This window comes from Schistocerca gregaria, chromosome 10 (genome assembly GCF_023897955.1).
Source record: "Schistocerca gregaria isolate iqSchGreg1 chromosome 10, iqSchGreg1.2, whole genome shotgun sequence".
NCBI classification, from domain to species: Eukaryota; Metazoa; Arthropoda; class Insecta; order Orthoptera; family Acrididae; genus Schistocerca; species Schistocerca gregaria.
Genome location: NC_064929.1, coordinates 144,078,070 through 144,150,158, shown reverse-complemented (window position 1 = coordinate 144,150,158; position 72,089 = coordinate 144,078,070). Strand labels below are relative to the sequence as shown.

Here is a 72,089-nt window from a genome sequence, read left to right as displayed (position 1 = left end):
GACCTCTCGATAACGCCGTATAAATTTTCCACGGGGTTCATTTCGGGCAGTCTGGGTGGCCAGAACATTCGCTCGATTTGTCCAGAACGTTCTTCAAACCAATCGGGAACAATCGCGGCCTAGTGACATGTTTGACCAAATTAAGTCCATGATTGGCTGAAAATGGTCGCCAAGTAGACATTTTCAGTCAATTATGGGTTAAGTTGGACCAGAGAACTCAGTCCACTCCATGTAAAGACAACCCACACCAATATGCATCGTTTGTGGTGAGAGGTAATGCCCTAAATTTAGTTTTCTCGGCACGCTCTTGGCACTATACACCTCGGAATATTGAATTCCCTAAGGATTTCCGAAACGGAATGTCACATGCGTGTATCTCCAACTATTAGTTCAAATGGCTTTGAGCACTATGGGACTTAACTTCTGAGCTCATCAGTCCCCTAGAACTTAGAACTACTTAAACCTAACTGACCTAAGGACATCACACACATCCATGCCCCAGGCAGGATTCGAACCTGCGACCGTAGCAGTCGCGCGGTTCCTGACTGAAGCGCCTAGAACAGCTCGGCCACCGAGGCATCTATTAATCCGCGATCAAAGCCTGAGTCGATAGGTGACACACATGATCAATATTCAAATATGATTTTAAAGCATCGGTATATTTTTATTGTTAATGCACTTTGGCAACATATTTGTTATCATACAACAGTCATCAGCACTGCAGTCAGTCAAAAATACTTACTCTAAGACTGTACTTGAAATCATATGTAATCAATAACAAATAGAAAAAAATAAAAATTTCCATATTAAAAAGACTGAAGATCAAATACGATCTGAAAATAATGTCTTCGTGGAAAAAGAAAGATTTCAACATAATAAAAATTAAGAGCTCAGTTCATGTACTTTACAAATTCAAAATAAACATTTCAGTGTGATCCTGCCTACAATCAGACTTACCACAATTATGGCAAATGTAGCAGCGACGACCATTTGTGCACTCTGAGACCATTGTCCACATTTTCTTGGCATATTTGTCCAGGCATGCTCCCAGTGTATTGTGTCGGACAAACAAGACAGAAAAATTCATTTTCTAATGACTGTCGAGGTGCTTTCGTTTGTGTTACTTTTTCTTTACCTTCTTTCTTCAGTGAAATCATTTATGATTTTTCTTCATCTGCATGTCGTTCTCTCGGCTTTGTTTCCTCTTCAAATTCTTGCCTGATAACGGCTTTTTCAGCCGTGTCTGTGTAAATTGCCGAGATTTTAGTTTTGCGACTTCGATATCCCATTATTCTGGGAGGAGCCTTTGGCTAACGCGAAAAAAAATTGGTAGAGTAAGCTTAGGCGTCGATGCCATTTGCTGAAAATCCACATTATTGCGTCTAGGAGTAGCAGTAAGAAGAAAATTCAGTATTGAAGGAGATCTAGTAGTTGTTCTGTCACAATAGTAACCAAAAAAGGGCCATAATTGTACCCAACCCCACATTCTACAGAAAAACCTCTGTCATAACAATACCAGCTAACTCACTCAAAAAGAAATCGTTATTAAGTGTAATACACGAAGAGAAAAGCAGTCTTATACGTACAGAAATAATAACACAATTAAGAAAAAGAATTCGTATACAAAAGCTTATTTTCTATCTCCAAAAGAGAAGATGAGTCCCTGCAGGCGTTATTCCTGTGACACGGCTGGCGCAATATCGCAGAGGTTACTTTGACCACTGATGAAATACCGGAAGTTTTACAGCTCTATATCAACATATACAGGGTGGTCCATTGATACTGGCCGGGCCAAATATCTCACGAAATAAGCGTCAAACGAAAAGCCACAAAGAACGTCTAGCTTGAAGGGCGAAACCAGATGGCGCTATGGTTGAGCCGCTAGATTGCGCTGCCACAGGTCAAACGGATATCACATGCGTTTTTTTTTTTAATAGGAACCCCCATTTTTATTACACATTCGTGTAGTACGTAAAGAAATACGAATGTTTTTTCGCTTTGTGATAGATGGCGCTGTAATAGTCACAAACGTACCCGTGTTAAAATGGACAGTTTACCAATTGCGGAAAAGGTCGATATCGTGTTGATGTATGGCTATTGAGGTCGAAATGTCCAACGGGCGTGTGCTATGTATGCTGATCGGACGACATCATCCAAGTGTCCTGACCGTTCGCCTGATAGTTACGTTATTTAAGGAAACGTGAAACGTTAACCATTACCTGTAACAAATGATGATGCCCACGTAGGTGTTTTAGCTGCTGTCGCGGCTAATCCGCACATCAGTAACAGACAAACTTTGCGAGAATTGGTCATCTCAAAAACGTCGGTGTTGAGAATACCACATCAACATGGATTGTACCAGTACCATATTTCTATGCACCAGGAATTGCATGACGACGAATTTGAACGTCGTGTACAGTTCTGCCACTAGGCACAAGAGAAATTAAGGGACGATGACCGATTTTTTGCACGCGTTCTATTTAGCGACGAAGCGTCATTCACCAACAGCGGTAACGTAAACCGGTATAAGATCTACTATTGGACAACGGAAAATCATTGATGGCTGCGACAAGTGGAACATCAGCGACCTTGGCGGGTTAATGTATGGTGCGGCATTATGGGAGGAAGGATAATTGGCCCCCATTTTATCGATGGCAATCTAAATGGTGCAGTGTATGCTGATTTCCTACGCAATGTTCTACCGAGGTTACTACAAGATGTTTCACTGCATGACAGACTGGTGATGTACTTCCAACATGATGGATGTCCGGCACATAGCTCGCGTGCGGTTGAAGCGGTATTGAATAGCATATTTCATGACAGGTGGATTGGTCGCACGTTCACCGGATCTTCCGTCCCCGGATTTCTGTCTGTGGGGAAAGTTGAAGGATATGTGCTATGGTGAACCACCGACAACGCCTGACAACATGCGTCAGCGCATAGTCTATGCATGTGCGAACATTACGGAAGGTGAACTACTCTGTGTTGAGAGGAATGTCGGTACACGTATTGCCAAATCTATTGAGGTTGACTTACATCATTTTGAGCAATTATTGCATTAATGTGGTATTTGCAGGTAATCACGCTGTAACAGCATGCGTTCTCAGAAATGACAAGTTCACAAATGTACATGTATCACGTTGGAACAACCAAAATAAAATGATCAAACGTACCTCCGTTGTGTATTTTAATCCAAAAAACCTACCTGTTCGTCTAAAATTGTGAGTCATATGTTTGTGACTATCACAGCGCCGTATATCACGAAGTCTAAAATTGTGAGTCATATGTTTGTGACTATCACAGCACCGTCTATCACAAAGCGATAAAAGTGGTCCAACTAAAACATTCAAATTTCTTTACGTACTAGACGAAAATGTAATAAAAATGGGGGTTCCTATTAAAACAAAAAAAACAAAAAGAACAAAAAAATGCAGTTGATATCCGTTTGACCTGTGGCAGCACCATCTAGCGGGCCAACCGTAGCGCAGTCTGGTTTCCCCCTTCAAACTACACAAGTTTCTTTCTTTGTAGTTTTTTCGTTTGCCGCTTATTTCGTGAAATATTTGGCCCGGTCACGATCAATGGACCCCCTGTATATTCCGCTAGCCACCAAGCGGTGTGTGCCGGAGGGGACAATTCGCACCAAAGTCATATTTTCCCCCTAGTCTGTTCCACTAGCGGATCGCGCGAGGGAAAACGAATGTCTGAACGCCTCAGTCCGAGCTCTAATTTCCCTTATCTTTGAATGGTGATCATTGCGCGATTTGAAAGTTGCTGGTAATAATATATATTCTCCATCCTCTGCGGAGATCGGATTTCGGCATTTAGTGAGCAGCCCCTTCCGGTTAGCGCGTCGTTTATCAGCAAGAGTGTCCCACTTCAAACTTTCTATGAGATTTGTAAAGCTCTCGCGATGGCTAACACTAGATCGCGTGTTCATACACCCGATTTTTGAACTTTCCCCATTGCATGTAAACGTCGTACGATGCTGGAATGATCACAGTTCAACACACTTGCCAGTTCTGGAGTACACTGACGTGCATCAAGCGTTTAAATCAGTCCTGTAGATCTTCCTGAATGTGGATTGTCACTAACGTCAAAACGACCCTCCTTAAAACGAGAAAAGTAGGCTATTTTCTCGCCGTGCTCTGACCAGTGGCAATATCCCCTTCAGGGCTCAAACGTTTCGTGCTGCCTCCGCGGTTGTCACCCCCTCTACTGAACTCGAACAGGGGAAATGTGTCGGCAGTGTTCTAGTTTCTCCACTTAGTACTCCATTTCCTAGCGTCCACAGCTCCACTCACCACCATCAAATGACACAATGGGGATACGTAAATTAAAGTAGCAACAAATAGAAAATGACAATCGATAAGCAAGACCATAGCAATCGGAATACCAACATACAGAACAGAAACGTTACGAAGTCATGCAGCCGGCCGCGGTGGTCATGCGGTTCTAGGCGCTGCAGTTCGGAACCGCGGGACTGCTACGGTCGCAGGTTCGAATCCTGCCTCGGGCATGGATGTGTGTGATGTCCTTAGGTTAGTTAGGTTTAAGTAGTTCTAAGTTCTAGGGGACTGATGACCTAAGATGTTAAGTCCCATAGTGCTCAGAGCCATTTTCTTTTGAAGTCATGCACCTGCCTAACAGAAAGACAGTCCTAATTAAATGAAATGAGATGTCGTGTGGCTAGGGCCTCCCGTTGGTTAGACCGTTCGCCTGGTGCAAGTCTTTTTAGTTGTCGCCACTTCGGCGACTTGCGTGTCGATAGGGATGAAATTATGATCATGATAACACGACACGCAGTCCCGGAGCGGAGAAAATCTCCGACCCAGCTGGGAATCGAACCCGGGCCCCTTTGCATGGCATTCTGTCGCGCTGACCATACAGCTATCGAGGCGGACTGCGTCGTAATTAAAACTGCAGTTCACCCGTCCCGCAGACTTTTGCCTACACACTGCAGCATCGGTGTAAGCCAGCTGCAGCGAGGTCACTGACCTCCAGTCAAGAGGCTATGGAGGCAGTCTCCCCCGCTGCAGAACGAGCCGCTCCAGCGGCGAAACCTGCTCCACGGTTGCATAAGGGTGTCAACAGGTGCAGGCAGCGCTGCATCTTACACAATAGCATCAGCGACCCTAGCGCCCGGACCGGTAGGAGGGTAAGTACACGGGACACGTGCTGAGGAATGCAACGTGTGGCGTACCCTCTCCATGCCGACAGGAATTAATCGCACCCTTCCGCACGAACCATGGACCTTGCCGCGTTGGGGTGGTTTGTGTGCCTCTACAATACAGATGGCAGGGCTGCAGGTTCAAACTTGTGTGTGTGTGTGTGTGTGTGTGTGTGTGTGTGTGTGTGTGTGTGTGTGTGTGTGGTGTTAACGGGCTCTCAGCGGCGAGGTTATCAGCGTCCTTAAAAATATTAAATGAAACGAATGGTTAAAAATGCTACCACACATTGAGGAGTAAACCTGTAAAATGACATTCACCCTCTGTCTCACTCCCACCTCATTCGTATTGATCCTCGCAATCACTAACTCACAAGCCTTAAGGGAGGATGTATAAGAAAACACGCAGATACATGTAAGATAACGTAACTTTCCAGAATGAGATTTTCACTCTGCAGCGGAGTGTGCGATGAAATTTAACTTTCTAGCAGATTAAAACTGTGTGCCGGACCGAGGCACGAACTCGGGACCTGGAAACATCCCCCGCGATGTGGCTAAATCATGTCTCCGCAATATCCTTTTTTCCAGGAGTGCTAGTTCTGCAAGGTTCGCAGGAGAACTTCTGTGAAGTTTGGAAAGTAGGGGACGAGGTACAGGCGGAAGTAAAGCTGTGAGGACGGGGCGTGAGTCGTGCTTGGGTATGTCAGATGGTGGAGCACTTGCCCGCGAAAGGCATAGGTCCCGAGTTCGAGTCTCGGTCCGGCACACAGTTTTAACGTAACTTTAACTGTTTGAGAGATAATTCAACCAAATTTTGCAATGTTATCATTATGTTGTTGGCTATAATCTGGAGTTTCTCAATTTTTTTCTCAAGTAATTTGATCAGGACGTTGCTGAATAGTTTTGAAACACGTACTGTCACACCAGCAACATTTTTTCAAGGGTAACTTATCGCTTTCAAAATGTGGTAGGTTATTCTTAGCAATTCGATAAGTAAATCTGTGGACCAGTTTGTGCAACATCAGTGTTACAGCTCTCGCAACAAATTTTTTTAAATTATGTGTGTGATACATAGCAAATTTTATTTCACAAAAATTTAAATACAGAACAGGCTGCGCCATTGGCGGAACCTGCTCCACGGTTGCATAAGGGTGTCAACAGATGCAGGCAGCGCTGTATCTTACTCAATAGCAATGCAATTTGAAAAATTTTACATCGAAGGTAGCTGTACGATATTTCACATTTTGTCCGGTGGTTTAGCAAAAAATGTTCCTCACACACTGGAAAATAAAAGGTACAGGAAACGCAGAAAAAAGATTTTACTAACGTTAATGCCAGAAACAAATATCTTAACGTAGGCCATAACCATAAAATTAGTCTTTTTGGTCGTTATGTAGCTCTTTCCATTCAGTCTGTCGGCCGCGGTGGTCTCGCGGTTGTAGGCGCGCAGTCCGGAACCGTGCGACTTCTACGGCGCAGGTTCGAATCCTGCCTCAGGCATGGATGTGTGTGATGTCCTTAGGTTAGTTAGGTTTAAGTAGTTCTAAGTTCTAGGGGACTGATGAGTACAGCAGTTGAGTCCCATAGTGCTCAGAGCCATTTGAGCCTTTCAGTCTGACCCTTCTGGCGTGCCCTTTTGGCAACCTCCTCCACTGGCTCCTCAGAATTAACAATACGCACGTCATCTTTAATACGTTTACAGTGAGGCAACGTGCACCAAATCCTAGTCTCGTAAGGACCCAGAATCTTCCACTTTTAGCATCATTGAACATCAGACAAGCATCACATGAGGAAATTTTTACGTTAGTAGATGAGATAAATGATGTTTTTAGGCCTCTCCTGCACACAAGGTTATTAAAGTTTTCGTTTGAGTTTTGTGTTCCACCATGCGTGCATGTCTTTTGTAATCGCGTCGTAGATGGGCTCACAGCCTCATTGACTGTACAGACGTTTACTCTGTTGGCATGAAATAATAAACTATCGCAAACAAGGACAGAGTCATGTAGAAAGGACGGCATGGCACTGTGATTTGATCGAAACGGGATGGCCTTTACTTGATCTGTAGCACGGACTAGAGTCTTAAAATTGGAGGCCATATTTCTAACCAACTATGGCACTATCTGACGGCAAAAATGTTTCAACATTTCTGATCAACTTCACATACATCTGCCCTTAAGATAATGGGGAAAGGGTGAAAGGCGCTATACCCAAGCTCAAAGGTAAGTACAGTGAAGAGGAGCTAAAACAGTGGCATAGGGATGCGGGATGAACCGCCATGGGTGGGAAAAGGAAACGGCAATTCGATGGCGCAGAAGAACTATGAATGTGCGCAATGTAACTGGTTGTGCACGCCTAACCTTCAGTGGAGGGACACCAGCGTCCACCAGAATGCCGGACATCGGACTCATCCTAAAAGCTCCTGCCGCTGGTCGAACGCCACAGTGGTGCACTGGGTAGAGCAAACGCAACGCTGAGGGCGTCGCCGAGCCTCAAGCCACAGTCCCATAGCCAATGCGGGATTGAACAAGAGCTCTGTAGAGCTGCAGCAGCGTGGAGAGATCTGCACCTCAGTTGACGTCGCTCAGGCAGCGTAGGACATTGAGATGGTGCCGGCACTTCCGCTGGAGCTGATGGAGGTGGGGGAGCCAAGTCAATTGGGCGTCGGGAACCAGTCCTAAGAGTTCGATATGTCTCCACTACAGTAGATCGTCATTAAGGTAAAGTTCTGGTTCTGGATGAGCAGCACGACACCGACAGAAGTGCATGACAGACGACTTTGCGGCTGAAAGCTGGAAACCTTGCGTGGGAGCCCATGACTGCTCCTTGTTGATGGCTCCCTGTAGGCGCCGCTCAGCAACACTAGTGTTGGTGGACCAGTACTAAACGCAGGAGTCGGCTGCATACAGAGACGGTGAGGCGGACGGCCCAATTAAGAGTCCTGCAGGACCCCACTCTCCTGGGTATGGGGGAACTATGGAAGGCACCAACTTGGAAAGTACGAAGCGACAGGACATTCTGGATAAAAAACTGGGAGCGGGGCCCGGAGACACCACTTGTATAATGTGGCAAGGATATGATGTCGCCAGGTGGCGTCATACGGTTTTTCGTATATCAAATTTAATTGATGAAAGGAGAAAATATAAAAATGCAGTAAATGAAGCAGGCAAAAAGGAATACAAACGTCTCAAAAATGAAATCGACAGGAAGTGCAAAATGGCTAAGCAGGGATGGCTAGAGAACAAATGTAAGGATGTAGACGCTTATCTCACTACAGAAAAATTAAAGAGACCTTTGGAGAAAAGAGAACCACTTGTATGAATATCAAGAGCTTTGATGGAAACCCAGTTCTAAGCACCGAAGGAGCATACAGAGTGTCTATACAAGGGCGATGTACATGAGGACAATATTATGGAATTGGAAGAGGATGTAGATGAAGATGAAATGGGAGATATGATACTGCGTGAAGAGTTTGACAGAGCACTGAAAGACCTGAGTCGAAACAAGGACCCGGGAGTAGACAACATTCCGTTAGAACTACTGACAGCCTTGGGAGAGCCAGTCCTGACAAAACTATACCATCTGGTGAGCAAGATGTACGAGACAGGCGAAATACCCTCAGACTTCAAGAAGAATATAATAATTCCAATCGCAAAGAAAGCAGGTGTTGACAGATGTGAAAATTACCGAACTAACAGTTTAATAAGTCACAGCTGAAATATACTAACGCGAATTCTTTACAGACGAATGGGAAAACTGATAGAAGCCGACCTCAGGGGAGATCAGCTTGGATTCCGTAGAAATGTTGACTGGAATACTCTTTTTCAAATTCTGAAGGTGGCAGGGGTAAAATACAGGGAGCGAAAGGGTATTTACAATTTTTACAGAAAGCAGATGGCAGTTATAAGAGTCGAGGGGTATGAAAGGGAAGCAGTGGTTGGGAAGGGAGTGAGACAGGGTTGTAGCCTCTCCCCGATGTTTTTCAATCTGGATATTGAGCAAGCAATAAAGGAAACAAAAGAAAAATTCGGAGTAGGTATTAAAATCCATGGAGAAGAAATAAAAACTTCGAGGTTTGCCGATGACATTGTAATTCTGTCAGAGACAGCAAAGGACTTGGAAGAGCAGTTGAACGGAATGGACAGCGTCTTGAAAGGAGGATATAAGACGAACATCAACAAAAGCAAAACAAGGGTAATGGAATGTAGTCGAATTAAGTCGGGTGATGCTGAGGTAATTAGATTAGGAAATGAGACACTTAAAAGTAGTAAAAGAGTTTTGCTATTTGGGGAGCAAAATGATTGATGATGGTCGAAGTAGAGAGAATATAAAATGTAACTGGCAATGGCAAGAAAAGCGTTTCTGAAGAAGAGAAATTTGTTAACATCGAGTATAGATTTAAATGTCAGGAAGTAGTTTCTGAAAGTATTTGTATGGAGTGTAGCCATGTAAGGAAGCGAAACGTGGACGATAAATAGTTTAGACAAGAAGAGAACGGAAGCTTTCGAAATGTGGTGCTACAGAAGAATGCTGAAGATTAGATGGGTAGATCACATAACTAATGAGGAGATATTGAATAGAATTTGGTAGAAGAGGAGTTTGTGGCACAACGTGACTAGAAGAAGGGATCGATTGGTAGGACATGTTCTGAGGCATGAAGGGATCACCAATTCAGTATTGGAAGGCAGCGTGGAGGGTAAAAATCGTAGAGGGAGACCAAGAGATGAATACACTAAGCAGATTCAGAAGGATGTAGGCTGCAGTAGGTACTGGGAGATGAAGAAGCTTGCGCAGGATAGAGTGGCATGGAGAGCTGCATCAAACCAGTCTCAGGACTGAAGACCACAACAACAACAACATGATGGTGATCTCCTGTCATTGCGATTGGAAGACGATATCACATCAGATCCGGTTGAAGATGAGGAGATACTGCTTGTAGTCAGACGAGAGATGTTTAAGCATCTGACGGTGGATCCGATCTCACCCAGGAGCTATGTTGGGGCAATGTGTAAGGGCACTGCGGAGCTCTCACTCTGTAAATGGGGCGTTATAGGGTTCACCGTGACATGCAGTAAACGAGAGGAACTTCCTTTTCCACCCGCCGTTTGAGAATGCGAAAGGCTGGAGGGTAATTCTCCGATGCAGAGGCTAGAGCATAGTGCTCAACGATCGTGTTTGCGACGGTGGACAGCACGCCATCGACACTTGTTGGGGTTTGGTACCCAAAAATACGTCTGATCTTCATCGAGAGTTGGGAAGGTGACATATGGCACCCAAAATTCGAGACGTACCTCTCCCAACACTCCTGTTGCCGCCTTTTGGTTAGCTGGCGAACACGGGCATGGTGCCATTTAAAGGCTATTAGGCACTCCAGGGAAAGGTGCCGTTTATGTCGCTGTAGAGCTCGCCATCGCTCTTTAATTTCCTCAGCGACTTCCGGCGACCATCAACGTACGGACTTTCACTGGGGGCTCTCATAAAACGAGGGATCGCAGTTTCCGCCAGAGAAACAATCGTTGTAGTTACCTGCTCAACCACAACATCGATGGCACCTTGTGTGGGAGGGGGGGGGGGGAATTCGGTGGTGACGGCAGAGGTGAAGGCTTCCCAGTCTTCTGCCTTATTGAAAGCCCATCTGGGTAGGCGTCCGTAGGCATGACGCTGGGGGAGTGACAGGAAGATGGGGATATATTCACTACCACACAGGTCGTCATTTGCTCTCCAGAGGGTAGATGGGAGAAGTCCTGGGCTGCAAAGTGATAAATCAATGGCCGAATAACTACCATGAGCCCTACTGAAATGAGTGGCGACCTGAGTATTTAAGAGGCAGAGATCGAACTGAGACAGTAAAGTTCCAACATCTCTGCCTCGGCCAGTAAGTACGGTGCCACCCCACAAGTGGTTATGAGTGTTAAAATCTCCCAAAAGTAGGAAAGGCTTAGGGAGTTGAGCAATCAGTGTAGCCAATGCACTCAAGGGTACTGCACCATCTGAAGGAAGATATACGTAGCACACAGTTATTTACTACATCGTCCGTATCCTGACAGACATAGCTTCAAACTGATTTGAAGGGGCACAGGCTCACTACATATCGATTTCAGGACATAGACGCAAACTCCAGCTGACACGGTATTATATGTGCTACAGTTCTTGTAATATCCCCTGTAGCCGCGAAGGGCAGGGGTCTGCATTGCCGGGAACCAGGTTTAAAGATGTAAAGCTTAATAACTGTCGTAGCTCAGCCAGGTGGTGGAAAAAACTGCCGCCGCAAATCCACTGGAGGACAATGTGATCGTGAGGCTGGGAATGCATGGGACATCCAATGAGGCAGTTTATGCCTCAGGGTTACCCCCCGCCACCGACTTATTTCCTGTGCAGTCTATATCCGTTGTGTCTGAGTCCAGTGAGATCTAGGTCCTCAGCGGACGCCAGAATCTCCACCCAATCCCCATACGCAGAGCTTGTAGGGAGAGGTGTTGTAGGTGCCACTGCAATTCCCTTGGTCTTGGGGGTCTTATTTTTGGGTTTCTCTCGCTGGTTCTTGGGTTTCTATGGCTGTGAGGGCTTCACTGATTGAGTCTTAGGGAACGAGGATGATCGTGACTCTCTACGACCAGCTGCTTTTGGGCACTTCAGCCACTGGCGAATGTCATCTTTCCGATTCAGAAACCTGGGAAGGCTGTGACCCAAAGAGCCTCTTCCAAGGGAGAGGAGCCAAAGAGGTCCTCAATAGTTGTGTGGGCAGTGCTCCCAAGGTAGGTTGTGCAGGAGCAACAGGGAGGGAAGAGCCGACCACCATCAAGGGGGAAAGTGTAGTCTTTTGGCTCTGAGAGCCGACTGGAATTCGTGTAACTGTTAGGCCTACAACTGTTCTAATAGTGGCGGCTTAAGAGCAGGTCATAGCTGCAGGATGGAGACAGTGAAAGTTCCTCTTAACCTCAGTGTAGGACAGTCAGTCCGGGGTCGCAGTCTGGCGAGCAAGGAGAATGATGCTCTCCACAGTTGACGCAGATGGGAGGCGGGGCACATGGAGTATTGGGATGTGAAGGACGTCCACAATCCCAACAGGTGATGCTGGAAGTACAGTGGGAAGACATGGCCGAACTTCCAGCACTTAAAGCACCGCATCGAGAGAGCGATATATGGCTTTATGTCACAGTGGTAGACCATCACTTTGACCTTCTCGCTTAAAGTATCACCCTTTAAGGCAAGATGAAGCGATTGGTGGCAGCGTGATTATCCGTCGGAGCCTGGTGACAGCGCCAGACGAAATGGACAACTCGCTACTCTGAACTGGCGCCCAGCTCATCGTCAGACTGTAAAAGAAGGTCCCTGGACCATATTTAGGCTCTCGTGAGGCGTGATGGTAGTGGAAACATCCACCACCTTGTCACAGGCGAGTAGTGCCCGTGACTGGGCAGAGGAAGCTGTTTTGATCAAGACCGACCCTGACCACATTTTGGACAAGCCCTGCACCTCCCCAAACTTGTCCTCTAAATGCTCAACAAAAAACAGAGATTTCATTGATAAGAAAGATTCCCCATCAACTCTCGTAGATAGGAGGTACCGGAGTGCATAAGCTTTGCTGCCATCCTTAGCCGAGCGTTCCTCCCATGGTGTGGCCAAGGGGGGAACGATTTGTGGTCATATTTCTTAGCACTGAAGTTAGACCTTGACCACTTAGAGACTGCTGGTGTGTTATCACAAGTAATGATGTGGTGTGTTTATTGCACATCATCTGCCCTGATGACACCCACTCCGACCAGGGTCCCTCCCCACCCAGCCACAGCAAAGGCGACCTGGCAGGATGGCCACTACTCGGAGTTCTGATGCACCAAGGTGACGGGCACCTACTCCTAGGCATACATGGGGAGTTAACGGCGCAGGCATCAGCAGAGCAATCCCTATGTAGTCAGAGGGCTACAACCAACAGGCTACATGGCAGCCCCACCACAATGGATTGGCAACTGCACAGGGTATCAGGTGCAGCCAAGCAAACAGGTCAATTATCGGATATAATTGGAAGGAGAAACAGCATTCGTCGTATTTTTTTGTTTTATTATCTGGTCGTGGTGCACAGAACACTCCATAGAGTCACCAATCAATAGGTCCATTATCATTGTCAGCACAGAAAGTGATACTGCACAGAGGATGGAGGATAACACGTCCAGGAGGCTGACCTCGCCCAACAGCTGGAGAATGACCGGAAGTGCAGATTCACATCGATGATGGATGTGAAGATTATCAGCACATAATGCACACTACGCAACATGTAAGGCGCCCTTCCACAATTGGCTCGCTCTTCGGGAAAATTTTGAAAAATGGAGGCGAAATCCTGCAGTGCGCCATCACATAAAGGCCGAAACGTGTGAGGAATACCTTGGGTCTACTGTAACTCCCGTACCTGCAGGGGGTCCCGGGGTTTGTTCCTATACAAAGATGACCAGTGTTTATGGCAGAAGGACGCAATTTTCCTACATGCACCAACACATAGATCGTCTCAAAGGACGAATAGCTAAACGGCCGAGGTAGTCGGACTGCAACCTTGGCAGCAGAATCGGCAGCTTCATACTGTGATACTACAAAGTGACCAGGGAACCACATGAACATCACGTTATCTCCATCATCAGGAAGCGAATGGAGCTATTCGTGGATTCGTTGTACTGTGGGGTGGTATGTGTATGGCAGACAGAGGCTCTGGAGGGCACTAAGTAAATCGGAACATAATACACAATTTAGAAGCCTGTGTTGTAGGATGTACTGGGTGGGTATTAAAAATAGGTAGGTTTGTTGATTGGGGTTGAAGGGACCAAATAGCAAGGTCATCAGTCCTTTGTTTCAAACGTGGTATATTTGAACGGATGTACATCTCAGAAGAGTCTAATGATAAAAGGTAAAAGTCTAAAAATGTAAAAGTGCAGTCGTGTCGTCAGTGGTGAAAACAAAAGGAGGGAAGCCAGCAAGTGGGCAACCCCCAAGGCTATGCTAGAGGCAAGACCACCTGCTATTCAAAAGCGTTCAACAGCTAGAACATAAGAGAGCGTATTGTAAAAGGAGACTAACCAAATCTATAAAGGGATAAAAACAGAGTAAAAGGGAGAGAAAAGAGGATCTTGGCCAGAGAGGGGTCAGGAGTCTCCAAACACAGCTTACAGTGGGAGACACCCCAACCCTCACCGCCCTGCCCCTACTCCTGAGGGAGATTCAAAACCTTAGAACTGAAAATAAAACTACTTTCGTGGTAGAAACTGAGAACCAGTTCTACCATCCAGGAATCGTCTGCCAATAATAAAGGTAAAGTGCGGGGAAGTCAGTACTTAGTACGCGGAGCCAAAAGAAGGGGGCATTCCACCAAAATGTGTGCTGCTTACTGGAAGGTTCCACAACCACACAAAGTGGGGGTGGCTCATTATGAAAAAGAAAACCATGGGTCAACCTGGTATGGCTGATGTGGAGGCAACACAGGGTGGTCGAGTCCTTTCAGGAGAGGAGGAAGGAAAAACGCCATGGGACAGGTGTTACCTTAATCACACGACATTTATTAGACAGGGAGGCAGCCTCCCTAGAGTTGGCCCATGATTGCATTGGTCGAAGTGGGATTTGATATGAGGCCATAAATCAGCTGCACGAGGGGCTACAGAGAAAGGTGGAGGGTAAGTGACTGCTCCCCCAGCCAAACGATCAGAAAGGTCATTACCTGGGATAGCCACATGGCCACGGACTAAAAGGAAGTCAACAGGACAAGCAGCATGGTGAAGATCAGTGAGACGGTCATGGATGGCTGAGACCAATGGATGGTGGGGAAAAAACACCAGTCATTAGTCTGAAGGCCACTCATTGAGTCCGAACATAACAAAATGCGGTTGAGTTGGGACTGTTTAATAAAGGTAAGGACCTGGGAAATTGTCATTAATTCTGCAGTAAACACCCCACATGCTGCTGGCGGGAGTAGATTTTCCATGCGAACAGAGAACATGATGGCATATCCCACACGATAAACAGATTTAGAGCCATAGATGTAAAAAACAACAGCATCCTGGAACTCTCATAAACTTCGGCAGAAAAAAAACAATGGAACGTCATTGGGGAAACGAAATCTTTCGGACCTTGGCGGAGATCCACCCGAATCCTGGGCCGAGGAACTAACGAAGAGAGGGTGTTTGGGAGGGAATGTGGGACACAGGATAAAGAAAGAAGTTGAAAATCACAGCGAAGAGATACAATGTGGAACCCATCCGGTAAACCCGCCCAAGGGCAGCAATCAGGGGGGCGACGTCCTTGGTCTGGGAACAGGATAGAATAGGAAGGATGAGTGGCAGAGGAATGGACAGCGATTTGCATAAGAAACCAGGGGTTGGGGCCGCCAAACAGAAAGGACGGGTGGGGGGGGGGGGGGGGGGGGGGGGTTGGGGGAGCGATCCCAGCTGCAAAACAGGAGACTACCAACAGGGCTAGTAGATAAGGCAACGGTGGCCAAATGGATACCACGATGGTGAACCGGATCCAGGAGGCACAGTGAGGAAGGAACAGCCAAACCATAAACTTGACAACCATAATCCAAGCGAGACTGCAATGAAACCCAATAAAGGTGGAGAAGAGTGGAACGATCCGCATCCCAAGAGGTGTGGGGAAGGAAGCGAAGAACACTGAGTTTACAGAAACATCCTATCTTCAGAAGTCTGATATGAGGCAGCCAAGTGGGCTGCTTGTCGAAAAGAAGACCCAGAAAACGAAACTGTGGGGCCACAGGTAATCGTTGTGCATCGAGGTAGATCTCGGGATCTGGGTGGTTCAAAATGGCTCTGAGCACTATGGGACTTAACAGCTGAGGTCATCAGTCCCCCAAAACTTAGAACTACTTCAACCTAACTAACCTAAGGACACCACACACATCCATGCCCAAGGCAGGAGTCGGACCTGCGACCTTAGCAGTCGCGCGGTTCCAGACGATCTGGGTGGACTGTAGTTCGCTGACAGAAGTGGACCACCCAGGATTTGAGAGAATTGAAACCCGTGTGAGACGTTCCATGCAGAGGCACGCCGTATAGCACCCTGGAGCTGCTTCTCTGCAGAGGCCATGAAGAGAAACTAACCCAAAGGCAGAAATCATCCACATGCAGAGCAGAGGTGACCAAAGGACCGACAAAGGCCACAAGTCCATCTATAACAATGAGGAAAAAAGTACACTCAATACAGAATCCTGTGGGATGCCATTCTCCTGTGTCGAAATGGTTCAAATGGCTCTAAGCACTATGGGACTTAACATTTGAGGTCATCAGTCCCCTTGACATAGAACTACTTAAACCTAAGGACATCACACACACCCATGCCCAAGGCAGGATTCGAATCTGCGACCATAGCAGCAATGCGGTTCCGGACTGAAGCACCTAGAACTGCTCGGCCATAGCGGCCGGCCTACTGGGTCCGTGGAGAAGTAAAAACAGTACCAACCCAAAGGCTGAACGACCGATGGAACAGGAACTGGTGGATAAAAATCGGAAGTGGGCCCCAAAGGCCCGACTCATGAAGCATAAGTTATAATGGCGCCAAGCCATGTCATAGGCCTTGCAAATGTTGAAAAATACTGCAGCCAAATGGCGGCGCAGGGAAAAAGTTTGCCGAACTGCGGATTCCAAGTAAAGTAAATGATCGATTGGAGACCGCCCCTCTCAGAAGCCACACTGGTAAGGGGACAATAGATCCCAAGATTCGAGGACCCAATTGAGCTGACAGGCTACCATCTGTTCAAGTAACTTGCAAACAACGTTTGTCAGACTAATTGGTTGATAGCTTTAGACAAACAGGGGGTTCTTACCAGGCTTAAGGACGGGAACCATGATGCTATCCCTCCATTGGGAAGTCACTCTGGAGCCAAATACGGTTCAGCACCCGAAAAAGATGTTGTCGTTCTGGAGCAATGAGATCTTGAAGCAACTGGTTGTGAATGGAGTCTGGGCCAGGCGCCATATGATGAGAAGAAGAAAGTGTGGAAAGAAGTTCCCATTCAGCAAAAGGTTCGTTGTAAGATTCTGATTGAAAAGGGGTAAAACATAAGGCGGAAACTTTGGTCCGCTGTTTCTGGTGAAGGAAAGCAGCCGGATAGGAGGTATGTGCTGATGCTGTTGCAAAATGGGTCGCAAGATGTTCCGCGAGAACCAGCTGTGCAAAGGCCGTCTGGCAGGGCAAGGCATGGGAGAGTAGACTGCCGATGGCAACCTTGGAGAGAGCAAAGTGTAGCCGATATCCGTGACATAGGGACAGTAGAACCAAGGGAGGAAACAAAGCGTTCCCAACACACTTGTTTGATTAAGTAATGGGCTTTGGTGCGAAGGCGTTTAAAAGTAGGGGAGGGGGAGGAAGCGGTGAAGATCTAACGAAAGCATAGCGAGACGTCATTAACAGAGGATGAATACATGCATACTTCTTGCGAGCCTCAGTGTAGGTTAGACGACCAAGAGACTTATACTCCTGTATCTTCTTTTCCTTCTTATAAACTGGACAATCCAGTGAATGTGGAGAATGATTACCATTACAATTAACACACACAGGAGGGGGAACACAAGAACTCCCCTCATAGAACAGAGAGGGGTCTGCGAACAGTGGGAAGACGTGACCAAAACGCAAGCACTTAAAACATCTCATATGTGGTGGGACGTACAGAATCCAGTCACATCGATAAACCATAATCTTGACCTCCTCCTTCAAAGGTCAGGATACAGGAACCAATATCAATGCGATTATCCTTTGGGCCTTTCTGAACACGTCAAATGAAGTGAACACCCCGCCATCCTAGATTGTCCCTAAGTTCATCTTCAGTTTGGAGCATGAGGTCCCTATGAAAAATGACACCTTTGTAGCATATTCTGTTGGGGGGGTGGGCGGTAACGGAAACAGGAATTGTGCCAAGATGGTCACAGGCACGAAGGGTCACAACTGGGCAGCTGAAGCAGTTTTGATCAACAACGAACCCGACCCCATCATGCTCAGAGAGTCCACTTCGCCAAACTTGTCTTCAATGTGCTCCACAAAAAAATAAAGGTTTGATATTGGTAAAAGTATCCCCATCAGTCCTCGTGCAAACCAGATAGTGGGGGAAAGGTTTCGCCCCTAGCCGACGAGCCTGACCCTCCTCCCATGGGGTAGCCATAGAAGGGAAGGCCAAAGGGGCAGAAGAAGCAGCATGGAAAGAATCATTTTCATTCAAAGGGATGGCCAGAATTATAGACCTGTATGCGTTTCATTTGCATAGCATCCGCCCTGGTACCACCCACTCTGACCAGGGGCCACCCAGCCACAGCAAGGGCCATCTGGCATGGAGACCTTTGCCGGGAGTTCCTACACTCCAGGATAACACGCAACCACACCTTAGTAGCTTACATGAGGAGGTCACAGCTCAGGTATCAGAAGTGTGTGTTTTCAGGGGGCTCAACCAAAAGGACAACGTGCCTAATTCAACATATGCCATTTGTGGTTCTGTAAATCTGCCTAGAGGACACAAGTCTTTTCCCCCTGATCCAAGACTTTCTTGTCTCTACTACATCATCTACAACTGAGTGGAAGAGCCTCATCTGACACTTTTTTTTAACTTCCCCGCTGCATTCTACCCAATGAAACGCCAACCCACAGTCCTGACATGTTTCTCTCCTAACCATTAAACTACGGCAACATCTACATTCGTCACACGTGACCTACTCATACGACAGTTGCCAGCGATGTGGGAGTCGTAGGTTACTCTTAGCAGTGCCAGTTGCGTTGTGTGCGGCCTATTGCCCTAATAATTTGTAACAGTTCTGAAGCGATGCCGTGAAGTGTTTCCTTCAGTTTAGAAATCGAGTTGAACTCACGAGGGCTTCAGTCAGGGGAGCGCAGAAGGTGGTATAGCACTTAGCAGCCCCATCAGTCAAACAAATCAGTAACAGCTTGCACTGTACGTGCTTGAGCATTGTCCTGCAAAATGATGGTCAGGTCCTGTAAAAAGTGTCAGCACTTCTGTCTCTAAGCTGTTCATTTTTGGAACACAACCTACGACCAGCTTGGAGACAGAAGTGATGACACGTTCTGCAGGACCTGACCATCATTTCGCAGGACAATGCTCAAGCACGTACAGTGCAAGCTGTTACTGATTTGTTTGACTGATGGGGCTGCTAAGTGCTATACTGTGGTGTGTGTACTGTAAGACCTTCGGTACACACAGCATCAGATTATTTGACTTGTCGCTCTAACAAAGTAGGCGAGTGTCAGCAATATGTCTCGTGGTCTTATTGTGGCGTGTTTATCTTCTGCTGTTAGGTCAGACAATAGAAATTCCACTTGCACGCTTAGAGTAGCAGATTGAAGGTGACCAACTTTAAACAGAACTTGATTAATTTTCACACACATTTATTAAAATAATAACAAGCATAAACATTACGTAACTTGATTCTGGATGCTATTTACAATTGACAATCTGAAGTTCCTTTGGTCTTGGTATGTTAATCTTATTCTCACATATCTCTGATACCTGACAAAATGTCTATACATTTCTCTTCATGGCTATGTACAGGAATATGACAATCTTATTAGGTGCAGACTGAAACTTTAGACTAATGCAGATTAATGCAGACTAACTAATCGGAGGTCTGAACACTTGTTATAATACCTCAAGCGTTCAGGTATCACTGCGCGAGTGTGATCCTTGAGGAGAAAAGGTTCTACGTTAGCAGCAATCTCATTGGCTGCGTTACATATTAATACGCGGATCAGCAGAAGCAGAATTTGGTCCGTCTCTAAGGCAGCGCCATCTCGTAGTGCGGAGACGGACGAGCGCTGCGACTGCGCTGTTGTACTCAGCGGGGCGCGCTCTAGTGGGAAAGTTGCGTACGCGTTGACTACGCAGAACTATGTACACAATACTCCCATAACAAACTACGGCAACATTTACATTCGTCACGCGTGACGCTACTCCTAGGAGAGTTGGAACTTTAATCGTGGCAACTATTTATTTACAGCTTGTACAAAATAGATACTTGTTTCTAAGTTTTACTGACCTTCAAAGTAGTCACCATCATTGTGCATAACCCGTTGCCAGCGATGTGGAAGTCGCAGGATACTCTTAGCAGTGCCAGTTGTGTGCGGCCTATAGCCCGATGAATTTGTAGCAATTCTGAAGCGATGCGGTGAGGTGTTTCCTTCAGTTTAGAAATCGAGTTTAACTCACGAGGGCTTCAGTCAGCGGAGTGCAGTAGGTGGTATAGCACTTAGCAGCCCCATCAGTCAAATAAATCAGTAACAGCTTGCACTGTACGTGCTTGAGCATTGTCCTGCAAGATGGTCCGGTCCTGCAGAACGCGTCACGACTTCTGTCTCTATGCTGTTCATTTTTGGAACACAGCCTACGACCAGCTTAGAGACAGAAGTGATGACACTTTCTGCAGGACCTGACCATCATTTTGCAGGACAATGCTCAAGCACGTACAGTACAAGCTGTTACTGATTTGTTTGACTGATGGGGCTGCTAAGTGCTATACCACCTACTGCACTCCCCCGAATTAAGCCCTAGTGAGTTTAACTCGATTTCTAACCTGAATCAAACACTTCGGGGCATTTGCTTCAGAGCTGCTACAAATTCGTCGGGCAATAGACCGCGCCGCTTGAACTATCAACACAACTGGCACTGGTAAGAGTATCCTACGACTTTCACATCGCTGGCAGCGGATTGTACATAATGCTGGTGACTACTTTGAAGGTCAGTAAAACTATGAAACACGTATCTATTTTGTACGTGCTGTAAATAAATAGTTGCCACTGTTAAAGTTCCAACCCTCGTACATTAAACTAAAAAGCACTAAACGCACTTAAACTATAATAAAATAGTGATCAGTAAAAACTTACTTTCAGTGAGGTGGGCAGCTAGCTTTCAGACGTCAGGCAGAACGTAGAATAATACGATACAAGCTCGTTGAACGTACGTAGTAGCAGAGAGGAAGTGAGCGAGAATTATAAAGGCACGATATTTTCTAACAACACTCTTAAACGGACGCAACCAGGAAATTATTTAAAGCACTGGAATGGATCCAAGACAACACGTAACGACTATACGACGAGCAACACTAGCTTCTAAACACACCACCGATTTTCACTTAACGCAACCATGGAAGACACGAAGCGAATGAAAAGCCTACAGAGAACGATATTATTATAAGAATCCTATATAACAAGACACAATCCGGAAATTATGTTGAGCACCGCAGTGTACTCAAAGCAACTCTTAACGCTATGCCACTGATGTTGTTTACTTCCAAGTGCTTCAGTGCGACCGCCTGAAAAGGCTGGGCATCCAGCCCATTTCAGGAATGCCACTGTACACCACAGATGCTCCTCTGTGACAAAGGTGAACCGTCCCGCTGATACAATCTGGTATGGTAGGAGTTATTAAGGAGTGGTAAGGTGACGGGCTAACATTAACTCAGACACCCTTTAAAACAAATTTATTAAAAAACAACTCTTTCTCAACGGTCATTAAAAACGCATTGTCCTACCTTTTTTATTCTTTTCTTGTTCCAAAGGGTAGCCATTACATGACTTACTCTTAACTGGGTGTTTCAAAAGAATATACGTATTACAGAGCATGATTTGTCCAAAGTATCGATCACTGTGCCGCAGCCCGGATATTGGAGACATGAATACATAGTCTAGTTTATACGAGTGTGAGTCAAATGGAAATCTTAAATTAAAAAAAAAAAAATATTATTTATTGTGCAGAAGAGGTACAAAGCTGTATCACTTTTCAACATAGTCTCCCCCACGCTCAATGCAAGTCCTTCAGCGCTTACAAAGTGCATAAATTCCTTTAGAAAAAAATTCTTTTGGTAGTCCGCGCAACCACTCATGCACAGCGTGGCGTAGCTCTTCATCAGAACGGAACTTCTTTCCTCCCATTGCGTCTTTGAGTGGTCCAAAAATATGGAAAACACTTTGCGACAAGGTCTGGTGAGTATGCTGGATGAGGAAGACACTCAAAATGCAGGTCTGTGATTGTTGCAACTGTTGTACGGGCAGTGTGGGGCCTTCCATTGTTATGTTGCAAAAGGACACCTGCTGACAGCAATTCACGTCGCTTTGACTTGATTGCAGGCCGCAGATGATTTTTTAGGAGGTCTGTGTATGATGCCTGGTGACAGTGGTCCTCTAGGCATGTAATGCTCCAAAATGACGCCTTTTTCGTCCCGAAAGAGAGTCAGCATAACCTTCCCTACTGATGGTTCTGTTCGAAAGTTCTTTGGTTTTGGTGATGAGGAATGGCGCCATTCCTTGTTCGCTCTCTTAGTTTCCGGTTGGTGGAAGTGAACCCAGGTTTCGTCCCCAGTAACGATTCTTGCAAGGAAGCCATCACCTTCTCGTTCAAAGCGCCGAAGAAATTCTTCACGAGCATGAACACATCGTTCTCTCATTTCAGTAGTCAGCTGCCGTGGCACCCTTCTTGCAGACACTTTGTGAAACTGGAGCACATCGTGCACAATGTGGTGTGCTCACCCATGACTAATCTGTAAACATGCTGCAATGTCATTCAGTGTCACGCGGCGATTTTCCTTCACTGTGGCTTCAACTGCTGCAATGTTCTGTCGAGTCACAACTCTTTGTGCCTGACCTGGACGAGGAGCACCTCTCACTGAAGTCACACCATTTGCGGACTTCCAACTACATTCGTAGACTTGCTGCTGAGTCAAACATGCATCACCGTACTGAACCTTCATTCGTCGTTGAATTTCAATAGGTTTCTCACCTTCATTACGCAAAAATCGAATAACAGAACGCAAGTCGCAAGTTGGGCGGCCATCTTTATACTGATGCTGCGACGGTATGTGTGCATCTGCACTATGCTGTCACCTACAGGCCATTCTGCACGCTGTTTATATCACGCTGGGCAACTTACAGGATAACAGCGCAAAATTTCGATTTGTTATTACAAATTTAAGGTTTTAATTTGACTCACCCTCTTATTAATAGCCGCTAAATGTCAATTGTCTTCTGTTTTGCTTGGTAACAGTCGTATGTTTAAAATCGCTACTCCGGAGCAGAAATCATTGTGTGTTCTCGAGTTTGCGAAGTGCAATACTGTGATTACAGTGCAAACACGTTTCAGGTTGAGGTAGGAAAATTGATCCTCGGAATGGGTGGAATATTCGCAGATGGCATCGGCAGTTTCTAGATACAGGATGTGTGTGTAAAGGAAAGAGTCCTGGCTGCCCTCGTGTTCCCGAAGAAAATGTTGCACGAATTCAAACTGCTTTCCAATGTACTCCTTCAACATCAACCCGTCATGCCAGTCGGGAGTTACAACTGTCTACAACAATTTGGCGTGTTTTGAGACTTCGGTTGCTTATGAAGCCGTACGAGTTACAGCTGTTACAAGCTCTGCGTCCTGATGACAAACGCAAATGTGTGGCATCTTGTAACGAGATTCTTGATGCTATTGACAATGATAACACTTTCGTACAACGCATCGTGTTCAGTGATGAAGCGACTTTCCATTTAGTGGTGTGTCTGTTGTCCTTAGCGCAAGTTAGTTTGAGTTAGATTAAGTAGTGTATAGGCTTAGGGACCGATGACCTCAGCAGTTTGGTCCCTTACGAATTCACACACATTTGAACATTTAGTGGCCAGGTAAACAAACACAATGCTTGAATTTGGGGCCTACAGAACCCACATACAGCCATTGAACATGTACGAGATTCGGCCAAAGTCAATGCGTTTCGTGCGATATCCCGATCATCTGTTTCCGGCCCATTCTGCTTTGATGAAAACATGGTTAACGGTCAGCAGTATCTCGCTATGTTACGAAACTGGTTGTTTCCGAGGCTGCACGAAGCCAACTTCATTGTTCAAAAAGGCGTGGCACCGCATCACTTGAGTCGCCGAGTGCGTGAATATCTGAATGGAACTCTACCGAACCGTTAGATTGGTCGTCAAGGAGCTGGCGACTTAGCATGTCTTAGCTGGGCTTCACGGTCACCGGATTTGACACCCTCTGAATTCTTTCTGTGGGTTTGCGTTAAAGACAACGTTTACCTACCACCACTTCCACAGAACCTGGAAGAGTTGAAGAACCAGATTCGTACTGTCATAACATCAGTGACGAAGGACATGCTTGCCCGAATATGGTAGAAATTTGAGTATCGATGTGATATTGTTCTTGTCACTGATGGAGAACATATTGAACATCTGTAATCTGAACCAGAGCGGTTCGTAAATGTGTGTGTACAGTTTCATATTCGTATGTCTTAAAGTTTAATAATTACATGTATTAGAAATACATATATTATTTTTGAAACACCCTGTCCATACAATGATCCAAGATCAAGAGTAAAATACCGGAGATGACAGTTGTGTCGCCGGCCGAAGTGGTCGAGCGGTTCTACGCGCTACAGTCTGGAATCGCGCGACCACTACGGTGGCAGGTTCGAATCCTGCCTCGGGCATGGACGTGTGTGATGTCCTTAGGTTAGTTAGGTTTAAGTAGTTCTAAGTTCTAGGGGACTGATGACCTCAGAAGTTAAGTCCCATAGTGCTCAGAGCCATTTTTAAAAACAGTATTCAGATAAATACAGTTTATCAAAAGCACTTGAAATACACACAACAAATTCCAGCGGGACCCCCTTATGAGAAGTTTTGTACACACCAGCTTTTCTCGTGCCGCAATTTAAAATTTGCTCATTTACTGTACAGGAGTACCGAACAATTTCATAAGTTTAGGTGCAAAATTCCTTCAGACGAACGCTAAATTAAGAGACGTGAACTGTTCAATTACAAAAGGTAATTACTTAAGAACAAATCTGCAGCATTGGAATTCATCCGCTGCTACCTCAATGGGTTTACAGAGCCCTAATCTTGCAGTCTTATTTCGTTTCACACATAAGTCTTGCCCACACTTCCTGTCAATACATTACACACATCATTACTTTGGCGTGATAAGACCTGAAATGTAAATCAGTTACCACTGGTCCCACGCAAGCATACAACAATGGCCACCACCAGGGCAGGCTCAATTACAACTTTGTAACACGAACATTTAAAACAAATGACCAATCAAGAAATACTGGAACTGCTGGCGCCCCACAAGGGCAGACTCAATTACAATTTTTCACGATGAACAACTAAAACGATGTTTCTGAGCCGGAAGCAGTCGCCCACCCTGCTCCAGAGGCCGCTTCTCGGCCCGCAAGTTCTGGGTATCCATAGAGGTTGGGTTTGCTGGTAGTTGGGAACTCAAACGTCAGGCGCTTAATAGGGCCCCTTAGGAACATGGCTGCCAAGGAGGGGAAGGAAGCCAGTGTGCATACTGGGGGGAGTCATTCCGGATGTGGATATGGTGCTTCCGGATTCCATGAAGAGTAAAGGGTGCAACTACCTGCACGTGGTGGCCCATATCGGTACCAATGACGTGTGTCGCTTTGGATCGGATTAGGCTCTCTTTGGTTTCGCGTGGCTAGCGGAAATGATAAAGACTGCCAGTCTTACTTGCGAGATTAAGGCGGAGCTCACCATCTGCAGGAGCATCGATAGAACCGACTGTGGACCTTCGGTGCAGAGCCGAGTGGAGGGTCTCGATCAGAGGCTCAGGAGGTTCTTTGACCGTGTAGGCTGCAGATTTCTTGACTTGCGCCATCGGGTGGTGTGTTTCCGCGTAATAGGTAATAGGTCAGTAGTCCATTAGACACAGGAAGTGGCTACACGGGTAGCGGGGGCTGTGTCGAAGGGACTGGACGATTTTTTAGGTTAGAAGATCCCAGGAAACCACAGAGAGGGCGTCCGTCCAAAAGGGGGCAGGTAAAACACAGTGAGCTAGCTCTAGAAACGATTGGTATTGTAAATTGTCGTAGCTCTGTTGGGAAAGAACCAGAGCTCCAAGCCCTAATAGAAAGCACTGGCGCTCAAATAGTCGTAGGTACAGAAAGCTGGCTGAAGTCGCAAATAAATTCAGCCGACATATTTTCAAACTATTTTAGATTAAATACAGTTGGAGTATTTATTGCTGTCAGAGGTAGTTTGCCTTGTAGCGATATTGAAGTAGATAGTTCGTGTGAAATAGTATGGGTAGAGATCGGACTAAACTCTTAATTGGATCGTTTGACTATATTGTTGGCAATTTGGCCTGGTGTAATACTTGGTTTCGCCCGCATCTCGTGGTCGTGTGGTAGCGTTCTTGCTTCCCGCGCCCGGGTTCCCGGGTTCGATTCCCGGTGGGATCAGGGATTTTCTCTGCCTCGTGATGGCTGGGTGTTGTGTGATGTCCTTAAGTTAGTTAGGTTTAAGTAGTTCTAAGGTCAAGGGAACTGATGACCACACCAGTTAAGTCCCATAGTGCTCAGAGCCATTTGAACCATTTTTGTAATACTTGCTTTCGTTTATGGTACATGTGAATTAGCTCCTAGTTCTTTCAGAAGGCTCGATGCTTTCCTGCTAGAACGTCTAAACGCAATTTTTCAATGGTGTTCCTCAACTTGACCCTCCTAGCTTCGTCTTCTCGTAGTCCTCATACAGCCGTTCACTAGCTTCATTCCATCCTGGTATATACTGCTTTGTGATACCCCTAGAAATATGCTTTTTAGCGGTCTTTATAAAAACAAATTTTTGGTAATGCTGAGGATGAGTGGGTAGGAATCGTATATTAAAGTCCAGGTCTAGAAATGCCAGACCAGTCAACTTTGGAGAAATTCCACTGGGGCAATGGAGGCGGAAGGATCACGGGGATCTGTATGGCCACCTCAAGAAAGATTGGTCTGTGCTGGAAGTGCAGGAAGTGTTTAGCGATGTGACGGTTAAGAGGGATTCAAGAGGGCAAAGATCATTGCTATCCCCAAACCAAAAAAGCCAGTCGATAAACCAGAAAGCTATAGACCCACCTAACGTGTAGCATACAAACTTGAGCGTCTCCTTTACAACAGATTAAATTCAATCATACTGGAATCTCTGCCGATCGACCAAGCCGGCTTCAGACCCAATCGAAACTGTGAGGATCATGTTCCTAGCATTAACAACGTTCATTGAGCGGGGCTGTGAACAACGCCTGAAAACTGGTGCGGTTTTCGTCGGTTTGACAGCAGCATATGATTCTGTCTGAAAAGAGGGTGTAACATATAAGTTCCTAAAAGCTACTAGATGTAAAACGATGACGTCTCTTTTAGAGAACATGTTGTCAAATAGAGTCTTGTAGATCTCAATGGGTGGCTCTTTCAGTAAATCAAAACTTCTGAGTAGTGGTCTCCCCCAAGGACCAGTGCTTGCGCCTCTGCTGTTCAATCTCTATGTAGCCGACCAACGAACTACCCCCTCCAGAAAATTTATTTACGCAGATGACATCACTCTTGCATGCCAACATACTAATATGACTGCTCTTGAACAGACTCTCACCTAAGATCTGGAACCGGCGCCTAAATACTCCAGGAAATGGCGACTAATCCCAAGTGCACTTAAAACGGAGACCTCATGCTTCTGCTAAATAATAGGTTGGCTGGAACACCTCTGCAGATCTCTCTCAATGGTACTGCGCTTCCTTATAATTCCCATCCAAAATATCTGGCCATAACATTGGATCGCACTCTGTTATAAAAAACACCTGTCACACCTGGCCGCAAAACTGAAATTCCAAAACAACATCCTCCGCAAATTAGCGGGAACGACCTGGGGAGCTGGTCCAGAGACACTCCATATCACCACTCTAAGCTTGGTCAACAGCTGAATACTGCACATCGGTGCAGCTAAACAGTCCACACATGGGAAAAGTAGATGTGGTGCTAAATCAGCCGATGCGAATAAGTGCTGGAGCTATTAGAGCCACTCCACTCTACTGTCTACCAGTCCTCAGCAACATCGAACCGCCTTATATACGACGATGCAACATGCTAATAACAGAGTTTAAAAAGATCTGCAGGAATACAGCACTACCAATCTACCAGGGCCTTACATTATTTAGAAGACTCAGATCCATAAATCTTCCGGGGAACACTGCACAGCAACTTCTGAGCCAAAACTACATTGGCGTTGAAATCTGGCGAAGGGACTGGAGAAACAGAGTCGATCCAAGATGGTATACTTTATTTGAGACTCCCAACCATCCAGCGGGCTTTCACATCGCAAGGAAAACCTGGGTAACAGAATACATACAGGTCATGGCCGATGCGTATCCTGAATGTACAGATGGAACTTGAGACCTGACCCTACGTGCTACTGTGGTGCCAAAGAACAAACCATCGACCACATCGTCAGCGAGTGTCCAATGAGGGCGTTCACCGATACAACTGGCGTTGAAATCTGGCGAAGGGACTGGAGAAACAGAGTCGATCCAATTAGGTATACTTTATTTGAGACTCCCAACCATCCAGGGGGCTTTCACATCCCAAGGAAAACCTGGGTAACAGAATACATACAGGTCATGGCCGATGCGTATCCTGAATGTACAGATGGAACTTGAGACCTGACCCTGCGTGCTACTGTGGTGTCAAAGAACAAACCATCCACCACATCCTCAGTGAGTGTCCAATGAGGGCGTCCACCGATACAACTTCCTGAAGGCAACACCTCAAGCTGTAGAGTAGCCGCACAATCTAAGTGTGGAATTGTGATTGCTGAAAATACTGGAATCTGAACTTTATGCGATCTTATTGTTTTGTAATATAGTTTTACATTTATTTTTATGTGCCAATGTTCAATTTACATTATTTTATTATGTTTGCATCCTATATTTTAACAATGTATTATGCTGTTGCCAGTGTAGTGTGTCATGCCATAAACTACTTTCGTCGCTTCTCGCTGGCGTCACAACTTCTAGTTATCACAGTTTTGCGGCCTTCCCATCCAGGTGGTGTTCGATGGCGGCACTATTAGGTAAGTTTATCGAAAACTGCAGTACTTTAGATCGCGCATGCACTTTAGCGAAACATATTGGTGCCTTATTGAATGCATGTAACTTGACCGAAGCTCGAAAACAGCCCGTAGAGCTTGTGTCGGAAACATTCAAAAATTTTGAAAGAAAATGCAAAATCCGTATACAACATCGTAACACAGACGAAACGTTTTTGTTGTCTATACTACTAAATGGCTCACCCCGTTCGCGGTCCAATTCCTAGTTGCAGGTTGCCTAGGTAACGGATGCCAGGGGCAACAAAAATTGATTTTCAGTATTTCGCTGCCGGGGTGGCCGTGCAGTTCTAGGCGCTTCAGTCTCGAACCGCGTGACCGCTACGGTCGCAGGTTCGAATCCTGAGTCGGGCATGGATGTGTGTGATGTCCTTAGGTTAGTTAGGTTTAAGTAGTTCTAAGTCTAGGGGACTGATGACCTCACATGTTAAGTCCCATAGTGCTCAGAGCCATTTGAAGCATTTTTCAACATTTCACTTAATTATTGACGGAATTTAAAATTTTATACCGCTGTTACAGTCTAAATGTTAGAAGGTATAATCTTACGATAAAGGTTTATTACAATTAATCAAGTATTAAAGTTAGGAGCAATATGTGTCTTGAGGCGTCATGCCGCACGATAGGCAGAGAATTCAGAGTTTCTTCATACAGTATTTGAGAACGAAAGCGCTAGGGGCTTCCAACAAACTTTAGTCATAACCCGAAACCCTTTATAAACTTTTCTCCCTGCACTCCACACACAAAATTATTATTGTTGTTGTTGTTGTTGTTGTCTTCAGTCCAGAGACTGGTTTGATGCAGCACACCATCCTACAATATCCAGTGCAAGCTGCTTCATCTCCCAGTACCTACTGCAACCTACATCCTTCTGAATCTGCTTGGTGTATTCATCTCTTGGTCTCCCTCTACGATTTTTACCCTCCACGCTGCCCTCCAATGCTAAATTGGTGATCCCTTGATGCCTCAGAATATGCCCTACCAACCGATCCCTTCTTCTAGTCAAGTTGTGCCACAAATTTCTCTTCTCTCCAATTCTGTTCAATACCTCATTAGTTATGTCATCTACCCATCTAATCTTCAGCATTATTCTGTAACACCACATTTCGAAAGCTTCTATTCTCTTCTAGTCTAAACTATTTATCGTCCACTTTTCACTTCCATACATGGCTACACTACATACAAATACTTTAAGAAACGACTTCCTGACACTTACATCTATACTCGATGTTAACAAATTTCCCTTCTTCAGAAACGCTTTCCTTGCCATCGCCAGTCTACATTTTATATCCTCTCTACTTCGACCGTCATCAGTTATTTTGCTCCCCAAATAACAAAACTCCTTTACTACTTTAAGTGTCTCATTTCGTAATCTAATTCCCTCAGCATCACCCGAATTAAATCGACTACATTCCATTATCCTCGTTTTGCTTTTGTTGATGTTCATCTTATATCCTCCTTTCAAGACACTGTCCATTCCGTTCAGCTGCTCTTCCAGGTCTTTTGCGGCCTCCGACAGAATTACAATGTCATCGGCGAACCTCAAAGATTTTATTTCTTCTCCATGGATTTCAATACCGGCTCCGAATTATTCTTTTGTTTCCTTCACTGCTTGCTCATTATACAGATTGAATAACATCGGGGAGAGACTACAACCCTGTCTCAATCCCTTCCCAACCACTGCTTCCCTTTCATGCCCCTCAACTCTTATAACTGCCATCTGGTTTCTATACAAATTGTAAATAGCCTTTCGCTCCCTGTATTTTACCCCTGCCACCTTCAGAATTTGAAAGAGAGTATTCCAGTCAACATTGTCAAAAGCTTTCCCTAATTCTTCAAATGCTAGAAACGTAGGTTTTCCTTTCCTTAATCTATTTTCTAAGATCAGTCGGAAGGTCCGTACAGCCTCATGTGTTCGAACATTTCTACGGAATCCAAACTGATCTTCCCCGAGGTCGGCTTCTACCAGTTTCTCCATTCGTCTGCAAAGAATTCGTGTTAGTATTTTGCAGTCGTGGCTTATTAAGCTGATACTTCGGTAATTTTCACATTTGTCAACACCTGCTTTATTTGGGATTGGAATTGTTATATTCTTCTACACAAAATTATGAATGGAAAAAAATTATTCTTTGGTACAGTTTCGCTGTTCACGCAATAGAACGGCAGTATCAGGCACGACATTTTATTTCATTACTTCCTTACCTCTATATTCGCAATTCATTTTCCAGATAGTATCCATGCATACCACTGAAAGTGGTTGAAGTATTATTGTTGACACATAGTTAGTAGATGAGATTTTTATGCATGACAGTGCGAACTACACTCCTGGAAATTGAAATAAGAACACCGTGAATTCATTGTCCCAGGAAGGGGAAACTTTATTGACACATTCCTGGGGTCAGATACATCACATGATCACACGGACAGAACCACAGGCACATAGACACAGGCAACAGATTATGCACAATGTCGGCACTAGTACAGTGTATATCCACCTTTCGCAGTAATGCAGGCTGCTATTCTCCCATGGAGACGATCGTAGAGATGCTGGGTGTAGTCCTGTGGAACGGCTTGCTATGTCATTTCCACCTGGCGCCTCAGTTGGACCAGCGTTCGTGCTGGACGCGCAGACCGCGTGAGACGACGCTTCATCCAGTCCCAAACATGCTCAAAGGGGGACAGATCCGGAGATCTTGCTGGTCAGGGTAGTTGACTTACACCTTCTAGAGCACGTTGGGTGGCACGGGATACACGAGGACGTGCATTGTCCTGTTGGAACAGCAAGTTCCATTGCCGGTCTAGGAATGGTAGAACGATGGTTTCGATGACAGTTTGGATGTACCGTGCACTATTCAGTGTCCCCTCGACGATCACCAGAGGTGTACGGCCAGTGTAGGAGATCGCTCCCCACACCATGATGCCGGGTGTTGGCCCTGTGTGCCTCGGTCGTATGCAGTTCTGATTGTGGCGCTCACCTGCACGGCGCCAAACACGCATACGACCATCATTGGCACCAAGGCAGAAGCGACTCTCATCGCTGAAGACGACACGTCTCCATTCGTCCCTCCATTCACGCCTGTCGCGACACCACTGGAGGCTGGCTGCACGATGTTTGGGCATGAGCGGAAGACGGTCTAACGGTGTGCGGGACCGTAGCCCAGCTTCATGGAGACGGTTGCGAATGGTCCTCGCAGATACCCCAGGAGCAACAGTGTCCCTAATTTGCTGGGAAGTGGCGGTGCGGTCCCCTAAGGCACTGCGTAGGATCCTACGGTCTTGGCGTGCATCCGTGCGTCGCTGCGGTCCGGTCCCAGGTCGACGGGCACGTGCACCTTCCGCCGACCACTGGCGACAACATCGATGTACTGTGGAGACCTCACGCCCCACGTGTTGAGCAATTCGGCGGTACGTCCACCCGGCCTCCCGCATGCCCACTATACGCCCTCGCTCAAAGTCCGTCAACTGCACATACGGTTCACGTCCACGCTGTCGCGGCATGCTACCAGTGTTAAAGACTGCGATGGAGCTTCGTATGCCATGGCAAATTGGCTGACACTGACGGCGGTGGTGCACAAATGCTGCGGAGCTAGCGCCATTCGACGGCCAACACCGCGGTTCCTGGTGTGTCCGCTGTGCCGTGCGTGTGATCATTGCTTGTACAGCCCTCTCGCAGTGTCCGGAGCAAGTATGGTGGGTCTGACACACCGGTGTCAATGTGTTCTTTTTTCCATTTCCAGGAGTGTATTAAGGAATCGAGTGTCCTGGGCGAGGGAGCGGGGGGGGGGGGGGGGGGGGGGGGGGAGGGGCGGGGAGGGTGATGATTGTTGCTAGATTATTATTTGATGGAGAAAAATATCAAATTCATATCTTATTACCCGATAGTTGCCAGATTTTCCCCGCAACGACATCTTCCTGTTCTCTTACGTTAAACAAAAAAGGAGTGTTACAGCGATTTTCATCACTTCAGGAAGCTGTTGACTCCGAAACCATAATGTGCAGATTCCGACACGAGAGATTAATAAATCGCCCCAGGATTGGTTCCAACACTTGCAAATATGTGAAGCTATATTTTATAGATGAATGCTTTGGGAAACAATGAAACGATTTCCTGCGAAAACGTTTTTCTTGATATCCACATCTGCTTCTATATTCTGAAAATTACTGTGAAGTGTATGGCAGAGGGTATTTCCCGTCGTAAGGTTTCTTCCTTTTCCATTTACGTACGGAGAGCTGGAAGAATGATTGCTTAGATATCTCTGTCCGCTTTAATTAGACTAATCGTTTCTTCCACCTGTAACTCATATTGTAGTCATAGGATAGTATATTTGTAAACTGCGAAGTTCTACATTTTTGGACATTTAGTGCAAGCTGCCAATCTGTGTACCACATTAAAATTTTATCAAGGTCTGACTATTACTGCAATAATTTTTTTTCAGACAGTACTTCACAGACAACTGCATCATCTCCGAAGAGTCAAATGTTACTAATCACTTTTCTGAAAGGTCATAAAAACCAAAATACTCTGAATAGATCCCAGAATAACCTCTAGCATTTTGGCAATGGAGTTGGGCCTCCCCCTGTAGATGTCGCTATTTTTAAATACTGAGATGGTCTGAAGTACGAAATTTTCTCTGTGTTCCACTTGCAAATGGTTTAAGGATGAAATTGAAATTGTGATTTTTTATGGTTAAATAATCGAAGGCGAGAACTGTATTTTGAAAATTTTGTATCAGTGTGAACATCATCAACGAAAAATGATCAACGCGGTAGTAATTTATCACAAACGGGTAAGGATAGACATTATGCCACCATTCAGCCATCAATACCAACTTGTTCAACCATATTTTTTAGGTACAACACAATGATCACCTCGTTAAATAGAATGCGTTTGGGATATAGGTCCTACGCAGCTCTCTTGTGCGAAATCTCCTTGCTGCGAAGAACACCAGCATGAATCTGCTAGTCTCTACTATTTATGGATGCTCAAATTGTTTAGAAGAACCCTAGAAATTGTACGCAGGAATGACACGGGGTAAAATTTTATTAGAACTAGAGTTACCGATATTTTGCGAGCGTTTCACACTGCCATGTATTCAGCTAACGGGACAACCACCCCCGGAAGCTGAGTGGTCAGCGCGGGTTCTATTCCCGGCTGGGTCGGAGATTTTCTCCGCACAGTGAGTCGGTGTTGTGTTGTTCTAATCATCATCATTTCATCCCCATCGACGCGCAAGTCGCCGAAGTGGCGTCAGATCGAAAGATTGGCACCTGGCGAACTGTATACCCAACGGGAGGCCCTAATCACACAACATTTACATTTTTAGTTAATGGTACCCACCTTTTTTGTATGAAGAAAAAAAAGCACTGTTCATGTATGTGCTATCATACTACTATGTAACGGCTAAATTGTAAAATACAATACTGGCCGTTAAAAGTGCTATACCACGGAGATGGCGTGCTACAGACGTGAACTTTAAACGACAGGAAGAAGATGCTGTGACATGCAAATGATTAGCTTTTCACAGCATTCACAGAAGGCTGGCGGCGGTGGCGACACCGACAACGTGCTGGCATGGGAAAAGTTTCCAACCGATTTCTCATACACAAACAGCAGTTGACAGGCGTTGCCTGGTGAAACGTTGTTGTTGTGCCTCATGTAAGGAGGAGAAATGCGTACCATCACGTTTTCGACTTTGATAAAGTTCGGATTGTAGGCTGTCGCGATTGCGATTTATCGTATCGCGACATTGCTGCTCGCCTTGGTCGAGATCCATGGCTGTTACCAGATTATGCAATCGGTGGATTCAGGACGGTTATATGGAACGCCCTGCTGAATCCCAACAGCCTCGTATCACTAGCAGTCGAGATGACAGGCATCTTATCCGCATGGCTGTAACGGATCGTGCAGCCACGCCTCGATCCCTGAGTCCACAGATGGGGACGTTTGCAAGACAACAACCATCTGCACGAACAGTTCGACGACGTTTGCAGCAGCATGGACTATCAGCTCTGAGACCACGGCTGCTGTTACCCTTGACCCCTGCATCACAGACAGGAGCGCCTGCGATGGTGCACTCAGCGACGGACCTGGGTGCACGAATGGCAAAACGTCATTTTTTCGGATGAATCCAAGTTCTGTTTACAGCATCACGATGGTCGCATCCGTGTTTGGCGACATCGCGGTGAACGCACATTGGAAGCTTGTATCCGTCGTCGCCATACTGGCGTATCACCCTGCGTGATGGTATGGGGTGCCATTGGTTACACGTCTCGGTCACCTCTTGTTTGCATTGACGGCACTTTGAACAGTGGACGTTACCTTTCAGATGTGCTACGACCAGTGGCTCTACCCTTCATTCGACCCCTGTGAAACCCTACATTTCAGCAGGATAATGCACGACCGCATGTTGCACGTCCTGTAAGGGCCTTTCTGGACACAGAAAATGTTCGACTGCTTCCCTGGCCAGCACATTCTCTAGATCACTCACCAATTGAAAACGTCTGGTCAATGGTGGCCGAGCAACTGGCTCGTCACAATACGCCAGTCACTACTCTTGATGAACTGTGGTATCGTGTTGAAGCTGCATGGGCAGCTGTACCTGTACGGGCCATCCAAGCTCTGTTTGACTGAATGCCCAGGCGTATGAAGGCCGTTATTACGGCAAGAGGTGGTTGTTCTGGGTACTGATTTCTCAGAATCTATGCACCCAAATTGTGTGAAAATGTAATCATATGCCAGTTCTAGAATAATATATTTGTCCAATGAATACCCGTTTATCATCTGCATTTCTTCTTGGTGTAGCAATTTTAATGGCCAGTAGTGTACAAACGTCAATAAACAAGTAAGGTGGTAATCACGATAAGCCAAAAAGGCTGTTTTAATTCACGCCATTGTGGAAAAACTTCATGGAAGTTTAATTCAAGTTGTTTGACTAAAAATAGAGATTGACTATCGCCGAACAATCGTCATTGACGTACAAGAAGCGCACCATTCTCAGAATGAAAGACTTAATACAACGGATATCACAAGGTAAAATAAATAAATGACGCAAATAATGAAAACTAATTAATTATGGTAATTCAAGCAACGAATAATTTTTATCTACCGGTTTGAAGAGAATACTTTGCAACTCGTAGCTATGAGAAACACTGGAAAATAGGCTCATGCAGGGGTTGTTGATGCTATTGTTATTGTCTTCACTCCTGAGGCTGGTTTGATGCAGCTCTCCACTTTACTGTATCCTGTGCAGTCCTCTTCATCTCGGAACTTGACATCCATCTGAATCTGCTTACTGTATAGCGAAATCCTATTCTCCCTCTACAACTTTAAGACCTGCCGCCCCTTCCCCCTCCCCCACGGACCCTTCCTCCCATTTTTTAGCACTCCGTCTTCAGACTACGAGTGGTATACCGTTACCATCCGACCGCCGTGTCATCCTCAGTGGAAAATGCGGATCGGAGGGGCGTGGGGTCAGCACACCGCTCTCCCGGTCGTTATGATGGTATTCTCGACCGAAGCCGCTACTATTCGGTCGAGTAGCTCCTCAATTGGCATCACGAGGCTGGGTGCACCCTGAGAAATGGCAACAGCGTATGGCGGCCTGGATGGTCACCCATCCAAGTGCCGACCACACCCGACAGCGCTTAACTTCGGTGATCTCACGGGAACCGGTGTGTCCACTGCGGCAAGGCCGTTTCCTCCCCATGCACACCTTTTTTTCTGTTACAAAACTGATGATTTCCTGATACGTCAAGACATGTTCTATCAACCACTCATCATTTTCTATAGTTCCATTTTGTCTAAATAGAATGGGACTGTGGCTGGCCAAAGACCCTTAGAAAATAAATACTGACAACCATAATTTTAATATTTATTTTATTTGACTACCAGTTTCGGTGCCTCATGTTTGTAAGCCTACAAATAAAATGACTTTTATCTTAATAATATGAATATTTATATATGTGTTTGGAGAGAGAGAGAGAGAGAGAGAGAGAGAGAGAGAGAGAGAGAGAGAGATTGATTTTTAATTGAGACTTTTACTTTAAGTCGTAACTGGTAACTGAATTTTGGTTGCTGCCTCCTTGAATGATCAACTTCTGCACCAGATGGTGACGTATTGCAGTTTGAAGGAGGTTATTGTTCTTTAAGGTTCAAAATACGACTCTGTTAGTTACTTGGCCGTATTTGCGGATAGCTTTGAGCCCAAGTTTGCATAGCTTTTCATACATGAGGGACCGCTGTTGTAAGTAAATGAGATCAAACAGCAATCTGCCTTTCTCGAGAAAAGGAGATTGCTTGGCACACAAACTTCCTTCAAGCTACACGTCCTGCTACATCAAAATTGGTCAGTGGAGTTCAGCACCATACTATTGTACAAGAACATAATCCAATCACTGTAATTAACAAATTATGAGGGGTTGTTACTTATTTAGTGGAAACTATAGAGAATACATTTCTTTTCCTATATTTTAGTGAAGTTTGTACACTTACAATTCTGTCGATTGATAGACGGCGATGACAGTGAAGTTCGCCTCCTTTTCCAAAAACAAGATATTTCTATTCTTCACTTCCAGAAGATTTCTATACGTAAATCTTTGGCAACTCTTACACGTACTTTACTCTTCACGCCCTCTTTCCACAAGATACAGATTAACAGTCCTCCTTTTTTTTAATAAATCAAATGCCTTGTTTTTAGAATCCATACTCAAAGATTCACAACTACTGTCGTTGCGGGGATTGTGCGCTAAGGAGTTTCTTGCTGTCCAGTTGCGCTTCACTTCACGTCAAGAACTTTTTGAACCACATTTACGTTTACGGTATTTATATACATTACTGAGCTTCTCAGAATAAAATCAGGCACAAATTAGTTTAAAAAAAGCAGTGAGGCACACATAACATTACGTACAGAAATGCGCAGAAATGTTTAGATGACCAGTCTAGCTACGTGTAAGATGCTGTCAGTGAGGCTAGTCAAATAAACTAATTAATAAAATTACGGCTGTCGGTATTTATTTTCTTCAAACCATTCTTTTACTCAAGTTGAATCATAAATTTCCTTTTGCCTCAGTCTGATTCGATTCGTCCTCACAAGTTACCCAAGCTACAGCATTTTTCTCCAGAACTATGTTTCGAAAGAGTATGAAGTAATAGTTTACCTGATATTCATAAATGCCAGTAAACATCTGAGTCTGTACTAACAGCGCTAGAGAAAAAACTGACACTGATTTGAACCTACGCTAGTTTACTGAGGAAAGGAAAGAGAAATGTGAAACTGAAATAGACAGTGAAGTTCCCAGAAGGTCTTGGAGATTATTTTTAGATTCTGGAACTGGGAGAACGAATCGGGTAAACGTGGTAATGGCGCGTTACCTTAAGTTTTTCTGCTAACGATTTGCTGTTTCTCCCTCAGTCTTGGAAGACAAACAGAAGAATTTGATAGAGTAAGAAAGTAAGGCTAAAATTCAGTTATGGTTCATAAGTGTCCTGACTTTATATTAATTACTTCAAGACACTACATCACCATGGATTATTCACTGAATATAATCTCAGTCATTAATTTCTTAAGTGCAATCTGGAGATGCAGGCCTAAATGTAAACGATAAATTTAAAAATAACTGGCAAGCAATAACTTCCCTTCAAATTATTTGAACTGCCGTCTGGAACGAGATAACAAGGGTGCATATAATTTTCGTGCTACAGAAAGAGCTAAAACGAGTGAAGATTCAATACCTCTTGCTTACTTCATTCATCTTAATTATCTTATGGCATAATGATGAATTTTGGTACTAACGCTTCATTCAAAATGGTTTATTTAAACAATCGAAATCGGCAATGGTGTATAATTTTTCTTTGCTTGGTTTCGCAATATAGTTTTTTTTTTTTTTTTTTTTTTTTTTTTTTTTTTTTTTTTTTTTAAATTGGCCAGTTGCTCGTAGGACCCGCGCACTGAAGTTCCCGTACAAACTTAATTATGTGTGTAAATAGACAGTTCATTCATCTTAGGAACAAAGAATCTGAATGAGTTTTTGGCTGTTATCGATATCGGGACTGGCAGGACATCAGGCCTGGGAATTCCAATAACGTACCAAAATGAAACTTCCTGGAAGATTAAAACCGTGTGCCGGACCGAGACTCGAACTCGGGACCTTTGCCTTTCGCGGCACACGGTTTTAAACTGTCAGGAAGTTTCATATCAGCGCACACTCCGCTGTAGAGTGAAAATTTCATTCTAGAAACGTACCAAAATCTCTACAGTAATTCCTGTAAACAAGGGCCTACAAAAACAAAACAATAAAAAAAAGCGAGCAGGGGACTTCGTCTTTTACGGGTAGAAAGAGAAGATTTAATGATATATTTTTGTTGACATGCTAAAACACGACTACAGCTTACATTTTATGTTTGCGTGCAGTAATATTTTTCTATTGTGCTTTTGACATATGTAGAATGCAATGTAAGTTCCAATTGCAAAACGATCTTCAAATTTCGGAATTTTTCCTTTACTTGTACTATGAAACCTTGCTCCTTGCCAAATTTCATGGTTCTGCTTCAAAGGGGAGTACCCTAAATTTTTGATGAGTGAGTTTGCGAGTGTCAAAATATGTGACGTAAATGGCTGTATGTTTTGATTGCATGAAAATAAAAGCTTAATGTATATACAGCGTCATTGAGTGCAAACTTTAGTATGTGACATAAAATTTCAACTTGATACCTCTATCCATTCCCTAGAAAAAGAAGTCTTAACAGACGCACGGGCAGAAAGACAGCAAGTTGGCAAATGACAAATTTTTTCGTGTCATATAATTACAAATTAGAAGTTTTCGGAAATTTTTCCTTCATTTATAGTGTGAAATCTAGCTTACTGCCAAATTTCGTGATCCCAGGCCAACGGGAAGTTCCCCATAGGTTGGTATGGGTCATTTTGCGAGTATCGAAATATGTGACATAAATGGACGTATCTTTTGATTGTACTGACTTTGAAGCTACAATTTTTTTACACTGCCAAGGGACCGTATACCTTAATTATGTGTCATAAATTTCAACTCGAAGCGTTTCCCCGTTCCTGAGAATAAAGGCTTTTAACAGTCAGTCAGGCAGACAGACAGACAGACAAATGGATAGTAAAATGTTCTTGTAAATGTTCCGTTTCTATCGATTGAGGTACGAAATACTAAAAACATGTATTTGATGCCTTCGACTCAAAATTATTTATTTACAGAATTCCAATTTGCAGTTTCGACTTTAAGCCATTTTCAAGTGGAACACAGCGAATATTTTGTGCTATCAGTCAACATGTGCAGTAATTCGATGTTTCTTGCAGAAAAGGTATCAAAATTTACACACACACACATACACACAATAAAAATTTCCCATGTGATGATGACATTTACATATGACTTTAAAATTTGGCATGTGGTAAAATTCGAAAACAGCTGAAAGATTAAATTGCAGTGGTGGATTTTCGTTTTTGTTGTGGTATTCTTTAGTCGAAAGACCTGTTTGATTCATCTGTCCACACCTGAGTATCCTGTACAAACCCTTTTATCTCTGCATAACTACTGCAATCCCCTCTTGTCCGAATTCTAATTCGTCCACTTTTCACTTGCGTGCAAGGCACACTCATCAGCAAATACCCTTCAAGAAGAATTCCTAACACCTAAATTCATATTCGTGATTAACAGATTTCCGTTATTCGGAAACGTCTTTCTTGCTTTTTGAAAGACGTAACCGCCATTTGACTGTCCAACAGGTTTTATTCCACAATCTAGATTTCGGCGTTAGGCCATTTTCAAGTGTTATAACTGAAACAGATTAAAGCACAATAAAAGTACAAGTATCAGAAAAACAACAATGCAAACAGTTAAATTAATTTGTGGGCTGCATGATTTGTTCTACTTACGTATCAAAAACCATTACACTTAAGTACAACACAAGTCATCGTCAAAATATGTATCTTCGGTTACATAAGCAAATTTTGTCAAAAGAAAATGCGAGGATATTTGTGTAATAGGCTAATTTATTGACAATTGGCACGCCTTATTCACTTGATATGGTTGTGGAGTAAAATAGATGACCAAATCACAGGTTTAAATTTCGCTACATCGTGTCTAAGCAGCTATTGACATAAACGTAAGTGAAACGATCGTCAAAGACCATCATAAAGACATTCCAGTTTACTTTGTCGTATATCATGGGAACAGGTAGTGGGACTCTTTAATTATACGAGCTTGTTACATTAACTTTGAAGTGAGCAGAAAGTGCCAATGTTTACATTATATGGCGTGAAGAGCCAACTTTTCAGTGTGCATGTAAAAACGCGACTTACACCATCGTAATTTAAGATACATAGAAGCACAATCTTGCAAGATAGTGAAATAACTGATACATGGTCAGTTATAAAATATCCTGTTATATATTGTTGTGAATCACAATCATGTTTGAAAATTGGTCAGTTATATAAAATAAATGATCAAAAACATCTTTGCAATTTAAAACCCTTTACATAAAAGCGTCAATGGTTGTTCTAAAAGGCTAAGCGTACTATGATACAAAAATGGAGAAGAAAGTGAGAGGAGGTGTTGCATAGTGAATGAGGGAATGGTGTGCATTAGGATTAACAGGAATGGATCAGAGGTATTAAATAGATAAGGGAAAAGTACATGAAGAGAAAGGTGGAGTGGGGAGGGGGGAGAAGGGGAAAAAACCAATGTGTGCAATGTTTACAGTGTTACACATATATACGCCTATAGTGCAATTTTATTTACACAGGTGTTTAAAAGGAACAGTACGCCTCTTGCTGATGAAGGTCGTCAGATGTAGTAAGTGTACTAAATATTAAAAACTTAAAATTTACAGGGCAGTTCTTGACTATAAATGTAGAAATACAGTACATAACACCAGTTGTCCCATTATTTTAAATTACATCAAAGTGTAAAGAACAATCATCACTTTTTAGCTAAAGTTTCACAGAGGAGTAATATTCCGCTGTTAAGGAAACCGTGAACAGTAGACGAGATTTAATTGTGGAAGAGAGACGTGTTGGCTCTATTGCCTATGGCATTTTACTTCACTACTTCGGTCATCGCCAGCTATTTTGCTGGCTTCGTAGATATAATAAATAAGTAATTTTAGCATTCGAATGTTACCAATGCGTCTTATAAGTTGTCTTTATTGTATGCTAATACTAAGGCTTTAATCTAAGGTGAGCTAGAGAACTATCATGAATGGGAGATAGGCACAAGATATTTGTCTAAAGAGAAAGAATAGCTATTCCCAAACAATTGACACTGGGAGTCGAAAAAATTTTTAAAGCTACATACGTGACGCAAACTATATTTCAGATTGAAAGTTTTAATAGTACGAACAACCAAAGTAAATAAATAAAATACGAAAATCTAGCAAAAGAAGTTTGTCTGTTGAGAAAGTGACTAAGAAACAATAGACATTGACTAAGAAGCAATAGACATTGGCAGTGGAACAAAAATTTTAAGCCACAATTTCTCAAACAAAAGATTTTATCCTACGAACAGCGTGAATGAAAATAAAGAAAAAATTAAATATGAGCACAAAATGTTCGTCTAAGGAGAAAGAAAAACTATCGCCAAACATCTGACATGGCAGTAAAAAAAAATTCTAAGCCACTTACATGAAGCTCACAATTTCGCAGAACAAAAGCTCCTATGAAAAGCATCAAGAAAAATAAATAAAAGACCCAAATTTAAAACAAGATGTTTGACTAAGTAGAAAGAATGAATATCGTCAAACGATTGACATTGGCAATAGAAAGAAAACTTTAGCTGTTAATATAAAGCGATTAATTTCCCAGAACGAAGGTTTTACTGGTACGGACAGCACCGAGGAAAATAAATAAAATACGAAAATTTACATTGGCAGTGTAACGAAAATTTAGCCACAATTTCTCAAACAAAAGATTTTATCTTGCGAACAGCGTGAATGAAAATAAAGAAAAAATGAAATATGAGCACAAAATGTTCGTCTAAGGAGAAAGAAAAACTATCGCCAAACATCTGACATGCCAGTAAAAAAAATTCTAAGCCACTTACATGAAGCTCACAATTCCGCAGAATAAAAGCTCCTATGAAAAGCATCAAGAAAAATAAATAAAAGACCCAAATTTAAAACAAGATGTTTGATTAAGTAGAAAGAATTAATATCGTCAAAAAATTGACATTGGCGTTAGAAATAAATTTTAGCTGCTAAATATAAAGCGCACAGTTTCCAGAACGAAAGCTTTACTCGTCCGAACAGCACCGAGGAAAATAAATAAAATATGAAAATTTGGCACACGACATTTGTTAAACGGCACAAAACGATTATCAACAAACAATTGACATTGACAGTCGAAAGAAAATTGTATGTCAATTACGTGCAGCGAACTATTTTTCAGAACGAAAGGTTTAACCCTACGAACAACAGAAAAGAAAATAATAAAATAATAAACTTTTATGAGAATATGTCTTTTAAGTACTATATTATTGTTGAGATGTTCGTTTTAGCACATAAATATAACTGGTATTTGTTTATTTTTTTTTTTTATTTCTAAATTTTGCTCCCTTACACGCCCTTAATATGCGCGGCCGAGTTTCCCCGGCCGAGAAGGTCGTGTGTTCGATCCGGCAGCGCCCCGTAGCTTGCGCGGGAGCTAGGAGCTAGGAGCCATCTCCTCGCCACCTCTGTTCGCCTGTTCCCAGTACTCGCAGTTCCGAGTGCAGTGCGTAGCCGCTGCAAGTGCAATTGCAGTTACGCTGCACTCGGCTGCAGCGCGCCGGGGAGGGGGGCAGAGGGGAAGTCTCTTCGGCACAACTCGCTGGAATTCGCCAACGCTCGCTCGTTTGTTCGGCAGGCGCAACAGACGTTCGCGGCCGTTGCATTCTGCGAAAACTTCGAACGTTCGTCGTTCTGTGACTGATTAACGAGTCAGCAGTCGAATTAGAAGTGCAGAGTAGGTGTGTAAGTCGCGTGTGTGAGAGAAAGACAACTTAATAATTAATGCATCTGAAAGTAAAGTGACTAGGTGAATAAACGTCACATCTCGCAATGCGGTAGTGTAGTATATAATGTGATTAGTGTTGCAAGTAAACAAGGTTATTGTGTATCAGAGGAAATACATGAGCAATGACGCTGGAGTATTTCACCTTTTCCATCAAAAATGCCGTATTAGATATGTGCTTCGGTTTTATTGCACGTAGGCTTTATACTATGCATATCTTTTATAAAATAGGTTTCACTATTTAAAAACGTTTATCGATGGTTTTTTTGTGAGAATTGTATACTGCCTGTGTTCATTCTGCGGTTTCCATTATCTGTCTGTAAAATTGCACATGCTGTTTTCGTCAAGGTCGCGTTTCAAGAAAATAATATAATGATTATAGTGATTGTAGTATGTCAGGACCCATTGCTATGAAAAACATAATATTAAAAAGTGCTTCGGTTTTTACTAGATACTTCTGCATCGGTACTCAACAGCACATTTAAAAACAATAACTATCTTTAAAAAAACATGTTCAATGTGTCTTGGATAGTATAATTCCTGTGTTCATTCTACTATTTCCTTGATACAGGCTACGTATATAATCGCACACTATGATCTTTTTTTCGATCGTGTGTCCAAAGAAAGTGATGTCAATATTATTCTAGTAATGCAGTGCAGCACAAAATGTTACGCAGGGTTAAAAATATTTGGTTGTTTTTCCGCAATTCTGGACCTGTACACAGACGCGTTTTTTTTTTAAATTTAACTTCGTTTTCAGAAACTATTTTGGATGTTTGCTGGTCAGAGAAGATTGCCTTCGTTCTTTTCCAGATTTACGAGCGAAGTCAGATTTTTTTTGGTCCTTGTATATGAGGAATATCAAATCAACACTATTTCAGTAATGTGTTGTAGGTAACATTATAGTGAGAGATGCAGCATTAAAAATATGCTTTGTTTTTATTGGATACTTACGCAGGTGCAGACAAACGATATTTTCTTTTATTCTGACACAATTTTTAAAAAACACGTTGATCTTTGATGCTGAGAATCGTACCTGGCTGTGTTCTTTCCACTACTTCCTTGATTACCTGTAAAATCACGATCTCTCTTTTTTTCATCTTCGCATCTCAAAAATATAATATCAACATTAGGCCTATGTCAGTAAAGTACTGGCAGAACACATTTATAAGAGAAATGCAGTATTAAAAACACATACGTTTTTTTAAATTTGTTGTTGCTGGTATTCACAGTCAAAAAAGTTTTTTTGAAGGTCATCTTTACGCAAGTGACATAAGTTTTTATTACACTACTGCTTTAATCCATGTCAACGTAATGTAAGCTGACACACACACTATCAGCACCTGATAATGGCCTGAGGCAGTAATTGCAGCAGTGGAAGATGATGTCTTTCAAAACATACCATTTTATTGCGTACTCCTACATCTGTACACGAACGCATTGTTTAGAAAAAGAATCGACTACTTTTAAAAACAATTCCTGATATTTCTTGGCAATAACAGTATACTGGCTGGAATTATTTTAGAATTTCCTTCATTTACCAGAAAAATTAAACTTGTCTTCTGTCGCCTTTGCATTTCAAGACAGTAATATGAATAATATTCTAGTAAGAACTTACTGCAAATTGAAATGTTATGAGAAATACTGTATGAAAATTGTGCTTCGCTTTTTATTGCGTTCTTCTGCACTTGTATACAAACGCGCCTTTTCTTTAAATTTAAATAAATAGCCTTCGACGTGTGTTGGCGACAATCATATAATGGCTGCTGATTTCCTTAAGTTATCTGTGAAATTCTACGTTTTCTTTATCCTCCTTTCCATCTCACGACATAGTATAAATATTATTCCGGTGAAATACTGTCAAAACACATTTTTATGAAAGCTGCAGTGTTAAAAATGCACTTCGGTTTTTATTGCGTTCTGCAAACGTAACTTTCACAAATTGCTACCAGTTTTTAAAAACAACCCTCGACTTGATTTAGTGAGAATGTTATAGCGACTGCATACATTGTATGGTTCCCCTAATTTACCTGTAAAATTGTACGTTCTCTCGTTTCATCCTCGCACGTATAGAAACAGTATCAATATTCTTCCATTAATATCCTGTCACAGCACATTTTTGATAAGAGTACTAAAATGTACTCTGGCTTTTACTTCGTATTTTTGCGTCTCAATCCAAACGATTTTTTTAATTTGTTTCAAATTTTAAAAATAATCCTTGATGTTTGTTGGTGAAAATAGTATACTACAGTTTCCATAACTTATCTACAACATTACTCGTTCTCTTTTTTTGCTCTGGTAAATTACTGTTAGAGAATACTGAGAGATGCTACAGTACGAAATATGTTTCGGTTTCTACTGTGTATAAATGACGTCTGCATCTGCATTCTAACGCATTTTTTTATATTACTAAATTTTTTGAAATACTGCTAATTTTAGATATTCGTTGGGAGGAAACCATGCTGCGTGTGTTCATTCTGTGATTTAAGTTTTCCTGTAAAATTTCCCGTTCCCTTTACTCGTTCTCGCACGTCAAGAAAATAATTTCACATTATTATTATGAGAGATACTAAACGGGAAAAAATGTGCCTGTGGAGATTTTACGGAGCTGTGAGCTTTAGATGTCACGTGAATGTGCATTGTCCGCTAGATGATGTACTAGGTAGACTTATTTCTTTCTTTTGTGCATCTGGAACGAGATGTGAAACACCAAAGATAAACTGTGCAGAAAACTAAGTAGTTTAGGATGTACAGCGTGTGCTGGGAGGAATGGTGGATATGTCAGGGACCATCATTTGAAGCAAAAACCTTATATGTGCATATGGCTTTGTTCCAAATGGTTTCCGAGATAGGACACATTTAATGCACCGGTACATTTTTATCTATTTTCTGTATTACTCATTACATTGTCATTATTTAAACGTACCACAGTAGTGTAGACGGAGTCGAGGCAAACCATTGATATAGGAGGCTTGTGATCTAAGAAATCAAGAATCTAAATTGATCTACAAAAATTGCTCAAGCTACATCGTATGTTCACCGTCGAGATCTTCCATACTCTCTCGCTCTAGGTGTTACTTCTACAGAAAAAAATAATATGAGTTCTTGTCAGGAAATTTAATGTAGCATAATTTTGTATTGTGATACGTTTTCGCCAGAGGCTGCAGTTTTCGAGTCATTCAAGAAAAACGTACAAAAGTGACATTTATAGTGATCTACCTCCACAACCATTCGGAATAGGGGATATGTCATATGGCGTATGAGATTTTTTCCCTTAAAATGAGGGTTCCTTCTGGGACACTCTGTATGGAATGAATTAAATACAGTGAATTGTGAATGGATCGACGGGCATGAAATCAATAAAGATGATGATAGTGCAAACTGCTCATTAGTCTAGTTTGGCTACATGCATATTCCATGGCTCAAAATTGCATTTTCTCACTATGACGTGGAATGGGCGAGCTTCAGAATTTCAGTACACGTTGTCAATGAAAATTATGGCGCAAGGATTTGCATTGGCTTAAGCTATTTTTTCCTTTCTTGTATACTTATGCTTGTATGCTTACGCAGACACATATGTACAAACACAAACAGAGGTTATGTTATTCCACATCCTGATATTCATCTATGGAATAGAAGGAACTGTGAAACAGTTATGATTTCAGCAGTCTGAGATCCATTTACCATATATTAAATTCATCTCATCACAGGGTAGGTTTTCCTGCTGTCTGTGCCCTCATTAAGACTGAGTAATGAATAGTGTATATCATTTTTACTTTCTTTACCATATCTGTGAATGTTCTCGAAATACCGTGGATTGCTCACAACAAATTCTATCAGACAGTACAACACTAATTGTACTGTGGGGCTGCTGCTTATAAAGCTCTCTACCAGAGGTTATAGTTGGACACCACATGTCCTTATTACATGCGTCTGTGCAACAAACAATTTCTTGCTAAATGACGGATGTTTTTTTATTACCTTGCAAACTACGTCCAGCGTGAATAAACTGCCACTTGGTGTACATTTTCTTAATTATGCAGAAGTGGACTAGCACATGTCAGTAAACATAATGTTTATACAGCATGATAGTTTGTAATGAAGAGGTCTGATTCAATTCACGGATCATTTATACAATATATTCTTAAGACCCAATGACATAAGTCACTTTTGTGTATAACAAAACAATGTTCGAATGAGTTTAAACGCGCCCTTCGAATGGCAGGAAGCATTTCTGTTGCAATAAACTGGCTATGAATGAAAATAAGCACGTCTAAGGATACATACTTTGATAGAAAAGTAAAAGTGACTTAACAGCTTTAATAGTTCTAATTGTCTGCAGAAAAAAAAACAGTGTCATTTATACCCCTCAATGACACACAGTGAACATCAACCTCAGCCTTTACTAAACGTATTTCACATCCAAATCTCTACGACAACTAAAAATGAATAGTGACTTTATTACGTGAGTTAGTCATTTGACATATAGACAGTGGCCTGGAATCAAACATATTTACAATTTCCGTTTTCTTGTAGATCTAGAAACTGCTCATTTCACAATAAATTGAAATGTACTTCCTAATTGCGGCAGTTTGGTTTGGTTATAGTTAGCTTTAGGAAGTGGCGCCTACATGCATATTTTCTGGATATTCTTGTGTTTGGCACTGATTTCCTTGACCTGATTTCACAATGGCTTCCAGCTCCGTTTCTTAAACTAATATGGGACAAAATATTGCACCACTACTGATTTTAAAAAATAGGTAAGAAAACTGATGTAAATAGCTGAAAAAAGAAAGCGAAACAGCATTTTGAATCAGCTACACAGAGGACATTTAGTAAACTAAAAATTAATTTGACGTCCCCCTCTGAAATAAGATCATCATGACTCTAAAACGTAAAAGTACGTATGTCCTCGTGATATCTCCTATAAAACACTAAAATGTTATGACACTTATTTAATTTTGTGTAATTAACTCAGGGTTCCTATAATGATTAATGTATGCCATCATTAGGCCTCTCTACAAAAAGGCCGGCTCTACAGATTTCAAACTATGTTTCCTAAAATTTTTTGAGACGGTAATGTACTCCAGCGTTGTCACCCGCCTGTGTAGTAATGGGATATGTAGCCAGCCACAGTTTGGCTTTCAAAACTGCCTTTCTCCCGAGTAAACTACTTATACATTTACCGAGCACATAAAAGCTTTCAAGGATAAAACATCAAGTGGGACCTTCTGTGACTTATCCAAGATATTTGATTGCCTAAACCATAATATTGCATTACAGAATTTAAATTTGTATGGAATTCGTAGTTCAGCAAATGCCTGGTTTAGTTCTTATTTACGAAACAATGCAGAGAGCTACCTTAGGCTCTTCGAGTAGTACAATACGTCTTCTGCATGGGGAGAAATTACAATGGGAATCCCATAAGATTCTGTCATTGGGCCACTGCTGTTCTGCTTTATGTTAGTGATATGTTAATTTTATTTTAATCATGAGACAGAATTGGTTCTGTTTTGCAGATGATGGTAACATTCTTGTGAAGCCTAGCAAAGAATCATCAACCGAGAAAATATTAGATGTTTTTGTGAAAGTTAGTGAATGCTTTTGCACAAATGGACTGCCTTTAAAATCAGTTCACTCAGTTGTTCTGTCAAAAATCCCCACCTTCTATTAAAATAGTAAACCAACAAGAAATAGTAAATGGGGCAGAAAATTGTAAGTTCTTAGGTGTGCATGTTAATGAAAACTTAAACTGTAAAATCCGTGTGGTAGATCTGCTAATACGTTTCGGTTAGGCTACTTTTACCGTAGAAAAAACCGCCAACTTTGGAGAACAAGTCAGTAAGTTAAGATCTTGCACATTTTCATTCATTGTCTTAACAGGTTAATATCCTAATTCCTTGCTTAGGCAAAAGTACAGTATTCACTGCACAAAGTCGGTAGAATTCTGTTTGAAGATCACACACGTACATGCTTGTTGTAGGTATGTCTTTTAGCGGCTGGGAATATTAACCACAGCCTCACAGTACATTTATTCTCACTTATAAAATTTATTATCAACACTCCATCTATCCAGCAGATCTACACAAGTGCAGCTCTAGAGGGAAAGATAGTCTGCATTGCCTTATTAATGAGTCTCCCTTTGGCACAGAAAATTGTGAAATATGCAGTTATAAAACTCTTTGAAAATCTGCTGATGAATGTAAAATGTCTGGCAGATAGCAAAAATGATTTCAAATGTAAAGAGCTTTCTACTTAACACCACCTTCCATACCATTGAGGCAGTCTTGTGCAGAGATAATTAATAATTTAAAAAAACTGCAAATTCCCAGATTGCAAATGTATAAATATTTCTAATTTCTTATTTATTCTTCAGCTGACACGTTCCGTCATAACATTTATCGTTAATTAGGCCAATGGAACGAGCGACTAAGTAGCTAACTAATGTTTATCGTCTCTTGGCAATATGAAATTAGGCCAAAAACATCAGCGCCAAACACAGAAATACTTCGAGAATGGGCAACCAGACGGCTCGTGGAGATATAGGTCGAAATCAGACAAATATTGCAAGCAAAATTACGCGTCTGTATTTTTTGAAACGAATCGTTTCCAGCAAACTAACATTGTAAATGTGTTTCATTCCAGACCACTGACTATGTCTTAAATGAATAAAGCTAGCAGGATATGGTAAGCCAAATAACTATTTTTAGTAGTTGCAAAAACGTATTTAAAATACTGTACCTTAAATAACTGTACTGCAACCATGGTGCTATGGCCATGCATATATGAAGAATTAGACTCAACAATACTTAAAAATGTAACGTTTGACATTGTTAATTTTCAACGTTTCAAGATGATTGCTGACACAGGTGGGTTCTGTGATTGCAAAAGAGCTGCCCTCTGTAGTTGTATGTCAGCAATGCTTCTATAAGAAAATCTGTAATTTTATAATAAATGTCAGGTTGTTAATTGACTACTTTTTATCGTGTGTGTGGGAACTTGCAGTTATTGTTTATAGTAATAATGCAAGTGGCTACTTATAGATATTTTAAATCATGTGATACAAGTTGTTTCATAGTCAGTTAATGATTGATAGGGCTTGTTTCCACAATAATGGCTACAATCGGCCGTATGATTAACTTTCGTTTATACTGTTGTTTGTCACGCCATAATTTTACTTTTGCGTAACAATAAGGGAAATTGCCACCAGTCCGAAAGAGGCAATGTCGTATGAATACTATAATTGTCTCGGAAATGAAATTCGCATCGGGTGAATAAGTGGTTGTAAGGAGCAATTAAATCTTGTGACTGTCTCTTCTGGTTCACTGTTAATTATTCGTGGGAATTACAGATTGTAATAGGAAGCGTCCCAATTGACTTACTCACCATCGTCCAGTCCAAACCGCTAAGCATAAAAACTTGTAATTTGCAGAAGTTGTTAATCTTGTACTGCAGGCACCGTTTAAGAAGGGATTTTTCGAAATTCCACCCTCAAAGAGGTGAAATATGGGATTCAAGGTTTTTTGAAAACATGTTGCTCTTAAGAAATTTGTGAAGCTAGACCTACGAAAATCGGTATTTGGTTTCTCGGTTACAAATAAAGAAATACATGCTTCAGAATTTTTTGAAATTTAACCCCTAAGGGGGTAAAATAGTGAGTGAAAGTGTTTATTATTAAAGCACTAATAAAGTATATTTTAAAGCTGTATTTACGAAGCTTGGTATTTGCCTTCTCGGTTGGATAAAAAAATCGTATTTCAGTGGTTCTGGAAGTTCAACCCCCAATAGGATATTTTATGAATTCGTTATGAAAGCATTTTTAAAGCTATGTTTATGACAGCTGGTATCTGGCTTCTCAGTGAGAAATGAAAAAATACGCGTATCAGCATTTTGGTAATTCAGCCACTAAGACGATAAAATTAGGGATAAAAATTTTGAAGAAAATATTTTGTTCTGTTAATATAATTTAAAGGTAGATCTACAAAGATTGGTATTTCACTTCTCGTTTAGATATGAAGAAGTATGTGTTAGGGGGTGAAGTTTCCATCGAAATACCACCACAAGAACGCAAAAGGCATAATTAACAAATATGTACGACTTCAGCTTCCATAACAGCTTTTGGTCAGAAGTACATGCAACAAAGACCAAACTACTATTACTTTGTTTAGCGTGTAAAGTTTGGAAGGTGTTTCAGTTTATGAACATCATAAAAATTCGATTTAAAAAAAATTGTACAGACCATAAAAGATGCAGCGGGCGCTAAGCTTGTCATTCACATGTTCAGTATGTTGACCTCCACCGGCAGTGAACTGTAAAGAGCTTGAATAAGGACTGGCGGCTGTCCGTTTGTAAAAACAGTGGAAAAAATATTACTTCTTGAATGTTCAGTGTGTTTCTCTAAACTGTTTCTCTGATCGAATGCAGTAATTAGGTTCAAATGGCTCTGAGCACTATGTGACTTAACTTCTGAGGTCATCAGTCGCCTAGAACTTAGAACTACTTAAACCTAACTAACCTAAGGACATCACCTACATCCATGCCCGAGGCAGGATTCGAACCTGCGACCGTAGCAGTCGCGCGGTTCCGGACTGAGCGCCTCAATAATTAGGTTGCAGTATGGAATTTTGTGCTCTGGTGCAATATTATATAACAAGTAGACATCAGACAGAAACTGTAAAGCTCCAGACAATCAAAAACAAAGTGAAAGAATAACTCATTAGTCACTACTAATTTTATCAGTATATTTGGACTCAGGAATGTTTATTAGTATACAGATCGTAGAGTTGTCAGTACATAGAAAGCTGATACTGATCTGTTAAAGCAACCGATAAAAATTTTAAAAAAGAGTTAAATATTTTGAGATATGATTTGACTGAAACTATACTCTTATTATAGATGAATAATACTCGCTAGAAGCAAATAAATTTTTATCTCTTTGTTCTTATACCCCTCCCCATACATGTAAGAGAGACTGGGTCTAAGTGAGCTCAATGAGCTGGTTAAGTAACCGCAGCCACCACCTTTTTTTTCAGTTATATCAAATGCAGCGCTTAAAATGCAACGCATTTCTACGAAACACAGTTTCATGGGCGCGTGATTTTTCGCACGTAAAAATCTAACGACAAACATTTTTGTAGACGATTCTTATAATTAACGCAAGAATATATTTTTACTATCTATCTCTATCAGTGTCAAGCGTCTCAGCATGCTTCACGTGAAACAGTTTCATACTACATTTTATGTGCAACTTTAGGCCCCTGTATCTTGGGAACGGATAAAGTTTTCATAATTAATTAAATGTATTTGTCAATCTTCTTACAAAATGTGAACCGATTCACACAAGTCTGAGACACAGAAGTGGCTCGCACAAAAAACTCACAAAAACTTGTTCTTTGCACGTAAAATCCGAATAAAGCTAGAGTTTTTGAAAGCGAGTTTTCACTTTTATCGTCAGCACGCATTCTTTATGTACCAGGTGATCCAAAAGTCAGTATAAATTTGAAAACTGAATAAATCACGGAATAATGTAGATACAGTGGTACAAATTGACACACTTGCTTGGAATGACATGGGGTTTTATTAGAACCAAAAAAATACAAAAGTTAAAAAAATGTCCGACAGATGGCGCTTCATCTGATCAGAATAGCAATAATTAGCAAAACAAAATAAGACAAAGCAAAGATGATGTTCTTTACAGGAAATGCTCAATATGTCCACCATCATTTCTGAACAATAGCTGTAGTCGAGGAATAATGTTGTGAACAGCACTGTAAAGCGTGTCCGGAGTTATGGTGAGGCATGGGCGTCGGATGTTGTCTTTCAGCATCCCTAGAGCTGTAGGTCGACCACGATACACTTGCGACTTCAGGTAACCCCAAAGCCAATAATCGCACGGATTGAGGTCTGGGGACCTGGGAGGCCAAGCATGACGAAAGTAGCGGCTGAGCACACGATCATCACGAGATGACGCGCGCTAGAGATCTTTCACGCGCCACCTGTCGGACATTTTGTGACCTTTTCTTTGTTGTAATAAAACCCCATGTCATTCCAAGCATGTTCGTCAACTTTTACCTCTCTATCTACATTATTCCATGGTTTATTAAGTTTTCAAATTTATTCTGACTTTGGGTCACCCTGTATTTCATTCACTTTCAGCAGTTTCCGCGCATTCAGTTCACATAGGAACAAGTTTTATATGTTACATTTAGCTCGATTTTAAACCTTCGTATCTCGACAACGGATAAGGATCACGAGACGAAAATTTCGTTTTAACTTCATTCATTTATCTACCTTCGCGCAAAGTTTGAACCGATCCGTCAAGGTTTAAAGCATAGAATCGAACGCGCTTGGAAACCCTTCGAGAAAACGCCTTTTTTGCACGTAAAATCAAAATGAAGCAAGATTTCTTCAAACAATTAAAACGTACCTTAGAGAAAGGTCCGATTCATCGGTGGACGAAATGTGAACCATCAGTCTCCCTCCAGACAGGTGTTATTTTAAGGTGACTGTTTTTGCACGTAAAATCCGAACAGTACACATAGAGATGATGCCGTTAGCTGAGCTTTAATAGTAGCCCAATTAAAGTCTTTTGCATAAGGAATTAATCGATTCGCACAATTTGCTCGGACGCCAGCTCCGGTTTCTCGTTGAGATCCTACTTAATATGCTGTAACATAGAATCAGTAAGACATGTTCGAATGTCTATACGAATGGTCGATGGGCCGGGTAAAAGCAAAAACTTTTTACTCCATTTCCTCGCTCAAATAGGAACTGAGCACCAAGACTGCTCCAAGTCGAAGTTCGGCGCGTGACGTTTTCATATGTTACAGAGCTTCCATATTATTACGATAGTCGCAGAACAATGACCACACAGTTGCCACCGTGTATAATTTCTCTAAATCTGCCCAGCGGGGTTTCTGGAAAACGACGTAGTCATTTTTGCAAAGATTCCTCCCAATCAAGTTCCCCGAGCACTTCTGTTTGATTTACGTAGAGCTGTACCGACCCGTTACTATCCTAGCACTGCATTTATAAATGTTTTCGATGTCTTTTGCGATGCCTACTTGGGAAGGACTCCAGGTATTACAATAGTAATCTGAAACTGGTCACCCAAGCGCCTTGTATGTGATTTTTTTCAGAATTGTTCCAACACAGCTAATTTTTCCTCAATTTTACGTAATTTTCATATTTCATGTAGCTTCTTATTGTCTCTCTCTTATACAATTTTTAAGCCTCGTCGCTTGTTACGGTATAAGTCATTCTCTTTGCTGGTCTTCCTACATCACTTCTACTTCTGCGGTGGCGCCTTGTATGCAATTTTTTCAGAATTGTTCCAACACAGCTAGTTTTTCCTCGATTTTACGTTGGCATTTGATGGTTTTTCGTGGGACTCAGGCAATCTTCATCCGTCTTTCCAAGATGTTGTGTAGGATAGTGGAAATCGGATTTATCTTAGGATTCTTATGATGACATCAGGTCTTTTCCTGTCCCACTGTGTGGAGCGAACTGTTCTTCTCCTGATCCGTACCTCGGCACTCACTGCTCTCCATTCATCTCTCTAGAGTGTGTCCAAATTTCGCTGCCATAAAAGAGGGTGGTGGGTTTGGCCAGGATGTTCTATAGTTTGAGTGTGATGTACAGCTGAACAAGCGCTGCTATTTATTAATCTTGTGACTACTGTCAATTTTTTTTGTTTTTTGTTTCATACTGTTGTCTTGAATGTAGCTGACGTTGTACGCTAGATAATTTGAATGTTGATACCTACGCTTATTATGAAAAATACGATCATATAGGGCATCATGTGAAATTTGTGACTGGATTGAAAAATTTTTGGTAAGGAGGACACAGCATGTTATCTTGGATGGAGAGTGCCCCAGGGAAGCTTGTTGGGACCCTTTATGTTCATGTTGTATGTTAATGACCATGCAGACAAAGTCAAGCTTGTTGCAGATGATGCAGTTACGCATAATGAAATACTATCTGAAAGAAACAGCCTAAATATATAGTCAGGCAAGATATCAACGTGGTGCAGAAATTGGCAGCTTGCTCTAAATGTTCAGAAATGTTAAATTTTGCACTTCACAAAACGAAAAACTATGACTATAATATCATTGATTCATTGTTGGAATCAGCCAACTCGAATAAATACTTAAGTCTAATACTTGGCTCTGAGCACTAAGGGACTTAACATCTGAGCACATCAGTCCCTTAAACTTAGAAGTACTTAAACCTAACTAACCTATCAACATAACACACATCCAGGCCTGAGGCAGGATTCGAACATGCGACCGAAGCGGTCACGCGGTTCCAAACTGAAGCGCCTAGAACCGCTCGGCCACTGCGTCCGGCTGAGTGTAATACTTTGCAGGGATATGAAATGGAATGAACATGTAGGTTCAGTCGTGGGTAAAGTAGACGGTAGACTTCGGTTTATCGTTAGAACACTGGAGGAAGTGTAATCAGACTACAAAGGAGATCGTTTACAAATCACCTGTGCGAGTGGTTCTAGTATATTGCATAAGTGTGTGGGACCCTAATCAGGTAGGACTAACAGGGGATACTGAAAGTAGACAGAGAAGGGCAGCTCGAATGGTCGCAGGTTTGTTTGGCCCGTGGGAGAGTGGCGCAGAGATACTGAAGACAGACGTAAACTTTCTCGAGAAAATCTATTGACGAAGTTTCAAGAACAGGCTCTAAATGGTTACTCTAGGGGTATACTACAACTCCCCTCGTATCGCTCACATAGGGATCGTGAGGATAAGATCAAAATAATTACTGCATCCACAGAGGCATTCAAAACATTCTTCCCGCTCTCCATACGGAATGGAAAAGAAAGATACCTTAACAACAGGTACAGTGGGAGGTACCCTGTGCCATGCACCTCACAGTGGTTTGCAGAGTATAGATGCAGATACAGATGCTCGAAGGTTGTGATAGCTATTGAAACTTTGGTTCTCTTGTAGTCTTTCCAGATAAAGGCTATAATTTTTGTTTTATTAAGCGAAGTCTCTATGTTATACAATTTTGCTGTTGTGCACAGGATGTACAGTGATGTCTGCAGAGCTTCCTCGGGTTATGCAAAGTACCCAGTCACCAGCTGACAGTAGCATGTTTTGGTGAGTTTGTCTATCTAACTGTCTGTCTGTCTTGATTCTGTCAAGGGTATTTTTTTCTTCTCTTCACTTACAATTTTATACAGAGTATCTTTCCTGTATTTAGCCATATTTGTAATTTTTCCTTTAGGAATGGTCACTTTCCTGAGCGATTAAAGTACTCAGTAGTAAAGCCGCTTTAAAAAAAGGGAGAAAGGGATAATGTAGACAATTGTAGATCTATTTCTATGCCATCAGTGTTTGCAAAAGTTATCGAAAAGGCTGTGTATGTAAGGTTAATTGATCATTTTATATCACACGATTTGCTATCAAATGTACAGTTCGGCTTTAGAAGTCGTTTAACAACTGAAAATGCTATATTCTCTTTTCTCTGTGAGGTACTGGATGGGCTAAACTAAAAGTTTCGAACGCTTGGCGTATTTTTTGATTTAACTATGGCATTTGACTGTGTTGATCTCACAATACTGCTCCAGAAGTTGGACCATTACGGAATAAAGGGAGTAGCTCACAATTGGCTCACCTCTTACTTCAGCAACAGGCAGCAAAAGATCATTATTCACAATGTTGATAACGGCTGTGATGTGGGATCTGAGTGGGGTACTGTCCAGTGGGGGCTGCCCCAGGGATCAGTGTTGGGGCCGCTCCTGTTCCTTATTTATATAAATGATATGCCCTCTAGTATTACGGGTAACTCTAAAATACTTCTGTTTGCTGATGACACTAGCTTGGTAGTAAAGGATGTTGTGTGCCACATTGACTCGGTTTCAAATAGTGCAATACAGTTCATGGCTTGTAGAAAATAAACTAACGTTAAATCACAGTAAGACTCAGTTTTTACAGTTTCTAACACACAATTAATCTGACAGAAAGGGCATATGATTACTGAAACTGAGAAGTTCAAATTTCTAGGTGTTCAGATAGATAGTAAGCTGTCGTGGAAAGCCCACGTTCAGGATCTTGTTCAAAGACTTAATCCTGCCATATTTATTATACGAATGGAATTGAAAGTGAGTGATACTTCGCCACGTAAATTAGTCTACTTTGCTTATTTTCATTCACTTATGTCGTGTGGTATTATGTTTTGGGGTAACTCTTCCTATTCTAGAACGATATTTTTGGCTCAGAAACGGGAGGTAAGGGCAATAACTGGTGTGACTTCACGAACCTCTTGTCGACCTCTGTTCACGAGTCTGGGTATTTTGACACTGGCCTCTCAATATGTATATTCCTTATTGTCGTTTCTTGTTACCAATATCAGTTTATTCCCAAGAGTAAGTAGCTTTCACTCGGTTAATACTCGGCAGAAAACAAACCTGCATTTGAATCGGACTTCCTTAACTCTTGTGCAAAAAGGTGTGGAGTATACTGCTGCATCCATTTTCAGTAAGCTGCCACTCGAATTCAAAAGTCTTAGCAGTAATCCACGCGCTTTCAAATCGAAACTGAAGAGTTTCCTCATGTGTCACTCCTTCTATCCTGTCGAGGAGTTCCTCGGAAAATTAAGTTGATTGTATTGCTGATAGCGATTACTTAAACTTATGGACAGACCTTTTTTCAGGATCATGAACATTTATTTTTATGTGTTATTACTTTTATGGTGTAAGTTCATGTACTGACACATTCCATGACCTTGGAGATTTGCTCCTCAATTTGGTCCTACGGCACTTGATGAGTAAATAAAAAAAATAAAAATAAAACGGGTGCAAAAGTTTCTGAGGAACCGAATGTGGCACTCGCGAGTCCTGTCAGCACCAAAACAACACGAACCTGGAAACTGCTAAACGAGTTGGAATTGCAAAACCTCTCATCAGTGATGCAAATCTACGTATCAGTAAATCGTGGTGCCGAAGCCATAAGATGGACTATGGTGCAATGGAAGTGCGTCATTTGGTCGGATGTCTTGTTGCACACTGCTTCCAACTTCTAGTCGAGTTAACGCCCCAAGAGTGATACATCACAGGGGTTCGGTGATGATTCGGGCATCCATATGCTCTTCAAGGTTGCATTACTGTCAAGAATGATGTGACCATTTTGGCTGATAGGTCCATCGCGTGGTACAAAGTTTATACTCCAATGGCGATGCTGTGTTCCAAGACAAACTGTCCATGACCAGAACTAGTTTTCTGAGGACGAGGATGAATTGTCGTATTTCCCCCGGCTACCAACATTATTGAGCCTTAGTGGTCTACTGTGGAAAGAAGGGTGCGTGACTGATATAATAGTTAACTGAACTTGCCCCCGTTTTGCAGGAAGAATGGTATAAGAGTCCCTCAAAAACCGTGGTTCACCTTCATTTACACATTCCCAGACGACTGGAAGCTGTTTTGGATGTCAACGGTTTCCCTACACCGCATTATCATGTTAATGTGTAGCGTTTGTGGTGTTTCCACATTTTTCGCCAACCCCTTCTAATGTCACTTCACCCATTTGTCCTAATACCTGTAGGGTATGACCAGAGTGCAGCACTCGTCTTCTACCCTGAAGTATTTAACTTTCGACAAAGTGAAGAAGGCGTAGCTGAATTAATTTGAACATTGTAGGCCATTAAAATTGCTACACCACGAATATGACGTGCTACACATGCGAAATTTAACAGACAGGAAGAAGATGCTGTGATATGCAAACGATTAGCTTTTTAGATCTTTCACACAAGGCAGGCGCCGGTGGTAACACAACGTGCTGACATGTGGAAAGTTTCCAACAGATTTCTCATACACAAACAGCAATTGAGCGGCGTTGCCCGATGAAACGTTGTTGTGATGCCACGTGTAAGGAGGACAAAGGCGTACCATCACGTTTCCGACTTTTATAAAGGTCGGATTGTAGCCTACCACGATTGCGGTTTATCGTATCGCGACATTTCTGTTCGCGTTGGTCGAGATTGTTAGCAGAATATGGAATCCGTGGGTTCAGGAGTGTAATACGGAACGCCGTGCTGGATCCCAACGGCCTCGTATCACTAGCAGTCGAGATGACAGGCATCTTATCCGCATGGCTGTAACGGATCGTGCAGCCACGTCTCGACCCCTGAGTCAACAGATGTGGACGTTTGCAAGACAACAACCATCTGCACGAACAGTTCGATGACGTTTGCAGCAGCATGGACTATCAGCTCGGAGACAGTCGCTGCGGTTACCGTTGACGCTGCATCACAGACAGAAGCGATAATGTACTCGACAACGAACCTGGGTGCACGGATGGTACACGTCCTTTTGTCGGATGAATCCAGGTTCTGTTTACAGCATCATGATGGTCGCATCCGTGTTTGGCGACATCGCGGTGAACGCTCATTGGAAGCGTATATTCGTCATCACCATACTAGCGTATCAGCCGGCGTGATGGTATGGAGTGCCATTGGTTACACGTCTCGGTCACCTCTTGTTCGCATTGACGGCACTTTGAACAGTGGACGTTACATTTCAGATGTGTTACGACCCGTGGTTCTACCCTTCATTCGATCCCTGCGAAATCCTACATTTCAGCACGATAATGCACTACCGCAAGTTGCAAGTCCTGTACGGGCCTTTCTGGATACAGAAAATGTTCGACTGCTGCCCTGGCCAGCACATTCTCCAGATCACTCACCAATTGAAAACGTCTGGTCAATGGTGGCCGAGCAACTGGCTCGCCACAATACGCCAGTCACTACTCTTGATGAACTGTGGTATCGTGTTGAAACTTCATGGGCAGCTGTACCTGTACACGCCATCCAAGCTCTGTTTGACTCAATGCCCAGGCGTATCAAGGGCCAGAGGTGGTGGTTCTGGGTACTGATTTCTCAGGATCTCTGCACCCAAATTGCGTGGAAATGTAAACACATGTCAGTTCTAGTATAATGTATTTGTCCAATGAATACCCGTTTATCATCTGCATTTCTTCTTGGTGTAGCAATTTTAATGGCCAGTAGTGTACTTAGCTGTTTGGTGTTGTTAAAGTTTGGGCGATGTCTCCAAGACTGCTGCTGCTGCTTCTTGTGCAAGTTTATAAAAATAGGTTTTGGTAAGGGATTTGACGTTTGTCTTTAGTATAAAAAGTCTTTTTCGCCAGATGGTTTACTTTCAGATTCTGATTATACTTTCACTTCTGTTTACAATATTCACATGTATTAGTGATGACAACAATTTTTAGAGCGACCCTCAAAACACGTCCACTTCCTGCCATCCCTGACAAGCAAGTGCGTCGTCTGCTTCGAGAATCAAAGACCTTTTAATACCTCCATGTTCAGGCTGGATTGTTATTCTGGATTTCGGTTGCAAGCTTTTGACACAACGTAATACTATAACAAAAAGTAGAAAAATGTGAAACTTACTGGTTGAGACTAATTCTTACAGCAGCTACTGGTAATTATTCACTAGAGTATGCTGTTTATATTGTGTTGACAATGGTATACTTAATTTGACTTCGGCCTGTTTTCCACTCTGATTGTCAAACAGGTGTTTTGCTGTTTCGTGTATTTTTTTTTTTTTTTGTAAATAGGTTACATCTGTTTTATGTTCCCTATCAGGATTTACAAATAATAAAAGTAATTTTTTGGTGCCAAATGTTTTGTGAATCAATTATGCTTTTTAACTCAAAATTACGACGCGATTTTCAAATTTCAGGTTGTGCTGTGTTCTATTTGGGATAGAACCGACAAAAGCTAGGAAGCATTTCAGTGTCTCTGTCTTCTAAATTTTCAGACGTGAAAAAGTTCCAAAAGAAGATGTAATTAATAATTTAACAATGTAATTTTCGCCTTTTGTTTTGTTATTGAAATTAACAGGGTTATTTCTGTTATGACGTCAGGGCTCAAAGGTTTGTTTACATGTAATATGCACTTTGTCTGTCTCAGAAATTTATGTTTTGTTGGTAACTGTGTGGTTGCAAATTTGTTTTTAAGTCTACATTGAAGATAATTTTCGATAATCTGTAAAATCCATCCTGTATCTCCTGTCTGTAGAACTAACAGGGTGTCTACAAATGTTATCTGTCGAAATATTATAGGAGCAGTTTGAACAGATTGTAGAGATGAAGTATATAGTTTACTGAATCTACCGATACCATCTCTATAATGTTACACCTTTCAGTTCCCAGTGCACGAGAGCTTCCTCAATGATCATATCATCATGTTAATTCATTCTTCCGTCGGTGCTTGGTAGAATAGCTACTTAATTATAAACTCAAGCATAAATTGTGGATGTTCTACAAAATTAGTACTGAACACCTTGCTCGAGTTCATTAATGACACGTTGTGAAAACTTTTGATTTCCTTTTCCCGTAAGAAGATTTACTATTTTGTGCTTTTTCATTTGCAATCACGAACTAACTTTTAGTACTATTGATCTTGTATTATAAATCATTTACGTATAACATATACTCACATCATTAGACGTCGACCTACACTTTGTCGGGACAAAACCAATGTTTCCTTCGTTTCTGTCGAGCGTTCACTGACCAGTATAATGTGCCAGATCTCGTGTTGCCGATCTTAAATGGGTGTCATAACAATTTCGAATACTTAAGTGAATTACAAATGCAACTTTCAACCTGTGACAATAGGAGAGAAATAACGAGAACTGTCAGGAAGTGAAAAACTAACACTCGCCGAAGACGATTTGCCCATCTTTATTACTAAACTGTTAAAATGTCTAGTGCCATGGAAGTTATTCCCTGATGTCTTAACGGATGTCCTATCATCAAAAAATGGTTAAAATGGCTCTACGTTCTATGGAACTTTACATCTGAGGTCATCAGTCCCCTAGACTTAGACCTACGTAAATCTAACTAACCTAAGGACATCACACACATCCATGCCCGAGGCAGGATTTGAACCTGCGACCGTAGCGGTCGAGTGGTCCCAGACTGTAGCGCCTAGAACCGCTCGTCCACAGCGGCCGGCATCCTATCATCCTGTCCCTTCGTCTTGCCAATGTTTTCCATATATTCCACTCCCCGCCAATTGTGCAAAGTACTTCTCATTTCTTATCTTATCAGTTCACCTAATTTTCAACATTCTTGTGTAGCACCACATCCCGAATACTTCGATTCTCGTCTTGTCCGGTTTTCGCCATTGTCCATGTTCCACTACTATACAACACTGTGCTCGAAATGTAGACATAAATTTCTTTCTCAAATTAAGGTCTGTATTTGACACTGGTAGGCCGGCCGAAGTGGGCGAGCGGTTCTAAGCGAGAGTGTGGAACCGCGCTACCGCTACGGTCGCAGGTTCGAAACCTGCCTCGGGCATGGATGTGTGTGATGTCCTTAATTTAATTAGGTTTAAGTAGTTCTACGTTCTAGGGGACTGATGACCTCAGATGTTAAGTCCCATAGTGCTCAGAGCCTTTTGAACTTTTTTTTTTTTTTTTTTTTACACTGGTAGACTTCTCTTGGCCAGGAATGCCCTTTTTTGGCAGTGCTAGTCTGCTTCTTACATCCTCTTTGCTCTGCCCGTCATGTGTTATTTTGCTGCTTAGGTAACAGAGTTCTTCATCTGCTACATGATCGCCAATTCTGGTGTTAAGTTTCCCGCTGTTCTCACCTCTGTTACTTCTTATTACTTTCTCACTTCTGTTACTTCTTATTACTTTCGTCTTTATCTACGATAATGATGGAAGCTGAAGAAATGAATTAAACTCTGGCCATGGGTGGTACTTGCACCCGGGTCCCCTTGCTTACTATGCAGGTACGCTAGACGTTACCCCACCACAGCATTATACACTCATGCTCATAAATTAAGGACAATTGCAGAATGTGTTGCCACACAACGTGGAACTACACAAAAATGGCGCTAATAGCATAGGCACATAGGGAAGACACACGACACAGATCTGAAGTCCACGGTGTTGGTGATAAGATGAGAAAACCGTCCCGGAACACATGTGCCACAAGACGCCACTGTTTCCTGCGCATGTACCCCGACATCAATATGATATATGATCACCGTGCACACATTCACAGGCCACACAAAGGGGTTGACATACTCGGGATCAGGTAGTCGAGCAGCTGCTGGGGTATAGCCTCCCATTCTTGCACCAATACTTGCCAGAGCTCCTGAAGTGTCGTAGGGGTTTGAAGACGTGCAGCGATACGTCGACCGAGAGCATCCCAGACATGCTCGATGGGGTTTAGGTCTGGAGAACAGGCAGCCCACTCCATTCGGCTGATATCTCCTGTTTCAAGGTACTCCTCCACGGTGGCAGCTCGGTGGGGGACCTGCGTTATCATCCATCAGGAGGAAGGTGAGACCCACTGCACCTCTGAAAAGGCGGACATACTGGTATAATATGACGTCCCGATACACCTGACCTGTTATAGTTACTCTGTCAAAGACATGAAGGGTTGTACGTGTACCACTCATAATCACACCCAACAACATCAAACCACGGCCTCCATACAGGTTCCTTTCGAGGACATCAAGGGGTTGGTATCTGGTTCCTGGTTCACGCCAGATGAAAACCCGGCGAGAATCACTTTCCAGACTACACCTGGACTCGTCCGTGAACATAACCTGGGACCACTGTTCCAATGAGCATGTACTGTGTTCTCGACACCAGGCTTTACGGACTCTCCTGTGGCCAGGGGTCAGTGGAATGCACATCGCAGGCCTCCGGGCGAATAAAACATGTCTGTTAAGTCGTCTGTAGACTGTGTGTCTGCAGAACTGTTCCAGTGGCTGCGGTAAGGTCCCGAGCAAGGCTACCTGCAGTACTCCGTGGCCGTCTGCTGGCACTGATGGTGAGATGTCGGTCTTCTTGTCGTGTTGCATACTGTAGACGTCCAGTACTGTGGCCCTGGACACGTTTCCTGTCTGCTGGAATCGTTGCCATAATCACACTTTGTGGTACGCAGAAGGCCCGTGCTACGACCTGCTGTGTTTGACCAGCCTCCAGTCGCCCTAGTATTCAGTCTTCACAACGTCGTCAATATGTGTTCTTTGAGCCATTTTCAACACACAGTCACCATCAGCACGTCTGAAAACGTCTGCACACTTACTCGCTGCACCGTTACTCTGACATGCACCAACACACCTCTGCTGCCAGCGCCACCGTGCGACGACCACTGGATAAATGCACCGCATGGCCCTACCCCGAGGTGATTTAATCAGCAAACCGCCCACCAGAGCGTTTTTTCACGATGTATCAGAAATATCCTTAATTTATGAGCATGAGTGTAGATAACATGGCTGCATCAACTAACTTAGTCCAGTGGCCTCCCTAACAAAAACTTCAGTTCGCAGCTTCAGCTTATTTTCCCCTTCTTAGATCGTCTTTCTTCAATTTACTCTCAATATTCTGTAAAAGATATAATCTTACATTAAAGGTTTAACACAGCAAGTGAATTATTAGAAACCGTGTCCTGAGGCAGCGTCAACTCACTGCACATAAATTGTCTACACTGTATCCAAAAAATGGTTCAAATGGCTCTCAGCACTGTGGGACTCAACTGCTGTTGTCATTAATCCCCTAGAACTTAGGACTACTTAAACCTAACTAACCTAAGGGCATCACACACATCCATGCCCGAGGCAGGATTCGAACCTGCGACCGTAGCAATCGCACGGTTCCGGACTGCGCGCCTAGAACCGCGAGACCACCGCGGCCGGCTACACTGTATCCGTCTTATGTTACAGAACTAGGGCACTTACCAACTTCTGGCAAACTTTACAGGTAATTTCAATCCATTTCGGAACTATTTCTCTCTGACCCCCTCCCCCCTACAAAACAGTGACAGAAAAAAGTTTATCGGTTACTAAATTTTCGCTGTTCATGCAGTAAAGCTTCACCATTTTGCGCGTTATTTGCAGTTACCACTTCTTTACTGCTATATGCATAACACAGTTTGCAGACTGTAACGAAATACACCACTCAATGTACGTTCAAATTTATACCATTGTACGACACATTGTTCAGGAGGTATGCCGTTCTGAAGGTTGAGCTGCGCGGAACGGATCTTATACATGGGAGTTCGATTCTGTGAAGAATCTGGGGTGGAGTTACTGGTTTAATACTAATGCAGTATCTCGAACGAGATGTTTTCTTCGTCAAAGAATGACTGGTGGAATTCATTTTTTCCAGTGTGACCGAAAATAACTCAAGATTGGCACGCGGATGAACATTTCGCTACGGTCGATTTCATCCTCCATGTTGCGTGCATGTTAAATTTTGTTATTAAATGTTACGTGGATCATATTCGTAACAACTCGCCGAATTATGAAACGTGCTCGTAGGTTTACAAATAAGACACGTGTTCCTTATGTATACGTGGCTACGTGCTCTTCATTTACGTTACTGTAGTCTTTTTTTTAATCCTAATCCACAATAAAATTCAATGAATGTAACCTAACAACATATACACTGTCTAATCACAATTTCATCTCTGGAGTAAAAGAAGTTGACAGAAAAATTTCAGTTTTATTTTTAAAATTGTTATTACCTGCCCGAACTTTTAATTCGCAGGGGAGGTGATAGTTACATACCTTGTTCCTCCCCGTGCAAGAGTAAGGCGAAGAAGTGAAAATTTTATTTACAGTGTTATATATGTGAATTCTATTATATTCAATCAAAAAACGACAGAGAAATATACGAGCGGGGGATAAAATCAAAAGCATTTCTGAAGAGTATCAGAAGCCCAAAGATGTACCCCAAATCAGTAAAAAGATTATATACCGGTTATACTATGTTCCGATCGTGACATATGCATCCGAATCTTGGTTTATGAAAGGAAAGTACAAGCTAGTGAGATGAAATTCTTGAGGAACAGTATTGGAGTGACAAAGATAGGAGGTTAAGAACTGAGAAAATCAGAGAGTTCATGAAGGGGGAACCACTACAGGAGGAGATAGAGATATCAAGGCTGAGATGGTATGGGCATGTTAAGCCGAATGGAGGATACCCAGGACGATACACAATGAAACTGGAAGGAGGAAGACGAGAGACAGATGGCAAAAAGAAGTGGGGGATTGCACCCAGAAAAAGGGAGAAGACTGGACCAACATGGAGACGGAGAGATGGTGGCAAGACAGGGGGATATGTTCCAAACAGACCTGGCCAGAGGCTGGAAACTGACCAAGATTATGACGATGATTACTTTCAGTCAGTGCCTGAGTCTTACAGACAAACCTCATAGGGTAGTTAATATATTGTTACGCTGTCCATAGCATTCCTAATTTCTTAAACAGTTGCCATGACGAAAATAGAGAATGGACACCATATACGAGGGTAATCCCAAAAGTAAGGTCTCCTATTTTTTTGTAAGTGCAGAAGTGTGTTTGAGTGACAAGTTGGTCACCCTGCTATGAAGAGTGCTTCACGCGATGTGTGTAAACATGTGCACGCCGCGGTGAGGCGCTCAGTCTTGGCATGGCAGCCGTTGAGAATGGAGCACCCGTTGGATGTTACTGCCAAGTGCGAGATGTACGCGGTTATTCGGTGTTTGAACGCAAAGGGCACTGCGCCGATTGAAAGCCATCGCCAATTGACGGAAGTGTATGGTGAGTAGTGCATGCATGTCAAAAATGTTCGTAAGTGGTGTAGATAGTTTGCAGCTGGTCGGACCGAAGTTCAGGACGAACAAAGGAGCGGGAGACCGTCAGTTTCTGAGGAGACAGCGTTGAAGGTTGAGCAAAGCATGCGTGAAGATCGGCGGATCACCCTGGATGATCTCTGCACGTTGGGTCCTGAGGTTTCCCGAAGCACCGCTCACAGAGTTTTAACGGAATCATTGAACTACCGGAAGGTGTGCGCAAAATGGGTGCCACGCATGCTCACCGAGGACCACATGCGGCAACGAGTTGTTACTTCCCCCCCCCCCCCCCGGATTTCTTCACCGCCTTGCAGCCCAACTTTCTGGACTCAAGTGTCACAGTTGATGAAACCTGGGCATACCACTTTACACCTGAGACCAAGCAACAATCACACCAGTGGTGCCATCCTTCTTCGCCAAAACCGCGGAAAATCAAACAAACACAGTCTGCCCGTAAAGTCATGACAACCGTTTTTTTGGGACCGGAAAGGGGTGTTGTTGGTCGACTTTATGCCCACTGGGACCACAATTGACGCTGACATGTACTGTGAGACTGAAAAAACTCAAACGGGCGATTCAGAACCGGAGAAGATGAATGTTTAGCAAGGGCGTACACATTCTTCATGACAGCGTTCGCCTACACATCGCTCGGCAAGCCGTTGCTTTCCTGCAACAGTTTCAGTGGAACATAATCACCCACCCACCCTGTAGTCCTGACTTGGCGCCCAGTGACTATCACCTGTTCCATAGGTTAAAAGAACATTTGGCCAGAAAGCGATTCAGTTCCGACGACGAGGTGAAAGAAGAGGTTCATAACTTTCTGAACAGCATGTCGGGGATCTGGTATGACATGGGCATACAAAAACTGCCACAGCGTCTTCAAAAACGCATCGTCAGAAATGGCGATTATGTCGAAAAATAGCTAAATGTTCAAGGTGTGTACTGATGTAAACCATTGTAGAAATAAACATGTCTATGTACTTATAAAAAAAATAAGAGACCTTACTTTTGGGATTACCCTCTTAGTATCCTTAAGTGTGTTTCTGTATCTGTGTATAGAATTGGTCCAAATTTTTTTTCCATATACCACTAACGAAGGGAAGTATGCAAAACAAGCAATTTTCTAATGCTTTCATCGCCAAAATCGGCAATGGTAATTGCTGCTGAATTCAATAGTTTGAAAAGTTCTGTACTAAGCGGCTTCCTATTCAAGTTCTAATCAATATACAAGCAGTGATAAAAAAGTAATGGGAATTTCATTTTTGTTAAAGAATCTTAATTTATTGCATCAACATCAATTTTTCTTGCTCAAAGTTTTCCCCATTATACACAATACACTTGTGCCAGCGCTTTTTCCAATCTTGAAACTCCTTCACCGAGTCTGTTTTTATGGCAAAACGACAGCCTTGGTTCTCTTCAGCCTCGAGAATAGAAAAAAGTAGTAGGGGACCATGTCCGTCGAATACGGTAGCTGAAGGAACATAACGGCTTATTTTTTTGCCAAACAATCACGAGCAAGCATTGAGGTGTGAGCGGGAACATTATCATGATGCAATTTCCAGGTTCGAATCCTGCCTCGTCCATGTATGTGTGTGGTGTCCTTAAGTTAGTTAGGTTTAAGTAGTTCTAAGTCTAGGGGACTGATGACCTCGGCTTAGAGCCATTTGAACCTTTTTTTCAATTTCCACGAGTGGTTTTTGGCCCAGTTGTGGTCGTTTTCTTCTGATTACTTCACGCAGACATAGCGTAACTCCCACGTGGTATTTCTTATTGACCGTACGACCATAAGGCAGGAAATCATGATGCGCTATTTCGCAACAAACTTTACTGCTACACGTTTCATACCCAAGACATCTAAAAAAAATTGCTTGGCATGAGTTAAAGTATTTGCCGACATCATCAGCAACCTCTTTGATGGTGACCAAGTGATTTTACGAAACCATTTTCTATACTTCTTCCACTTTGTCGTCAGTAATTGGTGCGCTAGGGCGTCCAGGGTGGTCATCGTCTTCAACGTCTTCTCGACCCTCTTTGTAACGTTTATGCCATTCGTAAACTCTTGTCTTGTTCATAGGAGATGCGCCAAAAGCCGCAGTTAGCATTCCAAATGCAATTCTGCGCTTTATTGCATTTTTCAAGCAAAATTTAATGCAGGTTCTTTGATCTATATTTTTGGTAAGTAATAATTTTCAGAGCACTCGAAAACACGTATAACATTTTCGACTGTCAACAATAAACTAAGTATTCAAAACAGCTGAAACCAAACTTGCGTCAGGAACACGTGTACCAACAAGATAAAGATTTGAAAATTGGATAATAAAGCCCGCGAAATTAAAAAAGAAATTCCGTTACTTGCTGATCACAATTTGTACAGTCCGAGAAATTTTAAAAATCAGTTTCAGATATTTGCATTCCCCATGCTGCATTATTATTGATACTACAAAGATTGTTTTTAAAAAATGCCATATATTCTCTCACAAAACAGTATCGGCCAACACTAGAAGAATAATTACTGGAACTTTTCTTATAGTTTTGAGCAGTGCTATCTCTTGTAGGAATATGACAGTTTTTTAAGCACCCTGGGTCATGCGTTGCACAGAATCGAATGTAGATTTTTTTTCCTCCAAGCTACGCCAGTCTCGGCGAACCAGTCAATAAGATTTTTAAATATTTCGTTTATTACTCGCTCTGATGCTCTGCTAGGTTTGACAATGATACTTCGATCATCAGCAATTATCACTATTTCTCATTTTTCAGTGTAAGACTGAAGGTCATTTATGTAGTGTAAATCATCTAAAATTGGAGTGCCTTTTATTCCGTAAACGGTTCAAAATATCGAAACAAGGTTTTCGGCAAATGATATTAACCAGTGGGGCACATAACTTAATTGTTTGTTTAATCTTCTGAATTCTTGTATCAACCGAGATAGTGAGGTAAGAGTAAAAGGGAAGCAGTAGTGGGAAGGCAGTTAGAGAGGGTGCTATTGAGTCTGTACATTGAGCAATGAGTGAAGGAAAGGAAGCAAAAATTCAGAGAAGGAATTAATGTTCAGGGAGTAGAAAAAAAGGAGGTTAGTGTGAGAGACAGCAAAGGACTTGTAAGAGCAATTGAAAGGGATGGACAGTGTCTTGAAAAAAGGGTGTCAGACGAACATCAATAAGAGCAAAACAAATGTAATGGAATGTAGTCGAATTGAATCAGGTGATGCTCAGGAAATTGGATTAGGAAATGAGACACTTCAAGCAGTAGATAGGTTTTGCTATTTGGGCAGCTCGATAATCGATGACAGCAGAAGTAGAGAGGATATAAAATGTAGACTAGCTAGAGCATGGAAAGACTTTGTGAGAAAAAGGAATTTGTTAACACGTAATTTAAATGTTAGGAAGACTTTTCTCAAGGCATTTGTCTGGGGTGTAGCTTTTACAGAAGTGAAACGTCAACGATAACTAGCTCAACAAGAAGATGGAGCATGAATCAGTCGCAGCTTATGTTTTTTGCATATATAGATTTCGGTCAGTGTGTGGTCATTTTTAGTGCTAAGAAACATGTGATGAACCAGTTACAATAAGGTAACATGCACGGATTATTAAATTTACAGTTGCGTAAGCTTTAAATGTAAGTCAGTCATAAAATACATACCAGTAAATGTAAGGTAAAATACTTTTCTATGCACTTAGTTCCAACTGGACGAGTCATGTCGGAGACTGAGTTGACACAGAGGCCTCCGTTCATAACAGCTGGCTTCAGTGTACGTCATACCAATCTACAACGCCCTCTTTAATTGTATAATGTATTAACTTCAGTTTGCAATTCGTATGTTTCATCATTTTATTTATTAACTTTTTATACCTGGGATTCACAGTCGTGTAGAACTTTATAAAAGACATCATATTTACGCCAATGACTGTAACGCTTTCTTTATTTCACGATTGCAATTTCGGCCTTAGGCAAGTGACTAGTGATGGGGTAACAGACATGAGTGTCTACAGACTATGTTGTTTTATGACATATGGATATGTATGCTCGCAATATATAATAGCGTCACGAATGTATTTAATAACAATGACAACGACATATAAATGTGTCAGGTCATTTTAAGTTGACATGGCGAAAAGCCACAAAAATTTGCACTTGATAACGGCCTAAGGCCGAAATTGCAATAGTGAAATAAAGAAAGTGTTACAATCATTGGCGTAATTTGATGTATTTTATGAAATTTTATTTATTCTTTTAACCTTTTTAAAAACTTATGCGCATACAACAAATAAGGTGGTTACAACTAAAACTATTTACATATGTTTTACAGTTATACGTGGTGGTTATCGTGTGAACTAGCCAGAGGCGTCAGCTAGTGCTAAAAATTGACAACTGAACATTGCTTAAAAAAAGACAGAACATCTTGCTCAAATA

General features: G+C 42.5%; 1 pseudogene; it reads right to left on the bottom strand.

Annotated features, from left to right (window-relative positions):
• Window positions 1-36,637: 36,637 nt before the first annotated feature.
• On the bottom strand, window positions 36,638-36,755 carry LOC126293785 (5S ribosomal RNA; annotated as a pseudogene).
• Window positions 36,756-72,089: the final 35,334 nt, after the last annotated feature.